Genomic DNA, 72,089 nt, shown 5'->3' with positions numbered 1-72,089 from the left:
CTGTGCTCTTGAACTTTAATGGAATTTTGTGGCCGTCACTATACGCAAATGAGCTGTCAGAAATACACTTCACACATTATTGGGTACCAACATATGCAATCATTTATAGTGAGATACATTAGGTCAGGTAGAAATCACTCCATGATAGAAGACGTGCAACTGGGTCATCACACTTACTTTCAGATTTGTCAGCATAATTGACAGCATAATTTATGGTATGGCGCATAAGAAGGTGCAGATAGGGTAAAAACATTTTTTATATATTACAAGAGTAAAGATTGATAGGAAAGATTGCAGACAATTTGCTTTGCTTGAAGATTTGGAACACTAAACAGGGAGCATGTTTTTAAGGACAGTGGCAGGAAACATGGTGCTGAGAGTGATGAGTGGCTCCTCAGGGGATTTTGTTTGCTCAGTGTCATTTTATTTGATCTCTCCTAGAAGTGAAATCAGTCAACAAATACACAGAAATAGCATACCACATGCAAACTCAAATCATTTCAATCGTAGGGTTTTTTTTTCAGCTATGGACATTTTTCCACCGATGTTTAGTATTTCCCAATTGACTATTGCACATGTCTTAGATGCAGAGGCAAAAATAAAATGCAGAGACAAAATATTGTAACGGCAGGTAGATTAGATGCCTAGCAATAAACTATTCCATTTTTGAAGGACACATTTTTACTATATACAGAAAATAAGTCTGGTCATGCACAAGCAGAATTCAGTGTATTCAGATTAGTCATTTGCATTGCATACAGATGTGCTCAAAATCAGTTCCAAACAGAATTGAAGCTTGATTTTTCAAATAGAAATTTTTTGATAAATTACACAGTGTAAAAAAAAAATATATAAAGAAATACTATAAATAGTATAAGGGCTTTTTTTCATGAAATTATAGACTTTTTCTCGGGTTAGGGTTTAATCACTGGTATGTATGTAACCAAATTAAATATCCAAGGCTGAATACATGGTTTAAGTCTTGACACACACATCAAAACATGCAGAGTTGATCAAGGACACCAACAGTTATGCAGTGGCAATGAAGTTCATTAGTAAAGAAAAAATATCTATCAAAAAATGTCCTTGCCAGGCCCAGATAGACCGCATGGGTTTGGAGAAAGTCTTACATCTTCACACCTACTTGTTTTCTGCAATGGTTAGTGAAGTACGCAAGTGAATTGCTGTGAGTTTTCCCCAAGGGAAATAAACTCAGTTGATTACTCAAAGAAATAAGGCAATGTCTAATTTGCACTCCTCGTCTGCCACAGCAGAACACTGTGTACAACAGCTCACAAACAGCTGATGGGCATAAACAAGAAAATGCATAATATCGATTTTCTTTTAATGAGTTGTTTAGGCATTCCTAAAAGAAAATTAAAAAAACATTTAAGATTGGTACTTAGTGACTTCCTGGGAAATTGTGTTAAATAATAGAAACCATTTTTTTTCACCCAGAAAGAACAAAAGGTTTGATATTCTTGAACTACAGCATTATATCACCTGATTACTGCTCTCTGTGTTCACCTGGAGGCCAGTGTCAGGTCTTTCTATTTCAGATGGTTAAATTAAGAGAACTCTTACTGTGGCCAGTGGCAGGAAAATGAACAGCTCAATGCCGAGGCCTTCAGATCAATTGCCTCTCTACACTAAACTAGAGAAAATATCGACAGATTGTTAAATAAATAATCCGGCTGTAAGAACACAAGATAGATTGTTACACAAGAAAAAATTGTGACTCTTTCCCAAGTGCTTAAATAAAATTTTACACAGCCTGAACATTCCTTACGATATCCTTATAATCTATACCACTGGAACAGATTCAAAGAAGACTTTGCTTTAGAAATTAATCAACGTTTCAAAGAAGTGTTTTATTTCCACTGATAGCTTTGAAGGGATTTTCTGGCTTCTGATACAACTGTGTTGCAGCGAGACTGGGATATTTCTTGCTGTAGCTAGTTTATAATCATCTAACAGTTTACACTCTAAGGAAACTCTTATTTGATTGTTTTTGGTTTGAAAAAATATGTATTTTTCACATTCAAATAAAAATTACTGCCATTTATTCAGGATTTATTTACCATTCAAGGATAGTACCAATAAACAATATTGTCAGATAGCTAACTATTTATGGCACTAGAAGAAAAGCTAAACATCGAAAATTGAGTTTGAGGCTTTCCAGTAGTGTGTAGATAGCATGCAGGAAAAAGGATTTAAGTTCAGGGTTTGTAACACGAATAATTTAAATAAGTTCTTTTTTTTTCCAACCTTCTGGGCAACTCCCACACAACTGTCAGAGTAACTTACTACTGTAGATGCAAATGAGGTCTGTATACCAATGTGTGCAATTTCAGTAATATCTCAAGATTTTTATTTGTCACCAATATAGTTATATGCAGAATACAAATTGCAGTGAAATATAAACCTGATCTGCCACTCCAAAATTTGTACATTAGATAAAACGATAAACTACTGACTACATATGCTTAAGTATATCTGGCCCTTACTGAGTACAGACTTAAATGCTTACATAGATTTTTTTGGTTTGTTTTTTTGAAGTAAAACTGTTGCACTAATGTTTAAATTCCAACATATGTTTAGAAGAAGGCTTGCATGTGGTTTTGCATTTTATTAATTAGGCAGTAAACTTACAAGGAAGTGCTGCATGAGAGTAAATAAATTCAGCATGGTTAGGACTCATTGTGGCATTTTAAACAATAATTAAATTAAAGTTATAGATGAATGAATGAATATACAAATTCGACACACACACACATATATACATATATATATATATATATATATATATATATATATATATATATATATATATATATATATATATATATATATATACATATACATATACACACATATATATATATATATATATATATATATATTGAATGTATACAATGCTTGCACACAGTCGCAGTTCTATCTACTGTTTTATTTCCGTTGTCATCGTAAATTACATAAAAAATGTTCCCACACACCGGATTTGAACGACGCGGGCGCATCCGCCAACTCCGGGCAGCCTTCATTATCTCCTCCACTTGCCATTTCTGCAGCACTCCTTACTCAACTTTTACTGTCTATATGTATGTTCACGCAAAACTGTCTGAGGTAAAACTCAGCACAGGGTTTCATTGCGCATGCGTCGAACCGTGCGACGCACACACGAACCGAACCGAGACAAGCGAACCGAACGGTTAATCTAAAAAAAAAAATCCAGAAATCACAATGTATGATTTTTAAAATATTTATTTGTATGATACAGGTGCAAATAAGTATTTGAACACCTGAGAAAGTCACTGTTAATATTTGATACAGTAGCCTTTGTTTGCAATTACAGAGGTCAAACGTTTCCTGTAGTTTTTCACCAGGTTTGCACACACTGCAGGAGGGATTTTGGCCCACTCCTCCACACAGATCTTCTCTTGATCAGTCAGGTTTCTGGCCTGTCACTGAGAAACATGGAGTTTAAGCTCCCTCCAAAGATTCTCTATTGGGTTTAGGTCTGGAGACTGGCTAGACCACGCCAGAACCTTGATATGCTTCTTACAGAGCCACTCCTTGGTTATCCTGGCTGTGTGCTTCGGGTCATTGTCATGTTGGAAGACCCAGCCTCGACACATCTTCAATGCTCTAACTGAGCGAAGGAGGTTGTTCCCCAAAATCTCTCAATACATGGCCCCGGTCATCCTCTCCTTAATACAGTGCAGTCGCCCTGTCCCATGTGCAGAAAAACACCCCCAAAGCATGATGCTACCACCCCCATGCTTCACAGTAGGGATGGTGGTCTTGGGATGGTACTCATCATTCTTCTTCCTCCAAACACGTTTAGTGGAATTATGACCCAAAAGTTCTATTTTGGTCTCATCAGACCACATGACTTTCTCCCATGATTTCTCTGGATCATCCAAATGGTCATTGGCAAACTTAAGACGTGCCTGGACATGTGCTGGTTTAAGCAGGGGAACCTTCCGTGCCATGCATGATTTCAAACCATGACGTCTTAGTGTATTACCAACAGTAACCTTGGAAACGGTGGTCCCAGCTCTTTTCAGGTCATTGAGCAGCTCCTCCCGTGTAGTTCTGGGCTGATTTCTCACCTTCCTTGGGATCATTGAGACCCCACGAGGTGAGATCTTGCATGGAGCCCCAGTCCAAGGGAGATTGACAGTCATGTTTAGCTTCTTCCATTTTCTAATGATTGCTCCAACAGTGGACCTTTTTTCACCAAGCTGCTTGGCAATTTCCCCGGAGCCCTTTCCAGGCTTGTGGAGGTGTAATTTTGTCTCTAGTGTCTTTGGACAGCTCTTTGGTCTTGGCCATGTTAGTAGTTGGATTCTTACTGATTGTATGGGGTGGACAGGTGTCTTTATGCAGCTAACGACCTCAAACAGGTGCATCTAATTTAGGATAATAAATGTAGTGGAGGTGGACATTTTAAAGGCAGACTAACAGGTCTTTGAGGGTCAGAATTCTAGCTGATAGACAGGTGTTCAAATACTTATTTGCAGCTGCATCATACAAATCAATAGTTTAAAAATCATATATTGTGATTTCTGGATTTTTTTTTAGATTATGTCTCTCACAGTGGACATGCACCTACGATGACAATTTCAGACCCCACCATGATTTCTAAGTGGGAGAACTTGCAAAATAGCAGGGTGTTCAAATACTTATTTTCCTCACTGTAATATATATATATATATATATATATATATATATATATATATATATATATATATATATATATATATATATATACATACATACATACATACATACACATACATACATACATACATACACACACACACACACACACACACACACACACACACACACACACACACTTTTACAAACCCTAACCTTTTCCTGCAGAATATATGTCTCTGCTACTTAGCAGCTAAAAGAACAAGGTAGTGTCAATAATCATTCGGAAGCTATTGATTATTTTCAGAACCCATCAATGGTCTTGTGAAAATCAGAAGCTGCATCAAAGTTTTATGTGCCTAGAGAATGAATTCATGCAGACGTGCCTGATGAACAGCACTGTAGCAAATGAATTCACATGTTCTGATTGCAGGCTGAGTGCACCAAACGACAGATGTGGCCAGACTTTAAGCTTATTATGCTTGAGAAATGAAATCTGAATTGAGTGCAAATGTGTCCTGCAATTGTGAGTGCTGTGAAGAATGAGTCATTAGTAATACTGTAGATCAGTAAAGATACTGTATGTACAGAGCTTTCTTGGTTACATAATTATATGTTTCCCCAAGAGGATTCGTTTACTGAGCATGACAAAGACATCTTTTACTGAAGCAACAAAAAAAAAAATATAGAAAAAAAAGTTACTTGAGTGCCTGTTGAATATAATTTAAGCAAATGTGTTATATGACGGATGTTTTAGAACCAGTGTATGCATAGCAGAATAAGAGGGATGATGACTGTGAGAAAACAGAGAGAAAAGCAGAATGCTGCAGTTTTCATTTTGATTCTATTTGTTTTTCTGTGGTACTTGAGTTCAGCAGTATCAGGTAATGGGAGAGAAAGAGATTGCTGATGAAAATCAAGGTCAAAGAAATGGGCCTTCATTATAAACAACAAAGCAGATGAGCAGGTAATGCTTGAAAAAATAAATGACATAAGAAGAAATAAAAGTCAGAGTCTTTTTCCCGGCTTTTGAAGGTGGATTAGGTGAAAAGAGAATGCTGGTGACGGGTATCGTCAAGAAGATCAAATAACTCAGCTATCAGAAGGATCCCACTAAAGAATAAAAAGCCTATCAAGGGAATGGGCAGAAGGTCTGCTCATTGCTTTAGAGATGCATATGTTAGAAAAGGCAGCGCTTCAGAAAGGCAGAGAACACAAACACCTGAGGAGCATTGTGGCAATAACATTAGCAGAAGTCTGTCATTGACAGGCAAGATGACGCACAGCTCTTCTCAGTCAGCACAGAACACTGAAGTGGTCTTGGCTATTTTAATAAAAGCACTGATGAATTTGCTGCAGAATATCAACCACAAATGGTTATATTATTTTTTTCTCTTAAAGTTAATCTTAAGTATGACAAAGTGTAAAATCTGTTTTGTGCTTTTGGGTTAAAAAAAAAAAAAAACGCTTTTAAAAAGACAAAAGACATGCATGATAAAGTGCATTAAATGCTACTTTTTGTCAGGTTTTTTATATATTCGCTTGCTTTAATTGCTTTGGTATGTCTTTTTTTTTTTTTTTTTTTTTTTTAAGAAAAAAAAAAACATCCCACAGGGGGCAAATGTGTATAGATAGACATCAATAGATCAATAGAAGAGATCTACAGTAGGGTATATTTGATACACAGTTTGAGTGCTTTGAGTCCTTTAGGTCTCAAAGACTAGACTGCTAGTAATTACTATGAAATGTGATCTAATATTTATCTAATCGTAATCATGTTAAATACACGTCTACTTATTTATTTTTTAAATATTTAGCAAGAGATATAATTTTCTTTTATTTAATTTTTTTTTATGTAGCTCTTCAACCAGTTCAATAAGCTAACCAGTAAAAGAAAAAACACCTAAAAATGTCCCATGTGGTGTGGTGATAATGGTGTTTGCTTTGTGACCAGAAACCTGTGTCTTCAGATCCATCAAACTGTGAAGAAAGTGTGGCCGCTTTCCATTTTGTCTCTTTGTAACCTCAAAAAAAATATCTCATGCCACTTTTGTGTCTCTGACTTGTACTGCAGTTGTGTCTTTATCCAGTTTGATAGGAATATTAAAGATAAATGTTACCTTGTGCAACCTTCAGATATCATTTTTGAAGGGGATAAAATGTAAATTTGCAGTGCATCCATTCTAAGAGATGACAACAAAAACCTGATGACATAGGCCAAAGCTGCTTTCCTTTTTAAAGTCATAAGCATTTTTTTTTAATGTTTTGAAGATGGATAGTTGATAAAAAGGCAACTTTTCAATCAATATAAATCAATATGGAGGGCTTTACAAATGAGTATTTTTGAAAAGTAAATTCAAAGAATATTGTACAATTCAAGGTACAACTTGCAGTGTAAAAAAAATTATTTGGCCAGATTATACCTGATTTAATTTGCAATAAAGACTGAATCATTTATCATGTATGTTTTTCATATTCTGAAAAAAAGGGTTCCACACACTGCTGGGACTTTTAGTAGTTCACGTGTAGTTATCCAGGAGATCAGACCTTGTATTTTGGTTAATTCAGATGCTATGATATTCTAAATCTGAATATGGCACAAATACTGAGAACAGCAAGGAATAACAGCAAATTAGGGTGATTTCAAATTGAGGGTAATTAACAGCTGTTTCATGCTTTTCAGTTGAATGGGAAACTACACAGTGAAAAATACGCCAATAGAAGCTAAAAACAACCCAACCTTTTCAACAGCTTCAACCAGAAAATTATTCTATATATTGCCTTTAATGTCTTTATGCATCACTTTCTTTCAGCATATAATAAATCTGCTTTTAAAAGCATTTGTCTATTTAGAACGACAATGCCTTATTTTCGGTTTAATTAATATTTTAAACACGCAACAAAGATCTGAATGAGTATTTGTAGGACTCATGACAGTTTAATTGGACCAACATTTGCTTGTTTGAGACAGCACTGTATTACACCCACAGCATTTCCTCTGTTAAAAACACAGAAAATGGTCCTCTGAAATGGTCAAATTATAGACCTAGGAGTACAAAATTAATCTTTTTTTTGTTTTTTTAATGGCTTGCTAAAAAGATAATCTTCAAAAAGATAATCTTCTCTTCCTTATGTAGCACTTGAAGAAACCAAATCAAAACAACCTCCAAAATTCTTTTTCTTGTTTTTGTAGCTTGTTGATACATGACTGGAATAAAGTCTGAATTTCTGGCTATATATTACTTGCCTGTTTTTTCAATTTACATGTTATTAGAGTAATTTAAAGAAAAATAAAGTTCCTTGAGCTTTTAAAGTGGACCTAAAATGGACAGCAGAACGTACTCTCCGTAGAAAGTGCTGTAGAAATTATCCTCTAGAAAGATAAATAGGATAGCAGAGAAAGATTTTTAAAATATGAAATGTATTAGCTTGCTTCCCGTTGTGTAGTCTATATTTGGGGTCTCTGAAATACTGAGTTAATTAAGATGAAAGCAGAAGCGTCCCAGAAGGCCAAAGTACTGCAGTGTTTAACAATCTACCTTATTTACCAGAAAATTAACTCTTCATTGTCCAAATTTGGTGCGTTGAAATAACATCTCTAAAGGGCTGTGGTCCTTCTGGACTAGAGACAGACATACCTAAATTAAAGAAGCAACGTATATAATCTTAATCTTGTCACTCAAATGTCCTATCTACCTAATCAGATCTGTGGAAGTATGTATGTGTTGGCGCAGCAATTTCCGTGTTTAGTAATCGGGAAATCTCATATTAAATGGAGGCAAAATAATATGCACCGCATGTGTTTTTTGTTGAACCGGAGGTTTTTATTTGCATATTTAAATTTATAATAACACAAGTCATAGACACATGACATAAGCACAACAATTGGTAATGGTGCCACTTTTGCTATTCATACAAACAAAAGCAGCAGGAGAATGCTTTCATGGTTTCCTACTCTCGAACCCGGCAAATCAAAAATGTCACGAGTATTTTGGTACTATTTCTATTGGGCATATCAGAAAAAAAATAATAAAGTGAGCTTGAAGCTGATGTGGCCCATGCTACTACCAGATACTGTGCACAAGCAAATGATTAAAAACATGATTGAAACAAGGATAGTTTTAAGCATCATTTGGTCATCGCACAGCTGTGAACCATCCATAAGCTTTCCCTTGCCACAAATGCACATGTATTCCAACTTCAGGTATTCTAATTCTAGTTGCTTGCTAGAGGTTTGCTTGTCAATGTGATGCATTTAAAAAGAAAGCGAGTGCATGTCATGGTTTTCTCTTTGCAATTGTCCCTGTTCATCAAACACAACCCACAACCTGCCCCGTTATACCAAAGATGTTTTAAGGTGACTTTCATTATCTCAGCTAAGCACGAGAACAAAAGAGTGGCCTATGGTGGCTTGGGAAAATCAGTGAGAAGAGTCATTCTCACATGAGAAATTTAATAGTTTACCACTCTGGCCCATGCTGTCTTTGATCATACACCCAGGGGAAGGGTGCCAAAGGAGGAACACTTCATTATCTGTCAGTGTACCAGCACAATGACTGAGCACATTCTTTCTTTCCATACATTGACAGCCTGAAGCTGATGAAATAAGCAAGATGAGCAAGGGCTCATCATACAATTTCATATTGAGTTTTAAGATGGATTCTAAAATTTGTTCACCTGCAGAGATGACTCAATTCTCCTGAACATACCTGAAACCCATGACAACATGCTGTCCCTTACCCTACATTCAGGTATTGGATGGTAGACCACTGGGCTCTAAATTGTATGTCTCAAATTGAGACTCTTGTTCATCATCCATGGGTGTACATGGACATTCTGTCAATCTGGTCTGCTAAAACTCCCACAAAGTTTAGCTGGCAAGGAGAAAGAATATAATCTTTAAAACTATAAACTTTTCACTGCATTTCTCAGCTTGCTCATTCAGTCTAAATTTTGTATGTCTTCACATTCATACAGAATTTGACAGCAAAGATACTGGATTGAGCGACTACAAACTCATTATAAAATTTAAGCAAATAACTACCACTTATACAATTCATTTGTATTCTTAATGGGTTCACATTTGTTCCTCGGGGAAATTAGGGGACATAATTTTTAGCTTAGGTTTAACCGCACATCAATAGCATCTACCAGAATCTCATATAGAAAAAGACTGAAGGACAGTGGTCATATATTGATCATTATGCACTGGATCATGTCATATGGCTCAAATGTGCCCAAAATCCTATTTTAAATACATTTGGCAGGAGATCCTTTCCTGCGGCAGAGTTTATTCAGTTTAAATTCTTTTTTTTTTTATATATATATATATATATATATATATATATATATATATATATATATATATATATATATATATATATATATATATATTTCTGCATCATTTACCATTATGGTATGTTTTCTTTCCTCATTCCTCAGAAAAAAATTTTGTTTTAAAAAAGGAAATAAAGCGCACCAATGCAATTCTAACTGAAATCTTTACCAGGAAGCAATAACAAGTCAATATCATCTTCTAAATCTTTAGACTTACCAACCTTGTGTTTATTTGGTGTGTTGACTGCAAGATATTCTGTATTCTTCTTCTTGACTGTCTAGAAAGACTTTTCTTTATCTGCGAAATTTTTTTTAGAAATTACTCAGAAAGTAATCAAGATAATAAATCATCAAATAGATGCACTGTATAAATTCTGTCAGGTAAAGAGTATGGAGCAAATGCTAAATATTCGTTTAAATTCATAGTACAAAGATAAAGGGTCTCATACAAATAAAAACAAAACAAGACATATTAAATGAACATTGGGGAAAAAAGTATACCTGAATAAGAAGATAAATACAGTATGAAAAGATTACAACAATGGACATTAAACATGAGTACTGTAAAAAGTGAGACTTATATGCATGTGCTAATCAAGGGTGACAAGGAACAGGTGTGTGTGACATGTGGCAGTTATGTGGTGGTGCAGTGGCTGATGGGAATTGAAGTACAGGACCATATTCACATTTGGCACATTTTGATAATCTGCAAAACCCTTTAAGAGTGGGAGAAATTTAGGGAGGTAAATAAAGGCTTTCTTAATTCTTTTTAAACAAAGCATAAAGAGAAAAGAAAACAGTCACAGGAAGGTTGAAAAGGTTAGACAAACAAGAAAATGTACAAACCAAAAACCCAATTTGGAAAACACAATGGCAGATAATTGCTCAGGTCTTTACAATACAATACAAAACATTCCAGTACAATAGAAATGCTAAGCAACTAAAAAGGTCAAATACAGAACATATAAATGGGAAATAATCATGAGGCAGTTGTGCATAGTAAATCAGCAAACAAACAAGGAACACATTTAAACTATGAAGGAGGTTACTTTTAATGTCACTTCTTTTAAGCATGGCTCTTGAACTGGCAAAAACTTCCCAGGGCAGAACAACATCTCAATACCCCAAAAGAACCAAACCAAGGCCAGAACAGATATCAATGACCCTGGTGAGGCCAAAGGAGTGGGCAACGACTACAGCAAGGCAAGAGGGGGAGCAAAGCAATAGGGCAAGTAGAGCAGGACTAGCAGAAATATGGCAAAGTGCATATAGCCAAGGCATTTTGAAATGTGAAATGTAGCAAATGAAATGTGCTAATGATATGAGATCAATTCATACTGTGGTAGCATGACTATGTTAATAGGTGTCAGTATTAAATTAAATGTGTTCTACAATAATGTGTAACAGTAATATGTCTGCTTTATTCTGAATAACCCTTACTGAGCCTTAAAAAAGTTTGCATGCTATCTTTTTTTTCTAGCCTGTTGAACCTTTTTTCAGTTTACACAGAACTGAACCTACCACTCTTGCAATAGCAGCTAGATGTCCAGCATTTGGAGTCAGCTTGCTATAGGGCTTTACCTGTGAAGTTAAGAAGCATAAGCTTCTCCTCAGGGTAGTGGGTTTGTCTTCACCTCACATCCCTACTCCTCAGGATGGCAAGGCAATGTTCCCAGCTTGCTGTGGTTTGGGGTGATGTCATCAGTACAGTAGGGGACCACTGGGGATGGGTGGTGATGCACTCCAAAGGGTAGGGAAGGGCTTTGAATACAAACTCACAAATCTGGGTTCCCATTTGGTAAGAGTGCACTTATCAAAGCAGTTTATCCAGAAAAAATATCAGTGGATAATTTCATTTGGATGTTGTGTAATTGTGCCTAAATAGATTGCTGTGAGAGGCAAAGATACAGATGTTCATACTAAACAACCCCAACACATTCATTAGGGTTTCACTATATGGTATACATTTGTAGTTGACTAATGGCATATGACTCCACTGTTCAGTGTCTCCAGGGCGTTCTTTTAATATTTCCTCCTTTTTGCCTTAAGGAGTTTTTCATTTACACTGCTGCTTCTGGCTTGCACATTAGGGTGAGCAAGTAAATCTGTCTACTCTCAAAGCTGGCACTTAATTAAGTTTAGTGACAGATACATTGACGTTTTCTCCTAATTTGGCTAGCATGCATGCAACATTGTGTGTATTAGGCAAGGAGATAAAGGAAAGACTGCCTTCTTTACCTCAACTTGGTACTATGGTTACTTTTTAATGCCTGAAACCTGGCCAAATACCAGCTGTATTACTGTCATTCATAAGATACTCATGGCATGCTGCACGGGTATGTTGTGGCTTTTAACAGCGATATCTGGTGTAATGACACAAGCTAGAACAGATAGCTTACATGAATTAATGTGACTGTATCACAGGCTGAGAAATGCCTGTTTATCTTTTAACTGCTTCTTCCTACCTCCTACATGTCACTGGAGGGTATACACAGAAAGGAAAAGGAGGTGTAGGAAGTGTTGGAATTGTCACAACCTAACATTTTCTTTGAGCTAAAGATGATCCATTGTTTCTCTGGGGCACTGGGGAAACAGTAAGGCAGATTTGTAAGAAAAAACTGGCAGCTAGTAAAGAAAGCAAGGTAAATACAGGCATGAGATTATGGCTAATTATTGTGTTTGTCCCCTTTTTGCTGCCAAAATAGTCCTAACTCAAACATTAACTAAGCAATTTGAGCTACAGGAGCTCGTCTGTTGGATCGGACCACACGGACCAGCCTTCGCTCCTCACGTGCATCAATAAGCCTTGGCCGCCCATGACCCTGTCACCGGTTCACCACTGTTCCTTCCTTAGACCACTTTTGATAGATACTGACCACTGCAGACCAGGAACATCCCACAAGAGCTGCAGTTCTAGCCATCACAATTTGGCCCTTGCTAAACGTGCTCAAATCCTTACACTTGCCCATTTTTCCTGCTTCTAACACAACAATTTTGCGGACAAATGATGAAGAGATTGAAGACTATGATGAAGAGATAATCAGCTTTTATACATTTCACTGGTCATAATGTTATAATGTCATAATGTTATGCCTGATCATGAAATATAGAGATGATCTGTGAATCTGTTTGAATCATGTAGATGTTTTTAAATAAATGTCCCACTTAAATGTCTGACCTCAGACCTGGGTCTCTCAGTGTTACAGTTGCAGGGTCTTTATTTAGGGTCGTTACATTAGCTTACTCCAACTACTCAATATGCTATTCCTTTAATCTTGGGGATGCAAACAAGTATGGCTTAGTAAATAAATAAGGCTGAAACATGCATCACCAGACATCAGAATCAGAAAGAGATTTATTGCCTATTTAGAGATTTGTTACCTAGTATGTTTCCACTTACATAGAATTTGTTTTGGTGACAGAAGCTTCCAGTTGCAAATTCTTTTTCAAAAGTAATAGAAATATTTCTCCTGAGATCCACAATCATCGCCACTGTTTTGAGCGTGTTAAGCTCCAGGTTGTTATGACTGCACCAGGGAGCCATCTGCTGAACCTCGCTTCTGTATGCAGACTCGTCACCGTACAGTACATTTTCACATGCACCCATTGTTTCCTTTATAACTGTTGAAGCAAAGGAGACTAAGGTAACTTTCTATGCACTTTATTTGCTTTCAGTAATTTAAGATTGCATTTAAACATTACATGCCATTCAAAGAGATTCAGTGGGTGGCTTAATGTGGATAGTCATGCAATGTCTCAGCCACCTACATCTGCAAAATAAAAGAATAATAATTTTGTTTAAAATTACCTTTGCTTTATTTTCAAACAGTAAATCAGTAGAACACTTTTGCACACACCAAACCTGTAATTATGGTTTCGCTGCTAAGTGTGTAGACGTGAGCACTAACATCAAGAAACGTGTTTTAATTGATTTTGATATTCTACTTATATTTTGTAATGCTGTGTATTTTGACATCGTAAATAGATTATATTATTACATTTCATTTTGTACCATATTATACTCGTTACTTAGGAAAGAAAATTGTTCAAAGGGCATTGTGATATTGATTTTTAAAACAGCAATTTTCTTCTTTGAGACCAAAGGTGGATCAGTGGTTAAGGCTCCAGGTTACTGATTATTAGGTCTGGGGTTTAAGTTGTCATTGTGGATCCTTAAGCAGGGCATTTAACCCTTCCTCCTGTGTCATGGCTGACCCTGTATTCTGACCCCAACTTCTTAATAAGCTGCAATGGAAATCAGATCACTTGATTTGAAAAGACATCTCACTAAAACCATGTATTAATAGGAAATTATAAAAACATTTTATGACCAATTTTTTTTTTTTCAGTCCTTGTTGTGTTAAAACAGATCAATTCCTCAGCCACACTGACCACATTAAACTAATAGCAGAGCAAATATTAATAAAATTGTTTTATTAATTGTTTGGAGGCATATGGAGGAAAATATATTTTAGTGATAACATTTGACTTTCATTAAACAAAGTTAATCTTTCAAAAAATATAATAATAATAATAGGCTTGATATTAGGGATGCAACTGATTTATTTTTTATTTTTTCACAGAACAGATATGAACCTAGATATGAATAGAGGGTGCACTTTTTTTTGTCCAAAAGGGCATCTATTTCAGATTTGTGGAAAGCAACAGAATAGTCACTCAAGGGGAGTTGGAGGATTTTATTTTCCTGCAGTCTGTGCTCAAGCATGAAGCTCAAGGGGAAAATAAAGATCATGTTAACACCTTCCTGGAGACCTTACTGAAATGGAAAGATGTAGCCAGAATTCACAGACTATGCACACAGTGGTGTATAAAAAAGTATGAATACATTTAAATTGGACAGTGTAAACATTCACAAATAGGCTGACTGATATAAGTTGGTGGTGAACTATCACTTTGGATTTTTTTAGATCTCAAGCGAAGTTTATTAACATGATATTAATAGGAGGTGCACAATTTATTAGTGTTTTGCAATCAGTAGCCTAGATTTTTCCTCACAATAAAACCATACACATAGTTCTAACATTTTTCAAACTTATTTCTGGCCTAAGATTGACATTTTCCTAATGCAGAAAGAAATAAAAGAACAGACGGGAGCATAATGGAAGAGAGAAAGAGAAAAAAAAGAGCGAGAAGGGGAGAGAGGGGTTAGAGCAATAGAGCAGGTTCAGATACTGCAGGAATGGAGCTTGAAAATTATTTAGTTTTAGCAAGCCCTAGGGCACCAGTGCCACAGCTGTAGTCAGCAGGCCTAACATTCTTAGCATGATAGATATTTTTATTCATCTATCACAGGTGGTGGAGGAATCATGCTTGAAGGTTTTTACGGTTGTCCGAGCATCAGTCTGAGGTTTTCATTAGAGCAATATCAAGAACATGGTTGAATGATTGATGGATTTATAAGGAAATATGACTGTAAGCATTAAATTAACTGATTGGATATTTGGAATTAATCCGAAGAGAGTCATAGACACAGCAAGGTGAAATGTCTGAAATTGGTTTTCTTTAATAGCTTCCATTCTTAACTGGTAATGGATAGAACATTGTCAGCATTTCAGCAGCTATTTTGCACGAAACTGTTTGGACTGGTTACAAGTGAAAATATAATATGATTGATTGCATGATAATTCCCCTGTTAATAGTTAGCCTAATTATTTTGTGATAATAAAATTAAAAACTTTATTAAAAAATAGCCACAGGCCATTTCTGCCTTAGTGGAAAACTGAGGTAAAAGGAACTTTTCTAAAGACTCTACAGATGTTTGGGTTTGACAGTCACCTGCTGCATTGCAAACATTTTGCCATGTATTCATTGTCAAGGACTGGAGTGTATTATGTCTCATGCCTGCACCTCTACAGCCACAAATTAAAACAAAATGAATTAGTTGTGTAATTTAGTTTTTGTAATCAAGACAATAATGAGACTGACTTGCAATGTAGCACCGCATGTGCCAGTTATTTTTTGCCCCATAACACTGACGTTAAGCTTCTCTGTTATTTTTTTCTTGTGACACTGGTTTGATTTAATTTGCAATGTTTTTATTCTTCTATACAGTATGTACATCTATACAGAGGTGGCAAACGTACACACATCCTTCACTTGAGTGAAGGTACAGATAGTAAGACAGACAGAAAGTACAGATACTCATGTTTTAAAATACTCTGGTAAAAGAAATTTGGGCTCTGACATGTACTTAAATAAAGAGTAGCCATTACTACTACCTGTTTTAGTGTGATGCTGGTTTTAGACGTCACATCATATTAATATTAGGGCTGTTAATCTATTAAAATATTTAATCGCGATTAATTGCATGATTGTCGTGAGTAAACTCAGGATTATTCACAATTTAATCGCACATTTTTATCTGTTCTAAATGTTCCCTATAGTAATACTTTTTAAGTTTTAATACTCTAGACAAATATTGATGCTTTATGCAAATGTATGTTTATTATTAGTAAAACCATGCACATCATTGAGCATGAAAACCAAATATTCTTGTAAATGTTTTAAAGTAATTATAAAGTGTTTTAAATGATGTAAATCATCAGAACACCAAACAGATCCTTTGCTATATTTCCACACGGACGGTTAATAAGGTAACACCTGAGAAAATGTACTACTGTTCTAACTTTCATATCGATTAAATAATCAGAGAATATTTGTTTTATTTAAAAGTAGATGTTTTAAGCTTTCTATTAATATATTTATTATGTCAGTGAGGCAAGTATTTACTGAGACTCAGATTGTTTTATTTATGTGTCTGTGAAGAGAGAGAGAGAGAGAGAGAGAGAGAGAGAGAGAGAGAGAGAGAGAGAGAGAGAGAGAGAGAGAGAGCAAAGAGCGCACCCTGTCTGTTTTCTTTACTTCAAAAAACACAGTGATTTTGGTGCTGTTTTAAGACTTGGCGCATCAATAAAACCAATGTTTACTGATTACAAATACATTTTCTGTCTTTTTAAAAAAACATTTTTTATCTGAGTAAAGAAAGGACGTCGTAAATAAATTTTGCGTTGAAGGTTTTAATTTTGCCTCTTTCATATGTATTTATTAATATTTTTTTTTTTAAATTGGTCAAACAGAAATGCGCGCTGCATTAATCGCACGTTAATAAAATTACTGCTGTTAAAATGAATTAATCTATTAATACAAAATTTATTTCAAATTTTGATACCTAATGAATGTATCCAGGTTGAAAAAACAGCATATAAAACACAAGCAGAGAAAAGATGATGATGATCAGGTGATCAGGAATGTCTCTGTTCTTGTCATGTTTACATCGCAGTTTTCCTCTGTCTCATCCACGTTAACCCTATATTTCTTGGTGACTTCTGTCTTGCTCATTGTTAGCTTCATAAACTAGCCTACATCTGTGGTGAGGAAACGATAAACCAGTGGTAGATTGAAAAAGCCGCACAATGACAGAAAATTGTTGATGGCTGAAAACAGTGCGTAATGAGAAACAAATATTGCCGTGTCACCATATAGATTACAACTAAAGTATCAATCCTGGTTTAAAAATGTATAAAGTAGAAAGCACAGATATTTGTGTAAAGATTGTGATGAGTGAAAGTAAAAATTTGTCCAAAAATTGAATAGCAAAGAAAGTACTGATACCAGAAAAACAAGTATTTGTGCTTCATTACTTCCCACATCTGCATCTATAAGACTAGTGAGATAGACAAGAATACCAGACAAACTATGTCCCTCAATAAAGCAGGCAGCATTGTATTTTTCAGTTTTTTATTTTTGTAATTTAAGGGATGAGTGGCAACCGTAGTGCACAAGGGAAAGCTGTCATCACTAAATCCAATTTTAAGCTCCCAACATATTAGCTGAGGCTCTTAGCACAGTGCTCCGTTATGTGGCAGACTGTAAGCGGTGGTGACCATTAAGTGAAAAGCACATTCAATTCAATGTATCCAACTGCCCATTCTCATTTTTTTCAATGTGGTGGTCATGGCTGATTTGAAAAAGCCTGCTGATAGTTCACGAATTGTAACCTGGCCAGGTTGGGTATTAGTCTCACATATATAACTCACATTTCCTTAACAAAAATAATACAAATGTATGAAACTAGAGTGTATTGCAGCATTGTCTTTTGCCATAAAGAGCTATTAATGTATTCTATTTGTTAATTACATTTGACTGATCTGTTGTCAATGTTGTTTTATGATCATAGCATGTGTGTATCTAGTAAAAGTATGCCATTTGGTCTTTAAAGCATAAACTCCCAGGGGTATACTGTGTTCTGTCCACAGTCGACAGTCAAGCATTTTAAAACAGCCAAAACATTCAGCACCGGGAAAAAAACAGTTCCTTGATATATTGCTAATAAGCTCAGGAATGGATTTTCTAAACAGATTTGTAAAATGATGAGGGGAATTCAAGTGTAGAAACATTCTGGAAAAATGCCTCTTTATTTGCATTTACTAGGTTTTATGGATCTAGGTATTATTCATGATTGACCTTAATATCTTTCTATCCAAAATAAATAACAGGCAGAAATCCATTATCATATTTGAGTGCTTTAAGTTGTGTAAGATTGCAGGAGCAATTACCTTAAGCATTGCTACATGTGAGAAAATCTTTTCCTGGTTGAGGTTGATAGAACAACTATGTAAGTATGGACAGAGTGATTCTGATGGCTGGTGGTTTTGAGCTCTGGGATATATATATAATATTATACCCAAACAAAAATAGATAAAAAAGCTGCAGGAAAGGGTTAGGGTTTGTAAAAGTGTGTGTGTGTGTGTGTGTGTGTGTGTGTGTGTGTGTGTGTGTGTGTGTGTGTGTGTGTATGTATATATATATATATATATTAGATTTTATTTATTTAAATTTTTTGTAATTAATTAACACAGTTTATTATTTTACTATGACTTTCATGCTTGTATCAGGAGTCGGAGACCAGAATGCAGTCAACATGCTTTATTTGCCCTAGTACACAGAACAGGAGTTTAGGTAGAAGCACAGACCGGAAAACTGGTATAATCCTGAACATGGGACGTCCCGGGATGATCTCTAGAGTGAACTATAGATCGGACGGTGAGTGAGTGAGTGAGTGAGAACAGAGGGGGCCTTATAGACAGGTGAAGGTGATTAGTAGGAAGGCGAGGTGCTGCGAGTATGCTGAGTGCAGGGGGGAGGCGTGGCTGGTGGTTCCCTTACAATGACACTGCGCTAACTCTAGTTTTTTCCTTTGGCATTTTTGTGTATGTTTTCAAGTTTATATATATATATATATATATATATATATATATATATATATATATATATATATATATATATATATAAACTTGAAAAAAAGAAAAATAAAAAAAATAAATTAATAAATAAAAAAAATACGTAAACAGGCTTGTCTGTTGGTGCAATTGGCTCTTTGAAAAGAAAGAAAGAGAAGTTATTGGAACCTGGTTTATTTATGCTCTTTTTTTTCATGTGTCTAAAAAAAAAAAAAAAAACTATTTTTTAAAAAACACCTATGACCTATAAAACATGTCTGATCTTCATGCTCTATGTTGAGTATGTTTTTCTTTTTTTTTTTTTGGTGAAATTGTGAAATTATCAGACTGGGATACATATATCACTTTCATATTGCAATTATTTCACCACCACTTTTCAACTAAGTGAAGAGCATTGATATTGCCTCTGTTTTTATAAGAGATTTTATTTTATTTTTATTTTTTTTTGTACCTCATTGTTTCGGTTCGTATACCAGAAAATGTGAAAATTCCACCCTCTGAGTATTTCACTCTTGAGTAATTTTGCCTCAGTGGGAACATCTACAAATGGATTTCCTGTCTACAATACCAGACACTTGTGTTCTGGTTCTCAAGATGTTTTTGACATAACTGATCACTTTATCATGTATGCCTTATTGATCCCAACAAAAGACCAAAAGGAGAGTGCTGTAGCGAGAGGTCTGTTAGAGCATTTCTTGATTCTTTATGTGTTTCCAGAAAAACACCATATATATTTGGAACAAGAAGTCAGTATTATTCCTTGGTACTTCTTTATCTCTTTGACTCTATGAGGTGTATGAAGATTTAGACAAACCTGGACTGAAATCAGCCTTCCTCACAGACATTCCTGCACAGTCACCAGAATACCTTGAAAAGTGCAATACATTGGTGGTGTAATGTCTGTGCTTTAAAGATACATTTAATCGAGGCAGTAAAAGAACTGCAGATTGTCTGTAACCGTGATCGGTTTAGAGAATGTTGTTGCAGCATTAAGTATATACACGCTACAAGATTTTACCACGGATTTCCAAGTTGCTTAATTAATATTGAAGCTTGGCAAGTATATCCATGAGCAACAGTTAATGAGAGTCCAAGAGAAATTGTGTATCTGCACTGCAAACTGCAGATCACTGAATCCTGTTTATCTTCCATCTATTTGTGTGGGTGAGGGCAAAATATATGCTTTATGTTAGCCAATATTTTAATCTTCCATTTATTTGTGTGGGTGAGGGCAAAATATGTGCTTTATATTAGCCAAAATTTTAAACAGTAACCAATATTTCCTCCACAACAAAAAGAAAAAACAAGACAAAGTTATAATAAACAACAAAAATGAGAGATTATTTCTATTGTGTATTGTTTCTTTGTTCTTTTTTTTCTTTGTGTCCTTGTTTTTGTGGTTATTTAGTGAAAGGTTGTTTAGTGAGTGTGCCCTGTCTGCATCGATTTTTTATCAACTTGTTTTGCAGCCTGAAAATTGTAGCCCTCAAAAAGTGGTAAAGTACACTTGGAGAATTTCAATTACTTCAATCCTAAATATTGCCCACACTCATTACCTGATGTTGGAAGGTATGTATCATCTTGCGTTGTGTATTTCCAGCCACAAACCCCTTATCACCTACCAACAGGCATCCTGGGACTCCTCCCAGGTTCTGGACATCCCTGCTCTCACATAGTGATGGATTTTTTCAGATCCACATGAAAATACCACAATATTGGCAGTGATCGCTGTTAAACTATGTTACTTCCATCTTTTATAATATCCTTGCTTCAGATGATGGAGGCCCTTTTCCACCAGGTGTTGTATGCCCTTGTGTTTTAGAAAAACAGTCTACTTATCACTGTTGGAAATCATCTGGATGAAGGCCATCATCCAGAATCAAGTGGAAAAACTAAATCAGTAGTTTGGCCTGTTTCCATTCAGTTATTTTGGGGACTGGCAGCGTAATTTATTTCTTCCCTGAGCAGAGTATGCCTAGTCCTTTATCCATTCTACAATACACTTCCAAGGCATCCTAAATTAAAGGTTATACACTTCAAAGGCATCCTAATTTATTATTTTTATAACTCAATTTTCTAACTTAATTATTTTTTAAATGTATTTTAAATAGATTTGCACAGTTTTTACTTAGATATACAGCTTTAAAAAATAGTTGTTCAGATACTTGATACTGACTCTGACTACAACTATAAAAACTACTTGAAGTTAACCCAAAATATTCTGACAGAAAAAAAGACATAACCCTGTTAATTTTTATTTTTTCTCAACAGTGGTGTGCATTTCTGATTAGCAGTATTTGCAGACAATTTTTAGACATTTTGGTGAAATGTAGTGTGAAGTGTAAATAGGTCATGGAACAGATATAAAATTCATTAAGCTTATATAAACAAACATGGGCTGTTTTTCCATCAGTGGTCTGTTCCAGTTGTCTGACATAAACAACTGTTTATAAAACTGCAAATTAAAAACCAAAGCCACTGCTACATGCACATGCAGATCAATAATCGCAGACTGTGCACAGAGATCCATATCTTAGTCAGAGTGTTTGAAAAATATTTTCATTCGTTTTAATGCTGCCTATTACATGTGTTTATCATCATTATGACGATCATTTACCATGGTTATCACAAGTAAATTAAAAGAAAATCTTTCTAGAAAATCATACATGCTTTATAATCATTATCAAAAAAAAATCTGTATGGAAATATGGATATATGCATTATTATGAAACATATAATGAAACAGCTTAATAAATCCCAGTCATTTTACAGGACATCTGGTTAAGGAATAGAATAAAATAATTAAAGGTGAAAAATTAATAAATATAAAATAAAATTGTTACAGTTGTAAATAAAATTGTCTTTTTCTTCCATCTTTTTCGAACATTTTTTTCTCAGTGCTTCAAATTGTTTCTAGAGAATAGTAATAGGGTTAACATTTATACAAAGAATTCAAGCAAACACGAAGTAAATGAGCAGGACTTACAGTGCAACAGCTTTTTCGTTTTATAATGTTATTATGACGAATGGGTGAAGGTATTTGTTAAAAACTGGTATAGAGGAAAAGTGGTGATGTACCAAGTTCTTGTTGTTGAATAATTAACAGTTGGATTACAAAAAAAAAAAAAAAAGAAAGAGAGAATTACTTTTGAATTTTTGGTTACTCTGTTTGCTTAAGAATTTTTTTTTATCTTGTTGACCTTGAGTTACCAGATCCCCATGAACAAAGTGGTCATGGAACAAGAATGTAATCACCAAACACCACAGGGGGAAGATGTCTACTGATCACTGCAGCTGGTCTGAGAAAAATGTTAGTCTGTGAAAATGGGCTAGTCATCAGGACTGATGAAAAATACTGAGCCGGCAGCTTATAGTCTCCCAAGCTTATATCTAGCTTCACTAATGTGTCTGGTACATTTAGTCACTAAGAATGTGGCATGTACCGCCCACTTTCACAGAATGACGCAACTTGACTGACATGGATGATATCCATGAACAGAACTTTTCCTAAGGAAAAACATGGGAGTAGATCTTTGCTTTAACATTGAACATCATATAGCTTGACATGGGTCATTAGAAAACTGCAAACCTAGGACTGTCTGTATCCTAGCAGAGTGTGTGTGTGTGTGTGTGTGTGTGTGTGTGTGTGTGTGTGTGTGTGTGTGTGTGTGTGTGTGTGTGTGTCATTTTTTGATTACATAAAGTATGAGGAGTTTCTCTTGAGTTTATTTAACATTTGCACAGTTTGCCAGGACATATGTATGGTGAAATGCTTGTGGCAAGGGTATAGTAAGCTTCTCATGTAACAGTGTCCATGTTTAAAGTGTCCATTTGGCAGAAAAAAATCCAAAAGTATATAAGGTGGCTTAGGAAGCTCAATTCCTGCAGGTAAAAATAAGGTCTTTAGTCAATTGGATGTTCCAAAAACATATGGTAATTCAGAGAATAAACTGTGCTGGATGACTAAGATTCAAGCTGTGTGTTTTCCTGAGGCAACATGACCAGTACATACCTTGTATGGCTTGCAGTTTGTTTCCTGTGATGATTTCGAGAGCCTTGTGGAGGTGTATGGAGCAACTGCCAAACATCAAAGTGATACACCCAGTCAAGATGTTCTATATGGTACTACAGTAGAAGCTGGTGTGGGTTTCTGGCCTTACTCTAAACCTTTTTAGCTTCTGCAGAAGTTACAGTAGAGCTCTGTGTTAAGACACCAGGTGATATCATCAGTGATGTGAACACAAAGAAGCATAAAGTTCTTATGTCTTACCACAGCAGTTCCATTAATTTGAAGGGGAGCATCTAATCCACCCTGGGATTTCCTGTAGGTTATTATAATTTCCTATAATCTGCTAATGGTAAGACACAGAGTCACTGTCATGGAAGCATTGTGGCACACCTCTGATCTCTACTCTACCTAGAATGCTTTATTTCTGTCAAAGTTGTGTTTGATAGCTCAGTCATGCATGAACCGGAAGTACAGGATGGGGGCTGAAGATACACCCCTGTGGGTTAACTGTGTTCGGAGACTAGAGAAGGATGAATTACTGATTCTTACAACTTGGCGTCTGCATGAAATACGTTATCATGTTTGAGGTTTATGTAGCACTTGTTGGGAATGATATGAATGAATGTTAAATGCTGAGCTACATCACTGAAAAACATTCTGAGCGAGGTGTTTACACTTGAGTGAATAAAGCGCCTGAGGCTTAGTCTATGTAAACTAAGTCTGAGGTAACTGAGGATATATTTAATCATAGGTGTAACCCCCAAAATTAGGATCAGTGTTTCCTTCTGGTTAAACCCCACAGACCAGACAAGGTTGATTCCATAGAGCAAGGTTTTTAAGCATAAATAAAAATGAAAACATGTTATTTTATTAGATACGTGCCATGAACTAATGAAGCTACTTTTGTTTTGATTAGGTACTTGTGGCTTGCTGCAGGCTCTTTAGCAGAACATGCTAATGATCTTCCCTTTTCAATTACGTTGCTAAGTTTTCTGAACCTATCACTACATTGTGTTTTAGAACTAATTAAAAGTCCAGCATGAAAGTCTGGGCAACCCTGGATCCTCACTGTGTTTCAAAAAGGTAATGTGGCAACATCATGAAATAAGATGAGTAAAATAATAAGCCTATTATAAAATAGAAAACTGATGGGCTGTATTCTTTCGGAAACTTAAACTTTAAAAATGTGACTGATGCATAATGAATGTGGATATCAGTGCATCATTTTATCTTCAATACGATGTGATGTTTAAAAAACATTCATTTCTGCCTTGTTTAACAGAATGAAACTTACTAATCACAGGCATCTGTGACCTCATGCATATAGAAGATGGAGTTGGTCTGAAAAGTTGGTTGCTGAATAGCGAATACACTGCAATGGTACATAGACAATATGGAGTTGGTTTCTGTGGGAAATTTTGCTTATTCATCCAGTAGAGCATGTGTGAGACCTGGTGTGCAAATTTTAGTTCCCATTTATCCCATAGTTGTTTCATGGAGTCAAGTCAACGCTCTGGGCACACCAGTCAAGTTCTTTCCCATCAAACTCATCCAACCATGTCTTTATGGACCATGCTTTGTGCACCGAGACACAGTTATGATAGAATAGGACAAAATCTTAATGACTTATGAGCAAAGAATTCATTAAAATTTATTTTAATCAGGTAAGCGTAGGAAATAAAATAATCAGGGCACTAGATTTTGTTTGATTTGATTTTGTCGTTCAAATAAAAAATGCCAGCTGAATAACCACAAGCCATACCAGAACAATGACAAAATAATTAATACAACTATTAAACAATTAATGAATGCCAGTACAAAGCTAATTGCAAACACCTAGAATCTTCTAAGGGAATCTTCTGGCTGGGTATAATTAAATTTTCCCCCAAGCGAGCAAGTATAAAACCTTTGCAAACCACTTAATTGGAGTTAAGAAACCAGTATTGGAGACCAACAGTGCCATCATCTGTAAAGTATGTGACAGTGAAGAAGCAACCAGGACATGAATAATAAAAAGGACAAACAATGAGATAGAAAATAGTACACATTCGAAAAAGCTGAAAGAATGGAAGTTAAAGCTGCATTATGCATGATTCTCTTTTGATAATAAAATAAAAACTTTCTCTAAGTCAAAGAAGAAAAGCAAAAGGTCAGTCTCTGAACTTCTAAAATTCAAAACCTGCAGAATCATTTATGCAGTAAAAATGGTCACATGCATGCAGTGTATATAACCATGTATTAGACCTTCACTTTAATGCACATTACCTTGTGTTCTGCACCAATGTTTACTTAGACTTGAATGTTAATGATGTTATTTGAATAAGAACATATGTAATATTTGATATACAAGTTATGTTGGTAATGCTAGTCCTGCTTTAAATCCCTGCTTTAATGCTGATCACAATGTACACTGTCTTGAATACTAGATTAAATAAACATACCCAAATAATGACTCTCTCTCTCTCTACATGCTCCTGAGATACCAGTGGTTTTGACCCCTTCTACTCTCCAGACCTGCCTGATCCCTCCTGATGCACTGATAGAGTGCTCACCAACTGGAAACCACTCGCTGCTGCTGAGGATGATTCCACTTAGAAACCATGATAAATTTGGACTGCAATTAATATGGACAGTTCTGCAACAATAGCTTAGGTCTACAATTGTAATGAACCGATTTGCATTTGAGTAAACAGCTGTTATCTTTAACAATGGTAAAACTACAATAAATTAATATTCAGGGTCACAGATAAGTTCCTTCTCTGGGGTTCTTTCAGATATTATCTTTCTCTTTCTGGCTTGTTTATTAGGGATTAACATATTAAGATGAATTTATGAATTCAAAATGTTACCTATTTATTTCTTTTTTATGTAAAAATGTTAATAGTTAAAACCACTATAAAAATAGAACTGTGGCCAGTTATACATTTAACACTATGTTAGAAAGGCTAATAATATAAAGCTAATTTGAGCTATAGTTAAACATATTCAAACTTTGAAGTCAAATGTTATGGCAAATCAAATGGTTTTATTTTATCCTTACAATTTTAAGTTATATGGAAAGAATTCCATATCAGAAGGAAATGTAATCAACCCGGTCGAAAAATAAAAATGAAACATACCAGACACTGTAATGCTTTTTGTTATTCATATCAAGGACCACACTGAAGAGCAAATCCATCACTGCAAGAAATTGAATGGATTAAATGCTGTATGTGTGTATGAAGTGAACGTTTTTTTTTAAAGTAGCCCAAACTCACTGCACTGCTGTTCAGTTCCCATTCAGACAGAAAATATGATATTGGTGAAATAGATGTAATACAAAACCTAAACTACAATGATTTCCTTTAGTAACATACAGAAAACAAACTAAAACCAAAACTTTTACTGCCTTTTCTTACAGCTGTTCAATGAGAAACAGTCATCAGGGCATTACTTGTTAAAGAAATTATGCAGTGACTTTGTGGCAGCAGTGAATGTAATTATCAGCTGCATTGCAATTTACTTTAATCAGTGCCACTCTGAATTGCAATCACCTTTCCATCACAGCCCTAAAGCATACTTAGGGACACAGGCATAATAAGAGAAAGACCTGAAAGCAGCATTTTGCAGGAGGTGTTGCCGCCCATATTAAGGAACTCCTTTTATAGCTTCATATTGGGGTCTTTGTTCCAAATGCACGGATTGTTTAACCCTTAATCAAGCTTTTCAGAGCTACAATAAAAGCATCATGAATGTTTTAATGACTAAAAAATAAAACTAATGAAATATTAGTTTTAATTGAGAAATTTCGTCACTGTGGGATGAATAAAGGTATATCTTATCTTATTACAATACAGTACAATATATGCATTGTACAAGACAAAAAAAAATATATACATATATGAAGATATGGTTTGCATGGGTTGGAGTGGAAGATGTTGAGTGACTTGCTACAGAGCTTTCACCTTTGGAATGGACTGGAATGTTGAAAATAAATAAATAAAAATAAAAAAAATAAAAGCACATACACACGTACAAGGCTTAATGTTTTTTTGGCATTATCCACTAAATATTTATCTATTGTTTTTATATGTTCTCAGTAAGTTTCAAAAATACTGCTTTAAGGCCCCTGGAAGCAGTCTGACTGTGTCCAGCACTACAGTACTCTAATACAGTACAGTACACTCACAGCATGTCCAGTGAACATTTCTCATTTCTCTTAAATATATAATAAGCCTAAAAACCTGAATCTGTAATGACTAGATGGCTGCTATAATCTCCAGCCTAAACAAATGCTGTTAGTTGCTACTATGGCTGCGACTAATGATCGGACGATTATTGTTATTTTTATATTTTTTTATTTTGATTAATTGATTAATCAGGTAAAAATATCTATGTATATATTTCTTTTATTAGACGTTTTGCTGATTATACTATGTAAAACCCTTATTCAGGGTATTTATGTATAAAAGTGTACTTAAAAAATGCAACATGTTGAGTTTATCTATCTTTAATTTAGACATTGTGTAAAGCTTATAGTGGCTGCTTGTTGAGGAGCGCATGGGGGATTTCTCCTTGAACAAATTCCCGCATGTTGGGTTGTTTCTTTCTGTAAAAAAACAACAACAACAACAAAAACAGCATTTAAGTATGCAAGGTGAAGCAATTTGTGTAAATCAACATTTGTATTGTTTTAAATTAGAATTGCAGATGGCAAGTTGACAACCATGCTTAAAAATATCTATATAAAATATAATACATTATTGTTTTGACAATTGTTTGTCGAAAAAATACAGATATGTTGTTCATTTGTGAAGATATAAGCATCTAGAATATATAATTAATTACATTTTGTATGATATTTAAATAATATATGCATAATTAAAAAAATACAAATATTGAAACCAAGCATTTGAACGTAGTAAAGCCGCAGTAAATCACTTTAAAAACATAAGTGACTGTTGTGGTAGACAAATAAATTTCACACAATGAGGATTATACAGTTTTGCTCACCGTGCTGATGTTTCGCCTTCATCCCTGACACCAGCTGTGCTCTTTGCGTGTGCTTGTGCATCACTGTGGTATTTCAATGCCACACAAGCTCTGCTTTGCAATAACTTCCAGGTTCAGTTTTCTTTGTTGCATTTGATAGAAAATGTAATGTCCCCTGCCTTTGATGACAGTTAACCCTGTACTGTCCAGCATTTTCGCAAGTGCCAGTGTTATCTTGCCATCACATTAACTCGTAACTTGAGCACCCCAACTAATCGATAACGGCATTTCGTTTCATTATTATCGATTAGTTGTCGCAGCCGTATTCGCTTAACAAACGTATTTGTCTTTGTCTTCTGCAGAGCCTCTTTTAAATTATTTAAAAATTCATTATTGCATTTTCCATCATTACTGTACAGTATGACTGTGTTGTGTAAAATGTCTACTTGATATCACTGTAGATGTACGAGAGCCTCAATTCCACTTTAACCACATGTCCTGAAAGCTGGATTATATCTCACTAGCTTTTTTTTTTATGATCACTGAATGATTATAATAAGCACCATAATATATATTAAGTATAAATAATTTGTTTCTAAAGATTGTACATACTGCAATATCCACTTTCATGGTTTTCTTTTAAGCCTTGGATATTATCTATGGTTTTGCATGTGCCTACTCGCACGTACACATCCGTATTAAAAGCCGGCAGAGTCTGACTTTTGTTTAGACTACATAATGCTCGAGGTGTCTTTGTGCACGCAATACACTATCTTTTTTCATTATAACCTGGCTTTTCTTCCCTCATCTTCAGTCTGCAGCATTTTAGATTAAATGTCAGCCTGATTCAAGCAGTGTAGAGCAGACATGGGCACGTGAATATTATGTTAGTGTTTTACACATTGATGTGCTTCTGATAGAACTTAAAGTCAGTGCTGTATCTGGTGTTTGGAAAAGATTTCTCTCATACAATTTCTTAAACGACCTCAGGCATCAACTTTAGGTGTGAAAGAAGGCGAGTCTGTTTTATGAGTATCACGTAACATTTCTTGCTCGGTGTTTAAATGTAGCGAACACAAACAAAATACGCAGAGAAGATATTAAGCATGAAATGGTAATTAGGTCATATCATTAAAAGTAACCAGATGCAATAATTATTTATGCTATACTACATTTTATACAGAATAGATCAAAGGCTGTAGAATATTTCAATGCTTTATGAGCCTCCCAATGCAGAGTGCAATTTTAGAGCAGTGTAGAGACTATACAAACTGTGTACCAAAAGACGACACCTGATCAATGATTGTTCCTATTTTTTCCATTCTCCCAAGTCACAAATTCCCCAAAATTCCTACATACTGCCTGAATTCACAACAAAAAACTTGCAATACGTCTCATTTACGGCAGTTTTAAATAGACAGGAATTTAAGGAAAATGAGGCATGATGAAGAAATGTATAGGAGGTTTTATTACATGTCTTTATTGTCCAAAGTACCATAAAATGATAACTGTACAACTCAGCACACTTAAGCAGAACCAGGGCACTAAATATCCAAATCAGGTTGCTGGCTGAAAACACAGAAAATATACATATTTACATATAAAAGGCTTATTCAATGTGTGACAACACTTCAGATGAAAAACGGATTCATGTACAGGAGGAAAAAAACAAACAAACAATGCTAGAAATAAAAATGGTTCTCGTTGCTGGTATGCATCAGAAAGAGCTGAAGGGATGAGACTGCAGAGCGTGAGCATGCTCATCAAGGCACTCTGTAAATGTACTATATACACAGTTAATCCATCTTAAGCGAGAGGTGCTCACTTTCAGGCTTTTCACAGTAATTATGAACCCTTTTACATGCCCACTGAAAAAGCCCAAGCATGATGACAATTACACTGTAATTACAATGAGTCAGACTTGAAGGGGTAAAAAAAAAAAAAAAAAGAAAAGAAAACGTCAAAGAAAATAGTTCCATAGTAGCGAAGTACCCATTTAGTTCAAGCTAATTAAGGAATAATAGAGTTTTGATGTGAGGGAGAAAAGACAAAAATTTTTTTTACACAGACCAGGATCCTAAAACGTTCAATAGAACGTTTAACACAGGAAGACGAGATCCTCTTTTGGGAGACCGGGACATTACGCTTGTCTACTTGCAGCACCATTCAGCGTCTGCCTCTTTCCAGTGGCAAACGCTAAAACAAGTGTCATCCCGCGTGTCATCCCAACAAGAATTCCCTAATAATACACAAACTGTTCATCTCATGACACAAAGCTTTTGGAGAAATCAATGAGAACAGGTCAAGTGGATGAAAATTACAAAAAATAAAATAAAAAATTAATTGGACATGGACAACACTTGTTTTTTTTTCTACAGTATTCTGTTCTTTGGTGTAATGTGACCAAGTCTAGAATTGTATACTATTCATAATAATAATAATAATAATAATAATAATAATAATAATTCTTGACAGGCACCAAATTCAGCCATGTGAAGCTAAAAGGCTACAGTTCGTTACTCAATTATCCTTTTGTAATACATTAAGGTAAGTGTAAACATGATCGTTGTATAGGCTAGTGGTAGGTGGTACACAGCAGCGCTCCACACAGCCACACATTCACTTACAGATGCCCTCCCCAGTGATCCTCTGCACTCCAAATATGCAAGCACTTGGACATCAACTGAGTAAATCCTCCTGTTCTGGTTATGGATATATAGTCTGTATAAAAATAGCTCTTTTACAAATTGCAGATGTGCTATTTTCCATAAGGTTCATTATACTCTTAATACATCTAATGCTGACAGACATTTTTCATGGGGCCAGTTTACACACATACAAACTCTCTCTTCAGGCCAGATGATGATGATGGGAGTGGTGCATATTGGTTTTTTTGTTTGTTTTGTTTTTTTTTGCATGAGAAGCAGCTGTAGGTAAAACCAATGAATTACTCGCATACAAAGCCAGAGTCTGACACCGCAGCTTCCCTGCTAAACCCTTCAACATAAAGGCATGATCATTCAACAACGCCTTTGCAATAAGCTACCATCCACTCCTCTCTACCATCACAGAGAAAGTGTAGGGCGACCTAGAGCTGCTCTGAGTAGAGCGCGTGCACGTTATCGAGTTTAAAAAGTTAAAAGCACTTAAATCATGGACTGTGATTCCTGGTTTTCATCCAGCCACCTGCAAGAAAAAGGGCCTTGTGAACTATGAGCATCTCACGCTGGATCTGCCAAAACGTTAAGATCATACCAATAGGTTTATTCATTTTAAATATTTAAATAGTTATAAAAACCTTTTTTTTTGTTGTTTTAAACAGACTGTACACATGGTACCAGTACATATAAAATTACAAGAGATGTTGCATTAGGAAGGATACCTTCCTACTGATATGTCATATCAAAAATATGCAGCTTTAGTAAACATTACTTTGCGAGTCATTTTTTCTAGCCAAACTTTACACTGCTACATTATGTTTCAAAGTTAGAAATACACCGAAATGGTGAGTGTGTGCTGCCCTCAAGTCCAAAGGCTGCATACCACGGTGACCAGTAGCACAGGGCACCTGTGGGGAACCAGAGAAGGCTCTAATGCAGAGGTAGAAGCCTTTGAGTCAATAGCATACATCCCACAGTGCTCCAACTCTCTCTCTCTCTCTCTCTCTCCTTCACTCACCCCACAAATCTCATCCTTCCTGCGCCCCCATCCGTCCTCCACCCCCACCCTAGCCCACACACACATACTTAGTACCATCTATAAGCACCTCCCCTTAGCTTCCTTCCCTTACTGGCTGCTAAGTAGCACCTCCTTAAAAGCCATGCTATCTCTCCTCTCTGATCTTCAGTCAATCTTCTCCACTTTGCCGATGATCTTCTCCTCAAAGATGGGCAAAATAGCGTCGTCCTCACGTATCTCCTCGAACACCACACCACAGTCAAACTCATCACTCACTTTCTTGAAATAATACCTGTAAAAGGAGGGAAAGAACAAGGGTGTAAAAAAATATAGATGCACGGGTGTTGATTCTCAAAAACACAATAACGATTAAAAAAAATAAAACAAAAAATAAACAAACAAAACAACATTCATGTTTCGTTTTGAGTTTATATCCCGACCACTAGATAGATGGCAGTCTTCTCTCTGAACTTAAACAGTGACTGGAAATACGAGCGTAAGGGCACGCCACTAATATTAGCATTGATATGCCAGGCTCCTGGGGGCGCTGTTGTAAAAACGATTATTAGTTTGACTTCCACCTGAAGTAATAGCATCGCTGACTGAATTGCACTGACGCAATAGGTTTTAGTTTATGTGCAACACACCATGTCTTCACAGAGCTTACTTTGAGCACAGAGGCGCCGAAACATGGATGGACCTTGTAGTTCCAGTGAAGGAAAATACAAAAGACTTTCTCTGAAATTGTGTGCTTTAAAATATGTGTCAAAAGATTGGGGAAAGGTCCACATATGGGTGTAATACTCAAGTATCTGTGACCTTTGGCCATTGACTGTTCGACAAATACAGAGGGAAACTGTTTATTTATTTTAGTCCGTTTCTCATTTACGTGTATTTACTGTATACTAGTGAGATTTCAGTGGCTGATTAATTTTGGGTAAATCACAAACTGCTGCATGTAAGCAAAACTCAAGTGATGGCAAATGATAAAATGACAAAACCAAAAAATGTTTATATAATGCAAGACTATAGGATGATGAATTATTTCTCAATTCTGATTTGTATATTCATTCCTCTTCAGTAATCACTTTATAATGGTAATGTTTGTGGTGGATACTGAGGCATCTCCAGTGGAATACACTGGTTAATTCACTATGCAGTTTAAGCACATACATGTGCACAAAACCGCACACAATGACTGCACATTTTCTTCCATTTAATTCTGCTTCATACTTCTATATTTCTATTCGCCAGTCATTTTGGACTCAGAAATAAGTGACTCATTCAGCAAAAGCTCTACAGAAAAAAACCTGACAATTACCTTCTGCCTAATTTTGTAATTACTCTTTTTATAGCCACAAAAAAAAAGGGTGTAACTTTACCTATAACTCCCTTTCTTGGTAAGTAGTTCCTTGAACTGCCCCAGCGTGACAATCCTTCCTTTGACCGAGGTCCTGTATGGGATGGGCTCGCCACAAAAGTAATATGCCACAGTAATGTTCTCACACTGCTGCTTTTTCATTCCCTTGTGTCTGTAGAACAAAGAAAAAGATGAGTGGTAAGTGAAACCTCCTTATTAAAGCATTTAAAGAATCAAACATTTCAAGTCTGCATAGCATGCATAGCAGATCTTCTCGAGGGAAAAACATCCATCCAAAAGATCTTAGTTTCTTGCTATTTGCAGTAGACAGGCTCTAATGAAATGAACATCTGCATATAACATGACCTCAATACCAATCCCAACTTAAGTCATTTTGGGAAGGAAAAAATAAATAAATACATACATTTAATACACAATAGCGACTCTCAACTAAGCGATGTTTTCAGCAACAGGTTAAAATACTCAGAAAGATGGTGACTAGCTAGATACACCACACAGCTATAAAACTACATGAGAAGAGAGGGGACATGAACTTGGACAAGCTGGAATATGTCATTCGGACACATGCAGACCAGGCAGGGAAAAGAGTCAATATGTTGAAGCAGTGGATGCAGGATGGTGAACACTTTCAGAGTCAATGACAGGAGTGACAATGACACACTAAGAAAGGCATGATGGGGACAATGGGCCAGCGGGACATACTGGGCTTCGGAGAGCTCCGTGTCGGACACGGCGGGCACCACGTTAAGTGTGGGGAAAACAGCAGGCCGGACCGCAGTGCGTCCTCTCTGGATCACCTCCATCACATACCTGAGAAACAACTCCTACATTAGACACACCACCCAATTTACACCTCAAAAGACATGCATGCAGGGGTGCATGCAAGGGAATAATTAAAGGGGGCCTAACCACTGTGCACAACTAAGTCATGATCCACAGTCCTTTGCCGCTTCGCTTTTTTCACAATAAAGCTCACAAAACAAAAGATAGCACGCCTAAAATGTTTAAATTTTTCCTTCTCTGAGTGTAATGTGAACAGAAAATAGGCTTAAAGAAGGAAAAACTGACAGCAGTGAAGAGAAAGCTAGTGTTTGCTTTATAAAGGGATAGAAGAGTAGCTCACCTCTGCTTGGTCTGCAGGGTTCCTGACTTTTTCTTTTCCTCCTCAAGTCGTCTGCGGGCCTCTTCCAGCTGTGTAAGGGGGTTGGGTGCTGGGTTCGGGGGCATAGTGGGATCCTGGATGAAGGGGTGCGAGGGCAGGGCATTGTTGCGGAGCTGCGCGCACACCCACGGGTGCACAGCCCCCGGCCGCTCAACTGAGCTCGGCCTGCCTGACTCGTGACCCTGCGCCTTCTTAGAGCCCGTGAGGCTCCTAAAGAACAGATCAGAGAATCAGAAAAGCTTCTTAATGCCACAAAGCTTTCAATGTACTCTTAGAAGAAAGCTTTATAGTACGTTTTTACTTTCTTTTCTCTGGTTTTCTTCCCCCTAGCTCACTTTTATATTACCTTTTTTCAATCAAGCCTTCATTGAAAACAAGGTTATATAAAAAGTAAAAGTTTTTACATGTACAGTCCCAGTCTACAGCTATCCAGGAGACTTCCATACATTTGGTGTAAGCCAGTTCTACCAAAATGCCACCTCATATGAAACCTAAATAGTGTGTAAAGGCTTAATGATCTACAATCATTTGTTTAGCTCTATTATCATGCAAGACAGGCAAGATCTACTAACCCATAGGGACTTTTCTTGTAGCGCCCTGCCTCCTTCTCTCCTTCCATCATCCACTGCAGAATCTTCTGGTTTCTGTCGATATCCTCTGGACCTGTATCTCGCATCTCAAAGTTCCGATTGTCCTCACCTTTCTTGTATGGCCGCTTAGAAAGTGTGGCCCCTTTACTGCTGAAACAAAAGGTACCGAAGATTGATTCATACCCTGCTATAACAAACTTTGACCAGTTTTGCTTTGTGTTAGCCTTGTACAGTCTTTCATATTTACAGGGTAGACAGGTCTTACCTGTATCCAACGGGTTCCACAGTGTTGTTGCTATCTGAGTAATTCCTCATCTTGGAGCCATAATGATGCTGATCTACGTTCCATGGCCTCATGCCCTCTCCCTCAGCGTGGAGTGTGTGATGGGCATGTTTGTGGTGGTAAGCATGCCCCAGATCACCCTTTGGTCCGAGCCTTGCTTGGTGTTTTCCTGGACCAGCGGGCAATGGTGCAATATGCCCAGGCATCTTAGTTGCAGGAAGGCCATCAGGTGAGCGAGACTTCGGCGACTGGCACCCAGGCGTCTTCATGACGCGCTGCACGTGCTCATCCAGGATGCTCTCAGGGTTCTCCTCGTGTGCATCACGCAGTGGCTGCACGTTGTATGCTGTATCTGAGTAGCGTGCCGTGTAGTGCTGCACATGCACAGCAGGGGGCATCCTGTGGCTAGCCAAAGATGGCGCTGTGGACACATCTGCATCATCTCCTTCTTCCTCCTGCAGGGTTAACCAACACATTTTTGACGATGACACATCTACACCTCGGAATCACTTTGCATTCATCGCTTTGAATAATGGGTCCGAACATAATTTTAAAGAGAAAAGCCATCGATTCTTAAGTAAACAGATTAAACTTGAGCTCTGATCCGCTGAGCACAGGCCCAAAGTAAGGCCTCATACAGGGAAGGATCAAGTGCGGATATTTACAGCAATTTGACTGCAACTCAGAAAAACATAAATAAATCCCAGGTAAAATAAATGTTATTTTAGTTAACATCAAAAGTCTGCGTAACATGTTACTAATTCCTAGAAATGTCCAAACCAAATTACTGCTTGTTGTATTCCACTGATGGGGAAAACCTTGAAATGAGCTCAACTCTTCTTTTCTTCGAACCATGCTAATCTCAGAGGAAGGCAGCGACTGGTAAGAATATCAATTAAAAGACAATGAAATTCCTACTTCAAGCTCTTAATAACTGAGAACTACTGGTCCGTGACAGCAGTGCGGCTTATAGGCGGCCAAACTAGGCAAATTATCTGTCTTGAGAATTAACACTTGGCTTTGTGTGGGGAAAAAGATGCCGATTTGTGGCGAGTGCTGCATTGTTTCACGCCACAGCTCACATCAAACAAAGTCATTACTGAGACCCAGACTAGCGCACTTCTCAGGCAGCACAGGTGTTTCACCTGACACTGAAGACAAAGAGACAACAGAAATGAATAGGTATGTCTGATAAGCCTATGCATGATGCATCCTGCTGCAGACTAAGTTCCTTGAGCGTAGCTTTCAGATAAAGAAAAAGGATTTACACATCAAATATTAGCCTCACAGCAGAGAGATCCCCCCCCCCCCCTCCCATTTTGGAAGCAGACTCACCAGCCGCACCCTCTTGAGACGCTCTTCTAGTTTCTCCTGGGCCTCGCGCTCCCTTAAGACCGCCTCAAGTCGACTAATGAGTTCTGCTGCAAACTTTTCAGGCTCCACGTGGATATCCTTTGGCATCCGGTTTGTGCGCTGCACAGAAACATGACCAGTATTAGTCACAATAATTAACATTGCATAACAAGACTGTCAAAAAAAAAAGGGAAAAGAGGAAGGCTGATAGGTTCACCCAGGGCACATGCATGAGTGCCCTACTTGATCTTGGCTAGACGTAGATCAACATAAAAGAGAGTTGTTACATACTTAAAGAAAGACTACATGGACAAAAGTTTAAAGACTCCTGACCATAGAACTTTAGTTCCCACTTTTAATTTATTGATTTTTTTTTTTTCCCTGACCAATGTTTCCAACCTTAGTCTATAAAGATCATGAGTGGAAATGTTTTGATTTGTCTACCCTTCCCAGTCAACATAAGCGCACAGAGTTACCTCAAACAACTTCTACACAAGCCATACACTCATCAAGCTCTTGTGTGTATTCCAAGAACCAGATCAACTTGTTTGGAATGATCTCAATGACAAAATCTGTTATATGAGTCATCGCTAATCTGTAAAGCAACGTACAAAGAAAGGGCTGCTACACAGGTTCTATGTTTGTTGTATACATGTTGGTTTTACTAGAAAACAGCTTGATGTGTTTAAATAAAAAAAAAGATCTACACAGTACAGTTTGCTTTCCTGTGTCCGGTTTTCTTTCTGTGAATACGATGGAATGGAACACAATGAGAAATTAATTTAGGGGAAAAAAGACAGTGCTTGGCCAGAATCCCATTAAAATTGATTACAGGATCAAATCTGAGTTGGGCTCTTTATTTTAGCTCTCTTTGTTCCATGTCTTAAATCACTATAGATGCATCAGTCTCATTCCCGCCCCATATGGCTACATGCCCAGTGAAGCAGCAGTATCCGTCAAGCCTTGACAAGATGTTGTGGCTACTGACTGAGCTTCACTGCTGCAGACCACCCTTCAAGAATAAAAGAATTGCTCCGCTCCCCTCGTGTTCAGACAAAGCATGCTAAATCGGCTGAAGAACAGAAGTTACTCAACTCAGAGCAACACAAGGACATGCACTGCTCTAGAATAACAGTATTTAAAAAAACTAATAAAGACAAAAGAAATGTATGCTAGACTATTTACTGTAAACGAAAAAATTTGACATGGGCCATTTACTACTGCAAATTCCAAAAAGCTGCTGGAAGATACTTCAAGCTCAAAAACAATAAGTGTCATCTTATCGAAAAATAATTGCAGACGGCACAAAAGCAATGACCCTTAGCTTGCATTTTTCATATCAAACGCCTCTAAAGCGTCAGTCAGGACGTGCCACAACAAAGGCTTTTAGATCCTACAAGGTTACAGAAAGCTCTGGTTTGCTGAACATTCACTCGTGTTTGTACGACAGTCAAAAGACAAAACATGCCTAGTCAGAGTGCTAGTTAAGCGAATGAATTAATAAAGATGAATAAATGGATGTGTCAAATATGAGTCATGTGAGAAACCTGTACAATTTCCTGTGAATTTAAATCTTTGTCCTACAAGCTCCGTATTAGACCGCCTGTATTGAAAAATAAATAAATAAATAAATAAAACACAAATGACTGAAGCTCATCGCACTCAGCTAAAGGATTTGCGTAAATTCCTAGAATTGGAAATCCAGGAACAGAGAATCTCCTGCTATATGAGAGGTGAATAATTGTTCAGCTTGCAAAAAGGGTTGGCAGTCTTTTGCTCAATTTCATCAGTGTTTCCACATACCGATCCACATTCCAGATTCTGAATAGACTGTCTGTCATCCACGTATCCCAATTAATCCGTGGCGGTATTCGGAGCAAGAACTGAACACGTAGTTATGGCATTGGGGTATGACCGTCACTAAGCAGTGCGTTATGTTTAAGTATGAAAATGTAAATGAAAAGTCGGGGGTTTCCTGTGGTTCTTGCGGTTGTCCGGAATATTTCTGCATGCTGACGTGTGGGAGACTCAAACACTGTTCCAGCATGACAATGCAGGTGTACACGAAGTGAGCTCTATGAATTCATGGTTTGAGAAGTTTGCAGTGGAAAAAAATCGAGTGTCGAGTGCACAAAGTCACATAGCAAGTGGAAAACCTTACCAGAAAAGTGGAGCTTTTTATAACCTCAAACACAGACAGGAATACATTTGGAATGGAATGTTCACAAACTTCATTAAAGAAATGAAAAGCACAATTTTTACAAACCTCAATCTAATTTTGATTACACTGTACTCCTCATTGTCTGGCCTTTACTGATTTAGCAGAAGACAACATTGGAGCTCATTCTTCATTCTTACAGCATATGTACATATTCGGTTACAAGCTGAGATGTACTGCAAATGTCTCCTTGATGAGAGAAAATGCAGGTTAGCTTCATCTCAGAGGCTCCAATTAAGTTGAAGTCAGTGCAATATGGAAGCCCAGCCTTCAGAGCCCAGAGCAGGCATCGCCAAAGAGAGCATCAAGTATGTTTCAGACAGCACTCATGCTCATTGCACACATTCTCTACCCCCCCCCTCTCTGTCTGTCTCCCCCCCTTGTTCTCTCTCTCCCTCAGCCATTCGCCAGCACATGATCAAAACCCCCCCAGACACCGCTGTGCATCTTAAGAATGCACATTCATTTCAGGGGAGGCAGGGAGAAGATGGAAAGGAGAATGTCAAAAAGAAAAAAAAAAGGAGGAAAAAGAAAAAAAAAAGAAAACACACCGATGATGGGCATAGAGGCAGAGCAAAAAGTAAAATGGCTGCAATGTGTTGGGGAGTGAACAAGGTCTTGTTTGAAGGGTACTTACAGGAATATGAGGTAGTGGCACTCGCCCATTAGCTTTGGCACTTTCGTGCATCTCGCGTCGAGACTGTTTACGGTATCTATAGGGAGGGACTCCATCTCTAATGGATGACAAACATGAGTTTTTTAATTAATCTATAAAATATTAATAAGAAACATGGCAGTGTAGAGACAGAAATACAGTAAGTTTAATATGGCAACACTTCACCGCATCTAGAATTGGTACCTCGTAAATAAATGCGCATAATATAAAGCGATTGACAGTAAAAAAAACATCTGACCAGACTTTCAAATATAAAGTGTGAAAGCAAAGCTAGTTGTCCACACATTTAACATATGCTAAGAAGACATTCTAATTCAACAGGCATGCACAAAGCAGAGTCAGAATTTCTTTTTTTCCCCCGTTGTGTTGCAGACTGTGAGTGCACGCCTGTCTGAATTGTGAACGCAGCAGCCTGCCTGTCCTAATGCTGAGTGGAGGTGGAACCCTCTGTGCCATGGCCCTGGGGAGGCTTTTATCCCCCTGAGTACACCTTGTCCCGCTGTGCCTCCGCACCTCTACATTCTCTAATCTAACCCACTTCAGACACACGGTTCTTTGCTGCTTCACTGCCTTTCATGTTTCTTTTAACATGGTTCCCTGGTGCTATCTCTGAACTTATCACATTCCCCATGTCTATGCTGTTTTTTTGCTGGCTGCGTTTTCATGTCCTGGTTCAACTCCATAAATGAAAACATACCTTCTGCTTTAGATGGAAGAAATCAGGAGTGCTAAACGATAGCATATGTTTTGCAATTAGAAGCCATAAATAAAAGAGAGGGCAGTGGGTTATGGAAAACTAGCTGACTGGTTATAGATTCAAAAAACAAAAAAAAAACCTATAGTGATAACGGAAAAAAATAATAATAATTGCTGTGTTTTTTCCCCCCCAAATACACTGCCAGACGGCTGCCTCAAACACAAATATAATCCAGTTATGGAATTTGCTTGTGGTAAACATCTGTGTAAAGACAGATGGATATGAAAAAGATTGATGTGATTTTGTTGTCTGTACTTTTACAAATCTCCAAAGGATCCATACAATGTAGGGGAGAGACCCTCTAAATCCAGGAAGGATAATTTAAAGGAAGACAAAGTCAATGCCTTCAAATTATAGACCATGAAAGCGCAGTTGCAGTTCAATTGTAAGCCCTATAATTAGCATAAGTAATAATATTTGGAGGCTTTTCCTAGGGCGAGTAATGAGTAGATGTGGGGTATCTCAGAGGAAGCCAAGTTCATTCTAGAGATTCCACTCAGAGATCGGTTACTTGGGAAATCCACTACAGTGATGTAGGTGTGGCAGCTTTGTGTCACTACTACTGACATCGCTCTGAGATTAAGGGAACCCCGGATTACCTGCCAAACAGTGCAACGCGGGGATAACAACAACAGGCTAACAACTACATTGTGATCTCGTACTTGTGGAAAAGACTATGTGTATACTTACACACTGCTGTCTGTTAGGGAGAGGGTATCTGCGTCACTGGACATGCTCTGTTGCTCGCTGTCATTGGCACTTGTGGCGGGTGCCAGCGCGTAGCCGGTGTTGACGTAGTAAGGGTTGAATGGTTCCCTCCATGGACCGTGTCTACAAGATACAACAGAAAGATGATTATTTTTTGAAAAAAGCCTACAATTTTATGCACACAGCAATTTCAGGTCAAGGTAGAAAGAATATTCATGAGCAATTCATCAATTCTGAAAAGTTTCATCAGAAAACAAGCGCAGTTTTTCCTCTGGGTAATTTATAAAGCAGAAACATCTTGACAATATACTTCAAACAAGAAGGTGCTTATTGAAGACATTTCATTCTAAAGCCATTCCATACATTTTACCCTGAAGTGACCCTGACCATCCTTGGATAACCACTAGTTCTTGAGCTCTCTCGCTATTGAGAATTTCCCAACGACGACCTGAAAACGTGACGATTAGTTGACAATATGTACATTATTTGCTTGGGAAAAAATGCTCTAATGCAGTATAAATATTTCAGAAGGGTTCAAGAGATAAAGATGCGACAAGCAGCTAAAACCTATTCATTTCCTACTGAGTGGAATCTATTACAGATAAACAATCTTAACTAGTTAACCACACAGGAAGAAATAGCTACACTCAAAGAAAATGTGCACGCAACACCATGCAACCAGTCATGCTGCAGACCTGTATTTGCCAGTAAAAAAAAATTAAAAATTAAATAAAAAATAAAAAAGTTCTGAGATCTTGCAAGAACTTTCTTCAGTTCAAGCTGAAGTAATATAGTACACAATATAGACAAAAGTATTGGGACATCAGACTTTTCCAGCCATATGCGGTTCTTCTTTAAACCTTTATATCAAAGTTGTAAAGGATGTCTCCACATGTAGTTGCATTCATTTTTTCCGCTTGAGCTCTGACCTCAACCCTAACACCTTTGGGATTAACTGGAATGCTGAGTTATGGCTAGTCCAGCTTTAACCTGGTATTAACACCGATTCCACTGAATTTCGCAAAAACTCGAGCATGGCGGAAATTATACAAATATACAACCGAGATAGTAAATATAACTAAATACATTACTCATAAACTTTAATGCCTATTGGTTGTTTTAAATCAAAAGAATTCAAACTTCTAATCCAGCTAGGATGTTTGAGCCTTTTATGTAATCTGATGTCTGTTAAGACAATATATTCAGAGTAAACCAGCATGGTCAAAAAACCCACAGTGGGAAATCACCATCACAGAACACGCCTTATTTACATTAGAACCGTTTAACGATGTAGCTATTCTCTCAGTGTTACTGGAAAAGGTTACAAGCCAAACAATTCAAATTTCCTCCCTAATGATAAAAACTATATATTGCACATTCTGAAAGCAATTATGATTAAATAGACCAAAAACCCAAATATAAGAAACCAAGCATTCTTGTACATGCAACAGTGGCTGAGATGTGTTCTGAAGTGAGAAAACATTTGCTGGTCATCAGACCAATTATTGAAATGGAGACAGTGTTCAGTTTTTGTTAACCCGTTATTTTACACCCCAAACACAAATGATGCCCTAAAGCCAACTCCCAAAACATTTTAGAAACTTCATTTATCTGCATTGCATTTCTATCTGCTCAATTTCAACCGCACATAAAAAAGGCAGAATATTCAATAGTTGTCTCACCAATTGAAACACTACTGCTTATTTAAATTTGCGTGCAATCTGCCTCATCAATCGATGTTAGCAAAGCTGTACGACTCTTTCTTTACTCTTGGGCATGGTTACGTTGATCACCTGCGTTTAAAAGGACACAGCTCATTTGCATGTTGTGATGCCAACAAAACTCCACAAAAAGGTCAAGTGCACAGACAGCTGGGAACATAACATGAACAATGACAGGAAAGGCTGAAATGCAGTAGAAGAGATCATTCGGACTTACATCTATGGTAATAAAATACACACACAGGAAAAACTTTTTTTATAACCTCTGGTGACAAAAAAAATATTTTGTAAAATCAAAAAATAAAACAGATTTTAGTATAAGGTATTTTTCAGTAGAGTAAATTTATTTTTTCCCCATCGAAAAAGTACAAACATTCAGAAAGGTAAAAAAAAAAAAAAAAAAAAAAAAAAAAGTACACAGTTCCTCTTTCCACATTCATCAGGTTTTACAAACAAAATTCAGACATTTTATTAAATCAGGAATTGCCACTACCTTGCTTTTGGAGCACACAGGTGTGTGCGTCTACATCACGCAAAGAAGAAAAGACATCTGCCCAGACCTGAGAGAAACAACTGCTCAGAAAGGTTATAAGGCCATTTCCAAAAAGATTCCCATTCTACAGCGAGAAGGATGGTTTCCTTCAAAAACAATCTCTCCAGGAGTGGACGTCACAGGAAATTCAGTCTAAGGACAGAGCATTTCATTAAAAAGCTCTAGGACCTCTATCGTGTGACTTTTATGACTCTGTGTTCACATTATATATGTATGTTCATGACAGAGCAATCATTAAAAACACAAGAACTTTCCTTGTGGAATAGTGGCCAAGAAAAAAGTTCCTTTCCTCCCAAAAAACCCTAAATAATAATAGTGTAACCTGGGTCTAGAAATCGGCACTTCAAGTTTAGAAACCATATCCTTTGAACCGATGAGACAAATGTTAGGTCCTCATGCAAAGGGCCATATTTGGAAAAAACCAACCACAGTGTAAAATTTTGTGCAAACAGAACATCCCAGTGGAAAACGGAGGAAAAAAAAAAAAAAGATAATAACCAAGGTGCATAAGTATGCACACCCCCAAAGTAATACTTTATTCAAGTGCCTTTTTATTTTACTTCCCCACTCAGTCTGATTGGGTACGAGTCTATCACTGAGTTTATCACTATGGTCCACTTTGACTTGCCAGAATGTTTCCACACCTTCTTCGAAATTACAGTCTAGATCAATCAATCTGCAAGTGTATCGCTTGGGCATAGCCCAGTTTGAGTCACAGATTTTTAGTTTGATTCGAGTCTGGACATTTATCCTCTTTAAGCTGTTCTTTTGTTCATTTGGATATACGGATTGGGTTGTTTATTTGCTGAAAGGTGAAATTTCTTTTTACAGTATCTTCAGCTTACAAGCAGAGACCTGAAGGTTTTGCACTAAAATCTATTTGCATTATTTTCTTTCTTTAAAGCTTTAGAATGAATAAATACAGTGCTGGGGAGGGGGAAAAACTATTTGCATTTGTAGCAATCAATGATTTCCTTTTTCTATCTAAAAATAAAAAATAAAAAAATTAATAAAATAAATTTTTGACTGAAAAAATACCCTAAAGCCCGATGCTGCCAACATTATGCTACACTTTGGGCTTTGTGATCTTTTTTTGCACCTTTTTGAATTGTAAAATAATTATTGAATCTTATACCTTATAAGACCGTTTTGCCACATGGTTTGGGATCATTATAAAGCTTGGATGTGGGTTTTTTTTTTGCTTCTGTCCGGCCACCTTACCCCATAGCCCAGGTGTGAGGAATACAAGAAATTATTGTTACATGCAGAGTATTAACAGTCCCTCTAATGTCACTGCAGGTCTCCTCCTTGATGGTCTTTGGGGTATTCCATAATGCATCTTAAGTTTTAGAAATTCATTTATGTCCCTCTTACTGATCGATACCTTTCAAGATGTGATACCATTCATGCTCTGTACACTTCTTATGTAACAGAGGAAACTATAAAGAAATCCTAGAGACACAGTTGATTTTTTTTATATCTATATAAAGACAGAAACCTTTCAAAAACTGTTCAAGATGAGGATGAGTTTGGGGAGAAAACCAGGTACAACTAATAAGGACAAGTTTCCATGGCAAACCTGCTATAAGTAAACAACTGGGCTGGCCCTGGGTAAATAAAAGGAATTTTCGAATTTTATAACCAATTTATAGAGATAAAATTGGTTTTAGATGTTGACCTATTTTAAATATAATTGCACTAGTTACTGATTATGACCTAACATTATTCTATGAATTATTAACGAATTGGCTATCAATGAAGCTCTTAAAAGAGACACAATCAATAGGTTTATAACAAGCTACCTGCTGATAAAAGTGAAACGTCTTACTGCAGAGCCTTTTAAAATTGTGATTAGATCTGCAACAACTAATAGGTCATTAGGGTTGCTCAAGTTTCAGGTTAGCGAGAAGGCATAACGGGCAAATGGCGGAGAGTACAGGGTCAACCTGCATCAGGAAAAAGTGTGCGTTCCAAGTCCAAATGACGGAAAAATCAGCAAAAACTGTTGTTGTGTAAACTTCGCTTTTGCTAACTTCGGGAAAGTCACAGTAGATCTGTTCAGTTGTGTCTCACGAGCATCAGGTTCCGCAATCAGCTCGCTCACGAAATTATGGATTCCATTAAAATGGTGTGAACAAACACCAAATCTAAAAGCAGCAAATAACAGCAGCAGTAATCGATTACTTTTTATTCACTGTTGTGGTTTTCAGCAAATGCTTATACATTTGTATATCAATGCACACGTTTGTATATTTTTGAAATGTGTTTATTTAATTTATGCATACATTTAATAATCGTACAAAATGTAATTTGTTATATATTCTAGATCTATATCTTCACAACCAAACAAAATGTCTATTTCTTTTTTTTTTTAATTGTCAAAAAAAATGTATATAGATTTTTTTTTAAGCATGGTTGTTAACTTGCCAACTACAATTATTATTAAAAACAATACAAATGTTGATTTATGCAAATTGCTTCACCTTAGATATTCAAATGCTGTTTTGTTTTTTACAGCATGAGTGGATTTATTTAAGGAGAAATCCCCCATGCCCTCCTCAACAAGCAGCCACTTTTTTGCCCCCTGTATTTTATTGATCGATGATATAAAGCCTTGCCTCCACAAAGAACAGTAGGAATAGCCGCATGCCATGTGAACTGTAGTAATTATACTGAAGGAATTTGTTATGAGCTTTGTGCTAGGACTTATAAAAGGGAGTAAGAGGAGGGGAGTAGAGCGGAGTTTACTGCAGCCTCCAGTGATTATTCCCATCTTTCACCCTCATCCTCGGCCTTCTTATGATCTGAGCAGCAGGCATGTCAATATTCACAAAGCCTGTGGAGAGATGCTCCCCTGCCTTCAGCAACATCAAGCTGCTTGCCACTCTGTTCGATTCCTCACCAAACAGCGGCTCATAAAATCCGCAGACAAGAGTGTCAGGATCATCACTCTGATTGCACATAAAACATCAATTCGGTTCTCCTTTTGCAATTATTTAGGGGAGACTACCTTGGCAGCGCATTAAAAATCCTCAAAGTGTCACCCAACGCCACGAGAAAAGTTTGAAGTGTGTGAGGCATCCATTACCCAGACTCTTCCAAACGTTTTTATTTTTCTTGAATACCTCCTCCTTATACTGAGAATTATCTTCACCCTGCTTCTTCCTAGCACCTCTGGAGCTACCATGATTGATTCATGAAAAGGTAAAACACAGGTAGCACAAGTAGAAGAACAAGACCAACATTTAGGTTTCAATATCTCAAATTACAAATTTCACAATAACTTTGCAGTCTTGAGTTCAGAAAATGTTATTTTCCCCCCAAACTAACATTAAACATGCTTTGAAAACACTGATTACAGCTGGAGGAGTATAGATGCGCCATCTGACTGACCTATGGAAACGGACCTATTGAATGTATATTCAATCACCTGCTAGAAGAGGAGGGAATCGTTTCTCCGGTTGCAGCACACATTTGTCAATTTGTCTGTGAACAAGTAGAAATACCGAACTGGGAGCAAAAACTAAATGTTTCAGGCTGTAGCAGCGTGTGCACTGGCATTGGTTTCGCAATTCACAGTAAGATCTGCTGGTTGAGCTCATGAGCGCTGAACCCACAGATTCTGTACATTATATTAGTAAATGAAGTGTTCAAATTCTAACAACAAGTGTTGCATATAGTTGTGACATGCCTTTCACGCAAAGTATATGCGCCAACCACCTGAAGTTACAGCACACTGAAATCTCTAGTCAGCTAGGAAAATCCAAAATACAGTATGGAAGATTAAAGTCTATGGCTGCCAACAATCTGATGTAGAGATCACGGAAGAATTAATGTTCAATAAACTTTGACACTGAAGGACCTCAGGTTTGCAGAATTAGAACCACAAATGATGCTATGACCAGGTGTTTTGTAATTATGTAATGGACAAATGACCTTAAGTTGAGATTTTTCTGTGACCCTTAACCCTGACAAAAAGACAAAAGGATCCTTGATAAAAGGAAGTCTGATCTGGTCGAACGCCAAGCAGGTGTCTGCTTTGTACTTCATGCGTGGCTTTAATGCACTTAAACAAACAGTGGTACAGCAAGTGTCACTGTTCACATATTCCCTGCTTATAATGATGCAGAGGATTTAATAGCAAAAATCAGAGGCACAACATTCCTGTCTAGCAAAGTGACTAAAAAGCTATTTAAATCTTTTTGCTGTTGTCATGATCCTGATCATTATCCTGACATTCAAAAGCATTTACTAATCAAGTCTGAGATGCAAATGAGGACTACCAATAGGTTTTAAGGAAATGGGCATAAAATATTTAACAGTACTTAGTGCTTAACGATCTGTCCAGAATTGGACACAGGCAATGTGACATGAGACGGAAAATCTGAAAAACTAAAATAGCACTGAATCAATTTAAATATGGCACCTCTGATCTGGCACTCAGTGTGGCTCGCTATTTTTAAATATTAGTACATTTTGAGACATTTGTAATATTTGTAAATAAGCAAATATAACGAGAAGGCAAGGTTACCACATCCTCTAGATCCATGTCAAGCTACATGCTTAGACAGTAGAGACAAATTCGGGTGAACATGCAGACAAAGAATGTCTCAAGTTATCAATATGGCACAAACCCCCACACTCCAGCAAAAACTACAAACAATGTGCTTTCTTTATGGAACTTAAAAGTTAAACAAATCTGAATATAAATTACAAATGTTTGAATTTCGGATGTGTCGTCCCTTGTGATGGGTGGTGAACGGACTCATACCGAACACCAGTGTTTATTTTTGTTATGATATAAATTTTTAGTATACTGCAATAAGCATGTCGCTTAAACAACGTTCGGAACGCAGCGTGGCGCGTCACTGTTTGAGGGGTCCCTTTTCACTGTTGCACTGGTGAGGGCACAGCTGCATGTGTTACTAAGCGTGACGCTGAAGACTGGTAGAATAGACATTGAAAGTAGAGACCCGCACTCCTGCGGGACCTGACGCAAATGAGTACAGACCGGGAAAAGATTTGATAGGTGAATGCAGGTGCGGGCGGTAAAATGCCCGTGTGCGCGGGAGAATACAATTACTCGCGGGATTTACACAAAAGGGTCTTAAACTTTTTTTTTTTATAAACTTATTTATCTACAGTCAGTGCATTGAAAATAAAACTACTGCGGGTTTTTGTGAGTGGGAACGGGAGAAAATATTTTGCGAGAGCGGGAGAGAACCTTGCAGGAGCTTTAATAAAGGATCAGTTGGTAAAGAAGTCTTCACCAAGTTGCACTTGCTTTATATTTTCTTTTTTGAGCTACTTGAATACTGTGTAGTTTGCCTGGGCTTGAACTTAAATAAATAGTACAGTAATCCCCTGCTTTACCGTGGTTCAAATCTCGTGCCACCGGTTTATCACAGAATTGCATTTGCAACATTACAAGTTTGTTTGAGTTTTATGTTGACAATTTATCAATAAAAAATAATTATAAAATGAAGTAAAATGTTACAGTACAGTACTGTATACAGTAAAAAGCATTTTTGGGGTGGCGTCAGTTTAACGCAGACCGTTTTGTCGTCACGGGGGAAATCTGTATTATTAATGCAAGTTGCACACCTTTACTATTTATTTGCCTAAATATTTTATATGCAAGTTGACTTTGCGTGCTGTTCATTTGTTAAAGAAGTCTAAACTTTGCAGTTACAGAGGAAGGGGATTGTTTACATTGTGTAGTGTCCAGTTAGTTTACAAAGGTTTTTCGTTTTTAGTTAAATCTGCACAATAAAAAGGTGGGAAGTTCAAATCCCAGCACCACTGCTGAGAAATAAGGGTGTCTGCCAAATACCATAAATGTAACATTAATGTAAAAAAAAAAAAAAAGGTTCTGTATTTTGACTGCAACTGTCATGCAGTCTAGTTCCTTCCGCTTATAAGAATCGTGAGTGTCACCTCTTTGTAAACATCTTCATTTTGTGGGGCCTTGCAAACCTGTAATACTAGTGTGAAATTTTTCTACACTCATCATGACAGTAAAATAGGGCATTTCTAAGTCAATCTACTGCAGTATTTCCTTTCTTAATTAAAATGTGATTAATACCCAGTCATACATGGGAAAAAAATTTATAAATAAAAAAACCCATAGTATACCCTGAAACTAGTGGAATTTTGAAAAATGATTACCAGGAAGCTAGAATAGTCTTACTAGCTCAAACACAGGCTGACGTACACTTTTGTATACACAAGTATATAAATACTTACATTGGTCACACACTAAACACAAGTGTAGAAAACAAGCTATTAGTAAGTTTTTGAACAATAAAAAAAAAAGTTTCATTTGTTTGTCCTGTCTACAAACGTCTACATTTTCAGATATTCATGGATATTTATGCCTAATTTACATGAACATTTTATTTATTGTGCATTAAAACCATAACGCAGCTTAAAAATTCTAAATATGAAATGATTCAGATTAGTTGTGTCATATTCCATAGCTGAGAATTTTACCCAGGCTACATCACGCTGTACACATCAGTCCCCAAATCAAATTCAAGTGAATCTTTTTTGTTTGTTGGTTTTTTTTAACTCAACAAAGCAAAACCAAATAACTAAACTTTGACAAAATTGTGCCAGTCCAGATAAACAGAACGTTAGAAGTGTTGAAAACTGAATGTTATGGCCACTGTTTAAAAATAAATGAACTAAAATTACAGGACTCAGAGTTAGATCTTTACACTTTACATCAGAAATAAATAAAAATAATGTGACAAGATTTAAAAAATAATAATAAAGTTGTGAGATCGACGATGTATTAAATCAGGGGTCACCAACCTTTTTTTGAAACCCAGAGCTACTTCTTGGGTACCGACTAATGTGAGGGGCTACCAGTTTGAGATTTGCTCAATTTATCTTTAATTATATGTTATTATTAATAATTAATGATATTAGTCTATGTCAGGTGTGTCACACTCAATTGCACAGGCGGCCAAAACTCAAAGCACACTTTAGTTTGCGGGGAAACAGGATAAATTTATTGAACACACTAGAAACAAATTCTTTTAACATAAATATATAAATATGAATAAAAAAGACAGGAAAATCATTCCAGAATAAATCAAATTTAACTTTAAATAACTTAAAATATTTTGCTCTCCATAAAAATTTTTCCTGTCAAAATTATACAAGTTAGAAATATAACCGGCTGATGTGACTGATTTCTCCTCTGTTTTCACACCAGCTTTACTTTGTGATTTTGCTCAGGTGAAAAAAATCTGCTGAAATGTGAGATTCTTCTTTAACTCTTCTACTTTCTGTATCTTCTGCTCTGCATTCAGGTTTTTCAGCTTCTCCTGATGTTTTGTCTCGTAGTTCCGTCTTGGATTTAATTTCTTAATTACAGTCACATTCGCTTGACTAATAAGACACTTGTTTACCGCCAGTGTCAGTAAACATATAGTCCAAATCCCATCGGTTTTAAAAGGCTGTTTTCAGAATCCACTTTTCTCTTGGCCATTGCGAGGGGCTTCACAATAACTTTACAATAGGGTTAAATACAATCAACAGAAGCTCGACTTGATTGACGCTGGAATGTTCCCAGGTAGCCTAGCGTTTGGTAAGGCAGCTAAAGCGCTGCATTATGGGATCTGTAGTTTGTGTTTTTAGCGCTTCATATCGCCGGGCTATTAATAATAGATCTATATAAAATCCGGCCGGATATAATTGTACGTCGGGCCAGATTTGGCCCGCGGGCCTGAGTTTGACACCCCTGATCTATGTGAAGACACTAATCATGTTAATGATTTCTCAGAATAATTATCAACAATGATTTAACAAGGTAGGAAACAGCTATTGTTAGAAAAAGACCGCGGGCGACTCATGTGGTCCTTGCGGGCAATGTTGGTGATCATGTTAGATATTAGATCATGAACATGGAGAAATACTTTTACTTCTAGCACATCCACAACAAATAGCTACAAGTATGCAAACCTGTGAAATTGTGTCGACTTGCATTACAACAATAGTCATTATTTTTTCTTGGGGGACATAAAATATCATACAAAACAGCATTGATATGGTTTAGAAGTACTTTTAAAGACACTTTAACTTGGAGACCTTTAGAGAAAACCAGCACACAAAATAGTATATAAAAGAATAATAAAAAAAAATGTTCTGAAGTGTTCAAGGGTGTTTTACAGTTTGTATCCTTAAGGTTTCCTTTTCATGAACGCCGGGTGTGTTGGTAGTACTGGGGAGCTCAACTCCAGCTAACATTCCTTACTCCGAAACACTTACTAAGCTTGGCAATTAAACGGTGAGTCAAGTGTCCTGGAGCAGGAATATTAGCAAACTGTGAAAGTGTTTATCCCTCAAACTGAAGGAACTGCAGCTAAAAGAAATGCATGCACCATCAAACAGTGCAACAAACTATTCATAGATCTTTACACTTAACCATTATTCTAAAAGCTGTTTCTGAAATGTCATGTTGGTGATTGAGACAGAAGGTGGAGGATATTTGCTTTAAATGTTGTGTTAATATTAATAATGAGCAAATTTTACAGCATTATTATTATTTTCCCACTCACGGGGAAGACCGAGTCATTTCTAATGCACAAAATGACTTGCAAGCAAATACTGCATCTTGGCTTAAAATCTCAGTCTATGCAGATTTATAAATCAGAATCCTTTATTGATACCATATGGAAATTGTTTGGTTGCAGTTGCTCACACACGATTTTTAAACGCATTATAAAACAACTGGCCTGCTATCAGACTGATATAAAATATGGAAACACAGACTGGGTTATTGGAAAACAATGCGGACGTTTATCTACAAACATTTATGCTTATATACTGCAATGTATTGAAGAGCGTTGGGAAGGAGATGCACACACGAGCTCTGGTGCTTTAACATGCCTTAACTTCACTCCTTGACACATTTTCCTTTTCTCCTCCAGCGTTAAACCGGGCTTGCGCTGGCAAAAGGGAATACATGTCAAGCTATTCTACAGGAAAGCTTTATTCTGGAATAACAGGCTGCCATTCATAAGACACCTGGGCAGAGAGAACACAAAGAGCGCCCATCTGCATCCGCTCACAGCAGGCAGAGGCACAATCAATACAAGCCAGTCACTGCATGGATGCCCTTGCTCACAGGTAGACCACTGGATGGCCAGTAGTTTTAAGCATGAACAGGAATGCTCCCAGTGCTATTTTCATTTTTGACAGGTAGACTGTGAATGCTTAGAAAACTGCCAAACATGCCTTCCTCGTCCAAGGGAGATGACTGCCCAATGCAGCAGAACCGTTCAGGTTCTGGGGGAGATTGGTTTAACTTTTTGCTATGCCTAATCGATGTCTTTAACGACCTGTATTGGCACGTGTTTTCAGTGCACGCTTAAAGAAAAAGACTGGGATAATATCACGATCTGATAGCAGTACTTCCTGCCACAATGTTGTTGGGGTTTTTTTCTTGTACTAAAACACAACCTTTTCATCATTCCACATCCGCAAAGAACCATGTCACTTGACTCTTGCATCCACTGGCCATTACAATGATTATTATTATTTTTTTTTTCTAAGGGTTTAGCTTTTAACCCATCCTGAATTCCACACATCTCATGAGGGCTGTACTAAACTCCACCCCTTGTTTCATGTGCTTCCTCAGGCAGTGTTTTCACTTGGGGATAATGCAGAGAAGGAAGGGTCTCAAAGCAGCGCTTACCTGTGTCTAGTCATATTAAGTCAGGACAATATCATTTTTTAAGACCGTTTGCCGATCGGCTGAGGAACTGCATGAACGCTCGACACTGGTTTAAAGCGTATATCAAATACTGATAAAGCTACTCAGCGGTAAGCCTAAGATTATACAAAGAAGGTGTCCTTGACTCTATGATCCCGCTTGTGAATTGCTCTGAATTGTACTGAACTCCTCATGATTGTGGAGGAAAGACACTTCACCTAACTGTATGTGTGATGAAAAGTAAGAAGGCAGTAAACAGATTTGACTTTTAAAAAAAATTTGCGTACCTGTACTCCCTGCTGTCCTGAAATCTCTTGCTGTTAGCTGCCCGTTGTGGTGCCGTCTCTAAGAGAAGTTTCTGGGTAAGTCGGTTGATGGGGGCCGGGTCACTCTCGCCGCGCTCCTCTGTCTCTTGCTCACACCTCCACTCTTCGTCCTCGTTCACTGTTGGCAAGTAGCCGGGCAGGACCTTTCCGTTCCCCGATACAGAGCTCTGATCGCTGTACAGCTTGGGGCTCTCGCCGCCTGTCCTGGTGTATTCCAAATAAATGTCCGATTTGAGAAACAAAGGGTATGTGTTCTCCTCCATCACGGCTTGAATCTCCGTCTGGGCCTGGTCGAACATGGCTGGGTCGATGTGCAGCTTCATCACACAGTCCTTGATGAAGCTCTTGGTGGCCGGTTTAATCTGGCGCGACACAATGCCATTGCTGTCCAGGATGTACTTCTTGTAGATGGCCTTCGCCAGCTTCATCTTCTTCTCCTCGTTCCCCTCACCGGTGTCCTGCTTACGGAAGCCGCTGCATGCGAACCAGAAATCCAGCACGTCAGCGCAGTCCTCCTGCTTGAGAAAGGTGCGAAACAAGTGGATTCCATCCTGGTCATCCAGCAACGAATGCAGCGACTCGGCCCATTTTAGATAGGGCGGCGTAGGTGAGGCACTGCCCTCGGGCTCGTAGCCCAGGTCCAGATCGGGCCGTCTTGGTGTGGCTATGGAGGCCTCACATCTGAGGCTCTCGCTCTTGATAGAGTAGAAGCCCAAGCTGTATGGGCGTACATCGCCAGACACCAGCTCACCCTCCTCACCCGGGACAGGGGGACGGGGCGCATCCTCAGTGAAACTGCCCCCAAGGTCCGCCGGGTAAGCCTTCCCTTTCACACTCATCCTTAATACGTCCATGCACCCGGTCCCTGCTCAGACCACGCTCCGCAAAAAGCAGATCCAGATTTCCTCTAATGCCACTATGAAATAATTCCTCCTGAAAAAAATAAAAGAAAGAAAATAGAAGTAAGATAAAATCTCAGAATGAGTAAAAAAACTAACCACTGAATCAATAAGGCATTTGTAAGGAAAAACCATTTAGAAACATGACAAGCCAAAACACGACAGTGTTTACTGCATTCAGCGCGGTATCTTAATCAAGCACTGAACAAGCTGTGTATAATAAACCTTCCGAATGATAAGAGATAAGAGCGCACCACGGAGCGAAGACAATGATCAGGAAACCTATATATAACCGAGCATTTAAACAAGAGCCAGTTAAGCAAAAGACACTGGTGGCCATACGGAAACACTCTTGAACAATTGCGTGCAAGATCAAACGTCACTTCTTATCTGGATGTATTCACCTTGAGTTCTGGTTCTCGTCTCCGGTAGCCGGTATGCAGGGGGTACCTTGTTTTGCGTAACGTGGCAACATTCAGGCAGACCAGGATAAAATAAACCGCTGGTGAGCTGTAAACTGTAGACTAACCCTATAAAGGGTAGCTATTCAAAAAAGTACACGCCTGAAAATGGTGTTCTTATAGCAAAAATGCAGCTTGGCAACTCCTCTCGAACCTTTTCAGAAGCACAAACCACTGAAGTTGCTCCTTGCTTTGTAAAGAAAACCGTACTCGAAGATTCACACCTCGAGATGGTTATATCCCTATCTGATCTCTGAAAGTAGGAGTTCAAAGAGCTCTGGTGGATCTGATAGTGGATCAAACTGTATACTTTTCTTCCAGGCGCTACCATTAAACTACCTGCACAACTCCGAAAACCTTCTCAGAAATCTGCTCTGGACTAACAGCTAAACACTCAATTCAGTATCATATCAAGTCAGAGGAATCAAACTTCCTAGGACCAGAAGGGGAAAAAAATACAACAATAAGCTTCAAATGAACTAGCTTTCCATTCAAACAAACTGCACCCATATAAATCGCAGGTTATTCCTATGATACAGTCCCTGATGCTCATATAAATTGGATAAATCTGGATAAATAAAGAGTATACATCTAGAAACAATAAGTGTGTGAATTCCAGGTGCTAGAACTAGCTAGCCTGCTAGCTAAGTTAGCCCCAAACAAAACAAGCTAGCTTCGTAGAGGAGTTGGAAAACATTGCAGTTCTCGGTAGCTTGGCTTCAACGACAGAGAAATGAAATGAAAAAGGAAAGCAAGAAGAATAAGAAGAAAAAAAGAAAAGGCCTAGCGCTCTGTGCCAAAGCAGCACAAGAAGCATTCGAGATATTAGCCGAGGTTGCTAAAGTAGCTAACCGGCTAATACGGGTAGCTATGCTAGCTGGTTAAGTTGATAGGATTGTTGGTTGGATTTCGCGTGGTGGAGCTCTGGCTGGCTCCCTGGGAGGAAGGCGGCCGCGGACGGCGTCCAAACACACGGTAAAAGATGAAGGTAAAATGGGGGAAAATGCGACTAGTCCAGATTTAAAGGAGAGGGGATACCGACGGACAGCGCGTCCAGGTAGGGTTTTCTTCCCCCCGTTTCCTTTGAAGACTCCCGGTACTTTGTTGCTCTTTTCCCCGACGACATTACAGCAGTGGCCGCGCTCCCCTCCCCGCTCCCTTTGAAGTGAGAGCCACATTCACTGCATTCATGTCTTTGGCCTCGGAGTCTCCACAGCTCAGTAATTGATGGGGGAGGGGAAGAGGAGAAACAAACTCTCCACACACTCTCTCTCACACACACACACACACACACACACACACACAGAGAGGGAGAGAGAGAGAAAACACAGGCCCTTCCGCAGTCGAGCGACAAGCGTGCAACTTTCAAACACTTGATTTCAACCACACTTCCAAAAATGCCCAGAAAAGCCCACGCGCGTCCGCGTTCCCGATGCGCGTTCCCTGACGCGCCGACCATAAGGGAAAAAAGGTGCGCCTCGGTATATATATATATATATATATATATATATATATATATATATATATATATATATATATATATATATATAATACATCAGGCACGGCACGTTTCATCTCTAGCGCAAAACCTCGAGCTCCTGAGAAAGGAGCAAGGAGGGAGAAGAAGGTGAAGAAGGAGAGGAAAGTAGCGCTCGGTACCTGTGCGAAGCCACTTGTCGTTTTCGGGGCGCATCGGGAGCAGCGCGGCGACGTGCGGCTACACGAGAAGCGTGTCATAGGTGCGAGCCTCGGACTTTAAAAATAACAAAGGAAACTGCGTTCTCCACCTTTCCATAGCACTCTCGCAGTCCTGCGCCTCAATCCGATCCGAGTGCGTGTGTGTGTGTGTGTAAGAGCGAGGGATGTGTAGCGCCGCGCGCGTTCACAAATCACACTGCCGCCTGGAGAAAAAAAAGGAATACGAAGGAAAACGTGTGTGTGTGTGTGGGTGTGTGCGTTCAATTCGGTCCTTAAACACACTCCCAAATGTGTTCCCATCGTATATTTAAATCAGATCCAGCTTATGAGCTCCCACACACTCTAATCTAATCAAATCTGAATGTATCTGTGGAACACCTGGAAATGTTTACACGGTGCATTTTGGAAAAGGAAAACACCAAGCACACAAAGTAAAGGTTTAAAGCTACACTATGCACATTTCTGACTGTCTGAATGTGGCACTTCCTTATGCTGAAACCGCAAAGTTTGAAGCACAGGATTGCACAGAATGTCATCGGACGATGCCGCATCGCTGTTTCCCTTCAAGAGAAGTCAAATCTGTTCTAGCATGACATTGCATCTGTAGGCAAATCAACCTTCATGAAGATCTGCTGTGTTAAGGTTGGAGTGGAAGAACTACACAGAGCCCAGACCTCAACCCCACACTACTAGGATGAACTGTTGCAATGACTGAACCCCAGTCTTGTGACTGAATGACCACAAATCTTCACAGCCACACTCTAATATCTGGTGGAAAGCTTTCCCCAAACAGTGAAGGCAGCCGTGGTAGTAGTAGGGTAGTAGTTAAGACTTTTGACTGCTCTTTAGAAGTTTGTGGGATCGAATTCAAGCTGGCCACTTGAAAAAGGCCCCCAAACCCTTGACTGCACTGTAAAGGATCAGACGATAAATGTCTAAAAAGTCTTAATAAATCTGCATGTAAATAACAGGAAATGGAGAGCAACTACTGAATAGGATGCTAGTCTTTTTCAGAGCACCATGAACACACTCATTTGCACCTAGAGCCAATTTAGCATAACAGCTTAAGTGGGGGAAAGCAGAGGAACTGTTAGAGACCCATCAGAATTAATCCTGAGCTTGGGATCAAACCAGGAAGCCTAAGAGAAGCAAGAAGACCCACTGCATAATACTTTTCTGTATTTTTATTCAGGCGCATTAAAAAAGTTAACATTCAAAGGGGAATTTGCAAAGTCTAGCTCCAGCAGCTGGATAACTACAGTGTTAAAAATGGACCTAGGAGTGGTGTTTTTTATTTCACGAAGATTATCGTAACCTAAGCCTGCTGCAAACTAGATTTTCCTGGTTTGGCACCTTAAAACAAAAGCGCAAACAAAGTGTCTGCACAAACATGGAAAGCATGTAATGTACCAGAATAGTTGTTCATTCACATAGTTATAGTGCCATAGTCCTATACATACAAACATGGTAGATACATAAAGTGTTTAGATTTAAGCTTAAGAAAAGTTTTTTTCTTATTTTGTACATATTTCCAAGTTGGCAATTTGATATTCTCTGTGATGTGTGTCAAAGTTCGTCGTGAGCCTAGAAGTATTTCAGGTGCTTTGAAACATTTAGTGGTCCTTGAAAATGAAGGTTTCTCTGTGTGCCCTGAACCTGCATAAGTTATTACTCAACACCTGGATATAATCAAGCAAGTAATCTCGTGCCCTTATAGTGAAAAGATCAAAGACATGGGGAATGCAGAATGTCATTCTTTCGCTTTATGACTTTACCAGCTCATCTAAAAAAACCTGCATTTCTCCACTATTAGCAGCAGTTTTCCTGCCATTAGGTATCGCCCAAGTCGTCTACATACTCCAACCTTCCACTAATTTTCCCTGAAACAACCACATGCAAAAACATTACCACAAGGTAAATACAGATGCTAAAATATTTGGTTTTATGATGCAAACAACCTTAGAAATCGATATAACGTTACCCTTTCATGCACTATTTAATTGAAAAATATATCAAGATTCTTTCATTTCTAATCATTATTTGATATTGCATGACATACATTTACGTTTGAAAAATATTTGCTATGTATTAAAAATTAAAGTATAGAAATGCCTTGTGTGAAAATAAGGAGTTTAATTAAATTTTTATTTGTATTTTTTTCCAAAAAAAAATTGTGGCCATTCAGATCAAAATTAGGTAAAAGTTTATGACCAATATATAATTTGCAATAAGAACACAGAAATATTCAATATTGATATATAAAAAATATCTACCAACTGTTTTGATGTTTAAAATTTTTCCAATAAAAAATAATTTTGAAAAAAAGCTGTTTCAATCGTACTTTAATGTATTTTACAGGGGAACCTAAAGTAACCTTTAAGAATTTTAGATGTCTTAGATTAAGGGAAACATTTGTAATAAATGGCAAAACTTTGCAGTTATAAACCAGACTGGCGAGTATGTAAAATATGTGTTCTATAAGTTTTATGAATACCCTACATGCCACCACAAATCTTTAGTGTGTACCCCAAAGATGTTTGTGGTGGTACAGCTTTAACGCTACTGTACTAAAGAAAGCTTAAAAGCTCTTACTTAGAAATAAATATGAACACCATAACATAACACATTAAAACATAGCATCATGAGTGATCTGTCAAGCCATTCAGAGATCAGATATTTATAAATTTATGATGTATGAGTCTGGATAACTGACAGATAATTATTACTGTAGTCTCATGTGTCTTTCAGCCAATACCTTCAGTTATCAAAGTTATCTACAGCCTTTGAAAAAGATTTCTGCCCACATTGTCATGCTATGCCATAAACAGATATGCCAAGTAAACCATTATAACATTACAGTGGCTACAGCTGCTACATATATGCTACAAGCAGTGACACTGGTGAGTGACTACTTTCTTTGGTTACGCACAAGGTGCAACAGGGAATTCTGTTTTTAGAAATGAATACACTATTGGGTGTTGTGATGAGGTCTAACACAAAGCGGAGTTACCGTTACCACCCCAAAGTGGAGTACTTCCCGATAATTTTCTTATTATTAACATAAATCCCCATTTGTTTTCCTTCCTCCTATTCTGTTTCACAAGAATGTTTAACACACTCAGGACCAAGTGAGTTTCATAAAATCTTAAAACGTATTAATTCACCATTAATTTACATATTCAAAGATCCTAAACCATTTGCAGACAATTAATATTTTCAATAACAGCACTACTTAAAGTAGGACAAACATACGATTAATGGTACAGAAAAACAAAAGCAACAAAGTACTTTGTTAAGAAGACTGCCATAGCTGAAAGTTACTCACTGCTACAAATCACTGACAATCACACACTGAATCTTCTCCCAGAGATAAAAAAAAAAATCTGAACAGAAAGCTTTTCCAATATCAGCAATTAAGACATTTGTCTTTGTTGCAAAATCTGTGACTACAAAAATAACTAATTATAGAAGTGAATTATAGATAAGTGTAAAAAGAATAAAAAAGAGACCCACATCTAAATAGGCTAGTAAGCTTGTGTTCAACTAACACCATATATGTGATCTAGACATATTTAAAACAGGCATCTGTAAAATTGAATGTAAAATACCTCACCTGGGGGAAGTTGATGCTTCTGTCTTGCATTGGCAGGCTTCCGCCGAATATCCATTCACTGGCAAAAGAGACCATCTCTAGTCCAGTAAAGACATCACGTGCCAGTAAAGACTGCATCTTCTGCTTTCTCCCAGGTACAAAGTTGACTATCAACAGAGAAATGTGCCATTCCTGGTTGTGTATTATATCCATTCGTATCTGAAACAGAGATATGAAGGTGCTTTGATATCTGGAAAATTATGTGAAATATAGAAACTATAATGATAATCGTGAATTCACTGTACACATGTAAAATTAAATCTTTAGTAATATATTTTCTAAAGTCAATTTTGTGGTAAATGTTTACACAATATTGTTGCTATATTGTTTAGCACTATAGCAAAGGCAAGTTGTAGGATCCTAATGTAAGTACTGGTAGTAGTTAGTAGTTTAAAAAAACCTGTTTCCTTGTAGTTAAACTTAGCAGAAAAAAAACTATTTTTATAAACATTTTCTTTGTAAAAAAATCTCCCTGTAGCACCCTAGATATACAGTACAAACAAAAGTTTGGACACACCTTCTCATTCAAAGAGTTTTCTTTATTTTCATGACTATGAAAATTGTAGAGTCCCACTGAAGGCATCAAGGGCTATTTGACCAAGAGGAGAGTGATGGGGTGCTGCGCCAGATGACCTGGCCTCCACAGTCACCGGACCAGAACCCAATCGAGATGGTTTAGGGGTGAGCTGGACCGCAGAGTGAAGGCAAAAGGGCCAACAAGTGCCAAGCATCTCTCGGGGAACTCCTTCAAGACTGTTGGAAGACCATTTCAGGTGACTACCTCTTGAAGCTCATCAAGAGAATGCCAAGAGTGTGCAAAGCAGTAATCAAAGCAAAAGGTGGCTACTTTGAAGAACCTAGAATATGACATTTTTCAGTTGTTTCACACTTTTTTGCTATGTATATAATTCCATATATAATTCCACATGTGTTCATTCATAGTTTTGATGCCTTCAGTGTGAATCTACAATTTTCATAGTCGTGAAAATAAAGAAAACTCTTTGAATGAGAAGGTGTGTCCAAACTTTTGATCTGTACTGTAGCCATACCTCAAGTTTGGGTTTGTCCTTATATGAGAACAATTTGAATATCTACATACTGTATATACAACACAACAGAGGCTTTGGGGTTACTGAAGGCACAAATTAGTTACCCTTTAGAAAAAAACTGTAATGTTAAAATATTAATCCATATTAATGCCAGAAATGCTAATTTTAATTTACTTAAACTAGTGAGTATTTTGCCTTCATGGGAAGAAAGACTATTAACTGAAATGAGAGTATCATAGCTTATAGTGAGACTGCTAAAAAGAACTGCATGTAACAAGAAAACATGTTTATGATTTAGTTTATACAGTTTTTATTCAGGTTATTTTGTCACACACAACAGACTATTTTCCAAAAATAATGCAATGTTTCACATCATGCAGTCACCTATAAGGAAATTATTTTTTTGTATAAATGAAAAATTTAAAGGGTGATATTCCACGTATGCCACATGAATTTGGCATTAAATACAATGTTTGAATATATTAGTTAATGATGTTGCACATTTTAGGTTTATTACAAGAATTAAAATTTGTGGAACATCCAGGACAAGCTCTTTCTTGTTATTAACTACATTACATATAGATATGATATACAGACAGACAAATAGATTTTTAATCATTCTAGAGGGATTTTTTTTTAAGATAGTCACAATTATTATTTATATTAATAATAATAATAATAATAATAATAATAATTATATATATATATATATATAATATATCCTTTTTCATTATTAAGACCCGAGTCTCCTTCCATAATTGTTAAATAAATGTCTCCGAACAATGCCTCCACATAAATGATTAAACATTTTAGTTTTTAAACAAAACGTTTTTAAATCGGTTTATTATCAGATTATGTGGTGAGTCTGCCAATACAGGCCCCAGTGTATGAGCCGCTGCTTTAGAAACAATTCAGAGACATATAAACTCATATTAAAACTAATGCATTACTATAAACGAGCACATTAATATAAAATGCCGATGTTGGAGCTGAAATTGCTTTCTGAGCTGTGCTGTTATACAAACATAAGGCAGTCCAATCGGATTCAAGAATTCATTCATACTGAGTTATAAATAGTAATATACGGATGTTTTGAGTATGTTAATTTGCTAGATTCAACAACTAATCTTAAGCCTTGTGGCCATCCAAGAAAGCTGAAGTCCTGTGTGTTTGACTGCATGCAGAGGTTGTGGAAATGTTGGCAAAAGTATTAAAATGTCAGTTGTATATCCTGCATACTGAAGTGTTTAGCACATCCAAGACCAGGGAGCTTTATCAAACTCTAATTTTCTCAAATAGAGAGATTATAAACAACAGAGTGCACAAATCTAGAGTATTAAAATACATTAGAAACAAGAACTCATATACTGAAGATTCACAAAGATACCCAAAAGAAACCCTACAGAAAACAGGAGTTTCTGGATAAATTTTTTTCCATGTTATGAATGTGTTGTACAGTTTTATTTGAAATATACAGTTCTATGTTGACTAGCACCACATATGCCAAGACATATTCTAGTATGAAGAACGTACAAGACAAAACACAGAACTCTGCTTGTGATTGTGACAGGTTTGCAAACCCTCTACAGAGTAACAGGCCTTCCATATTTGGCCCACTGAATAGCATAAGGTCCACTCGGCCAGCATTCAAATCAGATGGCACCAGCAGCTGCAAACTCAACCCTATCCTTGCCCTTCCTGAGGCCTGGCTTTGATCACTGGGCCCCCCACTGCGAGCCAACACATGGCCACGGGTGCATACTAACTCAGGGCAAGTACTCTGACCAACCACTTGGAAACAATCAAGAGGAAAAAGAGAAAATGAAGGCATTTGGAACAAAGTCGGGGGTTTGGCAAGATCGTGCAGATTGGAGAAATATTTGGTAATTGTTCGAAAACCAGAATTAATCTTTAACACTGGAGCTCTTACAAAGAACTGTTTTGGGCAGTAGCTTAGCAGGAATTATGCCCTTTAAAGTCATTTGGCTTAATAATATCCCAAGGATGGCCACATGGTTGCATTTAACAGTGTTCTTGCTTTGTTCTTCCAATCTGCAGTCTCAGGAGAAACTTTTTATCAGCAGCTTTGACAGAGTTCGTGACTTGGCAGCTGTAGCTGCCAATCAGCTACCTGTTGAGTGGCCTTGCTACATCTAGACAAATGATGTGACAGGTGCAATTTCAGGACACGTACCTGTACCTTTATAAAGCAGCTAATAGTCTTGACAGCAATTGCAGAATGAGGGGACATTTTACTAATTTCATATATTACCTTATGCATGTGGGTTGTAATGTATTAACCACATTTTGTTGTTTCGTTTTCTCTTTCTGACACTGAGCTTGTTAAACTGTGATATTAACTTGGTTGAAATGTCAAATGCATAGACATAGCATACACTGAAACATAAAAAGTGAAATGTAAGTGTATCAAGTTTAATTAAAAATATCAACTAATCATTTGAGTACATATGCATTCTGGATCATTCTCAAAGATGATGAATGACCAACAATTAAAGTGGTCAGTGCCATAATTATTGATTATATATATATATATGTTTATTTTTGATTTAAATTTTTTTCCCAAGGATGCTTTTGGTTTTTAACATGCTTGTTAGTATTAATATTAGTCTAAGTGGATTTATAATGTAAATATTACATGTTTCTTACGTAACATCAGTTTTGCTTTTTGAAAGTATCACCAAACTTTTAAACATAAATGAGAAAAGTTAAAAGTTTACGAATTTATATGTATATTCTATTGTATTTTATTTTATTTTTGATATTTTAATGTATTTTTATTGCCAAATATTTAAAGGGCACCAGTTGGTTTAAAAACAGTTTTTGCATGATACAATTATTAATAATAATTATTATTAATAATTATAATAATTATTATTATAAATAATTATATTATTATTAATAATAGTAATAATAATAATAGAAAGAAGAAGAAGAAAAAAAATCACAGAAGAAGAAGAGGAAGAGGAATTGGTTATATTGTATTACACGTTCAATAATTGTACATTGTCACATAATGTCTAAAAAGTAAAATATTAATAGAAATATGTTAAGCAAAATCCCCCCTGAAAACATGATACATCTGATAAGGGAAAGTGTGAGGGTGAACATGTAGAATATATATTGTAAATAATAAATACAAAAGTAGCTCTCTCATTGGTGGCTTTTTCATAAACACTCTGGTAACGAGACAGTAGCGGGGGGTCAGACAATAAACACTTCATTCATGTATTTCCCTATACATAACATAATTCCAAAGGTTTTGGCTGATGAGACAAATACAGAACTTTGGTACGTCTTTATCAGCAAGAGCAATGGTCTGTTATAAAGACAGGCTGCCCCATAAAAAAAGGAATGCTGTGGTACGTGACCCAGAGCATGACAGCAGGCCAATAAATGCACTCACCTATGATGTCATCCACTTAATTATATTGTAATTAAACACATTACAATCAACTTTATTACTTTACCTTATGCTTGTACAAGCAGGAAACAAACAAACAAACAAAAAAATTTCGGATTCAAGTACTGGATGCAATCAAGTGATTTAAAAAGAGTAAAATACATTGTTTGACTTTTAAAGATAAACATTTACTAGTTCATAAAATTATAAAAACATAAAACTTAAATTATAACATTATATCTCTTTTCTTCGATTCAGGCATGTTCTATGTCATGATATCCTCAAATAAACGTTAAGGTCGCTGAATCAGCAAAATACATCCTTGTCACAGTTTTGGGATACAGAAACCAAAGTCAAATAACAATACTGAAAGGAATTTATTTTCAAGTAATTGCTGCATCACTAACGTTTTTTAAAATTCTGTTATAAGTCTGTTATATATAACATTTAAACCTAAATGTCATCAAAACGTAATTACACTGATAGAGTTATGCAAAATATGTTTATAGATAGGTATTTACCCACCTTTTTTTGGGTGTCACAACTAGAAATACGTTTCTAAACATGTTCAAATGTATATTTCTTTAACTAGTCAGATGTCACATCTGTCATGGCATCTGTAAAGGCTGTAAATGTAAATGGAATAGGATTAGTTATTTGGGAGACAGAACTTATACTGCATTGGACCCAACCTCAAAAAAGTGGGAATTACATTCCTTCAGAAATACAAAAATGACATCCTTTTAGACTACAAAGTCGGATAAAAACCACAGATGCCTGTATCTTCATCTATTGTTAACTGATGAGTGATTTTATGTTTATCTTTTCAGAATAGTCAGCTTCAAAGTCAGTGTAATATATTTAACACGGTAATATGTCTGTGTTATATGTATATACAGTGTAACTCAATTAGAGGTAACAAGTGTTGAGAAGTGATGTCAATTGCTGAGCTTAGGGTCGAGGAGACTGTCCCGAGTAGGAATTCCATTTTGTTACAGTATTTTTTTTCTGTTTATTCCTAATCGGAAATTATGAGTTAAAATCGTTAGTCGAATGCAACATTACGTTCCTTAGCACGACTTCATGCCACATTCTACATTTAGTGACACAATCAATCAAGTTATTATCCTTACGTTAGTAAGAAAAAATTACATTACATAATATCATTTTTAAACCTTTTTAACTTCCTATTTGACTATTAAATATTCTGAATTTTTCCATTCGTTTTAATTCGCTTAATTACTTATTACAAATTCATTTGCTTGTAACAAATATCTTTATCGCATTGACACTTCATGTCAGACTAAATGAAACTGCATTAAAAGCTGTGAGGAATAAAAATTTATGGGACAACGTTATTAAATCTGGTGTGGGTGATTAGGTATTAACCATTTTAGGAGCTGTGACAAATTAATATGGACCTCATATGTTCAATAAAAAGGTGATGACAGGCATGTTGGATGAATGAGACCCTGAAGAAAAGCACGTGGGTCTGCAGGTGTTCTTGTGGCCTCTAATCACAGAGGCTCCGAGATATCTTGCAAACGGGCGGGTTGAATTACATGTGCATTTTTTAAAGCATTATGTGCTGAAATAAAAATTATAATCATCAAATTATTCGTATTTATGAGGGTGCAAATAATAACAATTATTATCATTATTATGATTATGAACAACAGGTTATATACCTGACCAACTAAAACATTTGGAGCGCATTACTAGTTTTATATATGCAATAGATGGTCAGTTAGTTAGTTTCTTTCTTTCGTTCTTTCTTTCTTTCTTTCTTTCTTTCTTTCTTTCTTTCTTTCTTTCTTTCTACTTTTATTCATTTGCAGCACAGTGCAAGTTTAAATGCACAAGAGAAAAATCAATATATTATAAATTATAAATTAATGTAGACCTGATCCCTTCTTATCTTTTATGTTTTAGGTTTTTTCCTCTGTTCTTTTCAGTATAAATAATTAAAATCACATCTACAAAAAAAAAAAAAAAAAAAAAAAAAAAAAACTACTACTAAAGAATTCATTCTGATGTCATGATAAAAGTCTGCTTGACAGGAAAAAGCATTCTCTTCCCTCAGAATCCTTCTCTTGTTGGTTTTTGTTACAGCTGCCAGTCCAGATTTAGGCCTCCTTGTAGGCTGTGCTTAAATCGGGCTTATCTTTTATGGGGCATGATCAGTTGACAAAAGCCCATTTAGATGTTAAAACTGTGCATTTTTTATACATACAAAAATGTCTAATTATATTCCACCAAACAAGTCAAAGTCAATTAAAAATGTCCTAGTAGCAGTATATGGTAGAAAACAAAACATTTTAATAAATTTTAATAATTGAAAAAATATTGAAGTTTTTCAGACACAAAAAACAAACAAAAGACAGACAGAAAAAGGGGGAAAAAATGATGATAGTATTGGGGGCTCTTTGAAGCTGAGAGAAAAGCCCAGTCCGCTAAATAATAGTTGAGCTATTTTCAATGATTGGGACATCATAAAGAGAGGGTGTCTTTGGTGTATTGATAAGCTGCTCTTTTAAGTGTCCGAGAGTCTGGGGAGAAGAGGTAGCGAAAGCCTGTCAAAGTGTATTTTGGAGTCCTGCTGATATCTTTTGTCATTGCTGAATATATCGTGGCTAACAATCCACCAAGTGGATTAGGCACAGAGGATTAAATGATTTGCCGCCTGGAGTTTACTTAATACTGAAGCCAGTGATTAATGTTACCATATGCATAAAGAAAAGCACAAAATAAATGCAATTTTTCCCCCATTTTGTTAGTTTGGAGGTAGCGCTTCAGATATAGAGGTATGTCTAACAAGCCAAACGGACGAAAGATTCATATTGTGGAGACTTTGTCAAATTGAACAACGCACACAGAGCACAGAGGGCATGGAGAGACGGGAAAAAAAACACAAAAGATTTTGTCGTTATTTCCAGTTTGAGATGCTTGAAGCAGTCAAAACAATTGATGTGCTAGCTTTGAAGAAAAAAAAAAAGAAAGAAATGAGAGTCATAAAGGAAGCATAGCTAAGTGTTGACACACACACAAAAAAAAAATGTAAGCCGTAAATAAAGAAGAACGGTAAAATAAGAGATAGCGAGATTCAGAGCGAGAAGTACGAGCAGGTATTACACGTGGTGGTGAAATATTACACAAACGCTGCACCTACCATGTTCGTGTGGGGTCAGCACTGTGTGTGGTACCTATACTGGAGCGAAGGCTATTCCAATTGTCTATCCACAGATTGGGTCCAGTGCTACGCAGTCTGCGGCATGCCCAGCCGCCATCTTTAATATTGGCTGGATTCAGCTGGCGATCCGCCTCTTCCCTGCATCGTCCCTTTCTTTCTTCTGCTTTCAACTCTACCCTCCTTTTAAGACTGTTATTGAAGGGAGGTCCTCTTTTCCTACTGAAATCATATCACCATATTGACAGGCTCCTGGGCCGCTTGATAGGAGGGCGGCGTGAAATATGGAGTTCTGGCTGCTTACGCCTCACCATGGCGGATAGCTTCTGAGCATGCTCGATTCCAAACGTATCGGGCGAAAACAAAAATTCATCCCCGATCTGAGGCCTTTGATCTGATGAAGGCCTGAATTTAAAGCCCCCGCTTTCCGTCCAAAGAGGTGTTTGAAGATGCCATTTTCTTAGATGTTCCATGTAATGAGATTTGGAGTGTTATGATTAATCTAGGCCAATTTTATAAAAAACACACACACACACACACAGCTCTGCATACAAAAAGACGAACGCGTAGATCTACTCTGACTGATCAAATTAAGTTTCCTCAACAGGTCCTCGTTTTCGCGATTTACAACGGGAAAAAATGTATCAGAACTGAACAAGAGCCTGGCTGGAGCTCTTTGATCGCGCTTTTTCCGAATAACAAATTGATCTAAGAAGCCTTTGACCCGCTATTTTTTTTTTTTTTTTTTTTGAAGTACAGCCATGCTTGATTTTGTTTTCATTCTTTTGCATGGCCATCGTCCATGCAACCACAACCAAATTTATTATCCCGTGCTCAGTTATATTGTTTGGCGCTTAATGCTAATCTTGTTAGCTCAGTCTCAGGCTTGTTTCATGGGGTAGTCTTAGCTAAGTCTCAAAATGGACGATGCGCTCACCTGCCTCTCCTGCTGGGTGTCTCCTCCGCCGTGATTTCCAAGATCCGCCATGACCGGACGCAGTCGCCTACTTGCCACTCCAGACTACTTTGTAATACTCGTGGATCTGTTTCGGGTCCTTACTACTGTGTTGGTGAAAGATGTGCATCTTTACTTTACGTTGAAGCTTCGGCGCTCGCTGCTGATTGGAGGACGCTGAGGACCAGATGATAGACCTTGAAAACCCTATTGTAACTATGGCAACAGACCCCACAGGCACAAGTGATTTTGCTCCTAATTGCTCAGTAAACATTAAGACGTAGAGCTGGATGTGATCACAGTGTGAGATGAGACTCAGAAGTGGGTGGTGGGGTGGGGTGGGGTGGAGGGTTAGAAAACGGTTAGAAAAATCAAACAAGCTTTGAAAATGAAAGGACAGCTGTGCAATGGCAGTGCAGTCCACATCCTGAGCGGGATAACAAAAAAAAAAAAAAACAGAAGCCAATAGAACACCAGTCCTTCCTACGCCACTGTTTACAGAACGCCAATTTCCATTTCTAATTTGTACAGTTTAATTAAAGAGAAAAATAAGTAGGGAAAGGCAAAACAAAACTGAAGAGCGAATACAGAGGAAAAAGAGAGGGTTGAAAAAAAAAAAATTTTAAGATCGACGGAGACAGATGAGAATGGTGGAAAGAAAAATGCGGAGGGGGGAAGATGATATTGCCTTTGTTGGGTAATGTTATCAGCTGCTTACCTTTCATACAGATTTCACACTTGCTTGTCTGCTAGCAGCGAGGGTCAGAGGCAGCAAACTCTTCCCACAATGCCCGATTTTCCATTTAAAACATCCTTGGTGTTGCCTGCCACTTGCATTTGCGTAGACGCCACCGCACTTTAAGCAAATTCGCCATACACACTTTGTGTTGTTCGCCGGACCACTCCGTCCCGCTGCATTTAGGATCGCGTTAGCTGGAGCTGGAGGGCTACCAAAGAGGCAGTTAGGATCCTACACGCTGCGTGTACAAAAACAGAAGAGTGACTACTGAAAAAAAAAAGAAAAAAAGAAAAAACATTGGATAAAATAGCAGCTGGCCTCTAGTCGCAATGGCTCCATACCACACACTGGAGTTAAGGGCTCATCTGTTAGGATCCTGGGGTTTTGGGGGCTGGTGGGGTCATTCTGTACTAGGGGAGCGAGAAAACGTACATATTAAAGTACGACAGCTCGTGTCAATAAAATATTTAAGGAATGTATATTAGAAATATTTTACCAGCCAACTAAATTTATTGTCCATCTGGAAGGCAACATATAACACTGTGTGTCATGCAAAAACAATTGCTTGTTTTTTTTTTTTTTTTTTTTTTTTTTTATTATAATTATAATTTATATTATAATATTTTATGTAGATAAATATCACAAATGTCATTATCATTTCAGTGATAATATTTACTATAAAAGATCTCATCTAAAATTAGTCGTAAACTAAAAGCTACTATTCAAACTACACCTTAGTTCCTTAGTAGTTCATTTGTTTTACGATGCAAAGCCAGGAGAATGTCATTCTCAGATTCCTCACTCTGCAATTAAACAAAAACGCGAAAGCAAAGCCAACAAATGCGCACAAAAAACAAACAAAAAACAAATACTCAAGCTAATAACGGCGTGAGCGATATATACATTTACATAAATACTTTTGCTAGCTTTCTTTATATACTGGACAACCGAATAGGATTCTGTTTTGTGTTTGAATTATTACTTATTTAACTTTTGATGCAAATTATTAAACCTAACTTGGGAAAATCTATTTTAACGCAATTTTCTCCTAAATAATTTTGAAAATGCCAACCAGGACGATATACAGTCAAAAAATTCAAATAAAGGATTCTCCTTTGATTTTTATAAAGATGGCGAATCATTCGGATTAAATCTCTGATCTGTGGGTGCGTCTCTAATCTAATTTTGTGAAGAGCAACGCGGAATAAAAGGAACTCTGTAATAAAACGATTTGATAAAACATTGTCAGTGTGATAGCCAGAGAGATACCTTATCAAGTTCAAGGACTGCAATTAGACATGACACCGATAATGTTTAAAAAAGAGGTACAAAAAGAGTTTCAGTTCTCATTTCATATCAATGACACATCAGAGCCATGTTATTTCTTTTAAATATCTCACGTCCTCTTCATTATTATCTCCTTTCACCTAAAAGAATCTAAGCGCTTGATGATCTATCTCTGCGTTTTTCTGTGAAAGCCCGTTTTAAAAACTGATCTTTCGGCTTCTTTCGGCAATTGGAAGTGATTCTTTCCCACCGTGTTTTGAATACTGAACACAGTTAACATGCACATTATTCCAAAGGAAGTGTATAGGATCTTTTAGGTCAATTTTCAAATAATTTATGGTTGTTTTCACGAAGCGGATGGAAAGAACAGAAAAGCCGAGTATCACACGAATAAACGGACTGGTTACGAGGTATGCCGAGGCTGGGGAATGGTTCTATGGTTATGGTGCAGCATTGATTTGAAATAAAGGCAAGACAAAGATGCTCGTTTCTGTAGATCAATCTCGCATAACATTATACATGCGAAACTTCACGTCTAGAGCCTCCCTCATATAGTGGGTGAACATTGGTTTTCTATTGGCTTTGACAACAGAACAGAAAAAATCTAATGTAGAAATGTAGTAATGAGATATTTTGTTTAAATGTGATTGTTTTTTTTGTTTGTTTTTTTCGGGAGGAGGGTTTCTAATGTTTACCAGTTTCAGTGGCAAAACTGTATCTCTAAATCATTTGTGCATGCTCTAATATGCCACAATCTCTGGATTTATGTCCTATTAAATGTAAAACACAATGAATGGAACTCATATACCCTTCTACTCCACATACAGTCACATTGGCTGCTGTCTCTCAGGAGTATGAGATTTGGTCCAAACTGCTGTGTACATTCCACCAGACCAACCAATTCACCATTTTTCGCTCATCCCAAGAGTTTTGTCCCTGTCCCCTCAGGAACTGTGTCTCTATATGCATATATATGGGCTCTTCATTGTGCTGCTAGTGTGACATGCGTATACAAAATGCTTATATAATGCAAAATGTGAACATAAACTCCATTTCTGCTACTCAAAGATAGCAAACCTTAGCACCAAGCTCAGGTTTCGATCCCCTAAGCTGAGCTCCTCTTGGACTTTTCTCCCCATCTTTATTCTGTTATTCTGCAGCTCCCCCTCCCTCTCCAAGCTGTCTCCCGCTCTCCCAGAGGTGCTTGTTTATTCCTCCCTTCAGGCTGTAAGACTGAAGCCTGGGCCAGGCATGAAAGAGCACACACACAACAAGAGGAGATTAAAGGACACAGAGATATAAGCAGTGCATCTGACCAAACCATCTGTGCTATTTTTTTTTTAAATCTTGCACTCATATATAAAGTGTA

At 37.2% G+C, this 72,089-nt stretch overlaps 1 protein-coding gene and 1 long non-coding RNA gene across 9 annotated transcripts; both read right to left on the bottom strand.

The window, feature by feature from the left end:
* Positions 1-29,699: 29,699 nt before the first annotated feature.
* Positions 29,700-57,243, bottom strand: axin1 (axin 1). Of its 8 annotated transcripts, none has more exons than XM_083524406.1 (10): positions 56,392-56,785; positions 53,334-54,305; positions 41,031-41,171; positions 39,545-39,641; positions 36,672-36,809; positions 35,319-35,791; positions 35,036-35,203; positions 34,425-34,673; positions 33,303-33,452; positions 29,700-32,212 (listed from the first exon to the last, which is right to left on the bottom strand). In XM_083524406.1, exons 2-10 carry the CDS (start codon positions 54,224-54,226, stop codon positions 32,086-32,088), a joined length of 2,436 nt encoding a protein of 811 aa, XP_083380532.1. In that variant the 5' UTR covers positions 54,227-54,305; positions 56,392-56,785; the 3' UTR covers positions 29,700-32,085. The 8 variants fall into 8 exon arrangements, with proteins under 8 accessions (XP_083380532.1, XP_083380534.1, XP_083380535.1 ...); XM_083524408.1 differs by having other exon boundaries at positions 35,036-35,200; positions 56,392-56,784; XM_083524409.1 differs by lacking the exon at positions 56,392-56,785 and adding an exon at positions 54,676-56,185 and having other exon boundaries at positions 35,036-35,200.
* Positions 57,244-60,067: 2,824 nt separating this feature from the next.
* Positions 60,068-69,959, bottom strand: LOC310717008. The gene is made up of 3 exons (XR_014530715.1): positions 69,413-69,959; positions 68,677-68,871; positions 60,068-60,241 (listed from the first exon to the last, which is right to left on the bottom strand). It is a non-coding gene; the product is annotated as an uncharacterized lncRNA (long non-coding RNA).
* Positions 69,960-72,089: the final 2,130 nt, after the last annotated feature.

Source organism: Silurus aristotelis (genome assembly GCF_946808225.1).
Source record: "Silurus aristotelis genome assembly, chromosome: 21".
NCBI lineage: Eukaryota > Metazoa > Chordata > Actinopteri > Siluriformes > Siluridae > Silurus > Silurus aristotelis.
This window is presented reverse-complemented; position numbering and strand designations above follow the sequence as displayed.

Excerpts from the sequence above, each read along its gene's own strand:
- axin1 (XM_083524402.1), bottom strand. The coding sequence starts at position 54,226 with ATGGACGTATTAAGGATGAGTGTGAAAGGGAAGGCTTACCCGGCGGAC. Across the intron at positions 41,172-53,333 it reads CAGGACAGCAGGGAGTACAG|ACACGGTCCATGGAGGGAAC; the intron begins GTACGCAAATTT and ends TGTATCTTGTAG. Across the intron at positions 34,674-35,035 it reads TACAAGAAAAGTCCCTATGG|GAGCCTCACGGGCTCTAAGA; the intron begins GTTAGTAGATCT and ends TCTGTTCTTTAG.